Source organism: Equus caballus, chromosome X, assembly GCF_041296265.1.
Source record: "Equus caballus isolate H_3958 breed thoroughbred chromosome X, TB-T2T, whole genome shotgun sequence".
Lineage (NCBI taxonomy): Eukaryota > Metazoa > Chordata > Mammalia > Perissodactyla > Equidae > Equus > Equus caballus.
In genome coordinates this window covers 42,508,289-42,580,377 of record NC_091715.1, presented here as the reverse complement: position 1 = coordinate 42,580,377, position 72,089 = coordinate 42,508,289, and the positions used below count along the sequence as shown (strand labels likewise).

Sequence of the window (72,089 nt, the reverse complement as noted above, 5' to 3'; positions counted from 1 at the left end):
CGCCTGGCCCTGCCCTTCGAAGCCAGGCCAAAGCAACCGGCCCCGCTCTGCGCAGCCCTGCATCTGAGCCACGCGATGCTGTCCTCCGCCGTCGCCCTGCACCCGCGCCAGGCCCTGCAGTCCGCCGCCGCCGTGCACCCTCGCCCGGCCCTGCTGTCCGCCGCCGTGCACCCTCGCCAGGCCCTGCTGTCCGCCGCCGCCGTGCATCCTCGCCCCGCCCTGCTGTCCGCCGCCGTGCACCCTCGCCCGGCCCTGCAGTCCGCCGCCGCCGTGCACCCTCGCCAGGCCCTGCTGTCCGCCGCCGCCGTGCATCCTCGCCCGGCCCTGCTGTCCGCCGTCGCCCTGCACCCGCGCCAGGCCCTGCTGTCCGCCGCCGCCCTGCACCCGCGCCCGGCCCTGCTGTCCGCCGTCGCCGTGCACCCACGCCAGGCCCTGCTGTCCGCCGCCGCCGTGCACCCTCGCCCGGCCCTGCTGTCCGCCGCCGCCGTGCACCCGCGCCAGGCCCTGCTGTCCGCCGCCGCCGTGCACCCGCGCCAGGCCCTGCTGTCCGCCGTCGCCCTGCACCCGCGCCAGGCCCTGCTGTCCGCCGCCGCCGTGCACCCGCGCCAGGCCCTGCTGTCCGCCGTCGCCCTGCACCCGCGCCAGGCCCTGCTGTCCGCCGTCGCCGTGCACCCGCGCCAGGCCCTGCTGTCCGCCGTCGCCCTGCACCCGCGCCAGGCCCTGCTGTCCGCCGCCCTGCTCCTGGGCCAGGCCCTCCTCTTCGCAGCCGCGCATCCGGGTCAGGCCCTGCCCTCCAAAGCCGCGCATCCGGGCCAGGCCCTGCCCTCCAAAGCCGCACCGGCCCGCTAGGCCCTGCCCTCCGCAGCAGCAGCACGACTCCAGGCCTTGTCCCTGGGAGCCGCGCCACCCAGAGAAGATCAGCCGCTTGCAGCCGCCCCTCTCTGCCTGGGCCTGCTGGCCAGGGTCCTCCTTCTTCCCCTGGGTTCGCCCTTCGAAGGCCTGCCCTGCACAGCAGCTCAAGCTTTCCTGATGCTGAGGTCCCAAGCCTTGCTCCCCAGCCCCGTTGGCGTGCAGTCCGTATGCGCGCCTCCTCACCCTCACCTCCTGGTAGGTTCTTTCCTTTACCTGCGCAGTGTGGTGAGAGCTTCTCCTCCTCCTCCTCCTTCACTTCTTCCTCCTCCCTCTCCTCCCCGACTGGGTCTTCTGGCCAGAGCCCCTCCTCCTCCCTCACTAATTTTTCTGGCCAGAGCGCCTCGTCCTCCTCCTCTAAGGTTTCTGGCCTGGGCTCCATCTCCACCGCTAGCCTTGCTGCCGTTAGGCGCTCCTTGCTGCCGCAGTTTGAGGCGCTGAGCCCTCTCTCTCCATGAGAGCGGGCTGAAACAGGGAACACGCCTCGCCCCCCTACACCTCCTGTGCTGTGACCCTCCGTGAGCATCCGCCTAAGACCCACAAAAGGCATCACCATCCACCTACTGCCCTGAATGGGCTGCCCGCTCCGCAGTTACCTGTGAGGTTTCCAAGAGTTCTGTGAGCCAGCAACCAAAGTTAGGAGTTTTGAAGCCGCCTCTCCCCAAGACTGGACTACCCAGCACTAACCTGCTCTTGGCCCTTGATTGCAGGCTCCCTTCTCCCTCCGAAGGGCCTGCCCTTGCCCCTGAGTTGAGATTCCCCTTTTCCAGGTCGCCTCTTATACAATGAATATTTGATGAATAAAATTAAAATGTTGGCTTTCTTTCTTTTAATGTACTGTGGGTTTTTATTGAAGCAAAAAGTTTTGTGGTTTTTCCTTTTCCACTTGTGTTTGTGGGTCTGCAGCAATAAATTCTCATGCAAATTGTTGTAAATATTCTCCATGCATTTCCGGGGGCTCTTTTAGTTTTTCTCTGTTTATATGTGTTTGTTCAGTTGAAAAGGTATGCAGCCACCACTGCCACCATCTTCCTAGAATCCCCTTCACCTAGTACCTCACTCCTTGAAAATGTGCTCCCTCTGCTTAGGTGCTTCCCCACCATCTGATGATAAGCAGTGTCTCTGCCTTCCATGGCTCTCAAAAGAAAGCAGAGGGATTCGTCACCTGCACTGACAGACCAAAATGGTAAAAACAGTTAAATTCAGGAAAGAGACCAAAAACCTACTGGGAAGGCCATTCAAAGTGTTAGAACCAGCCAGTGGCCTGGCGGTTCAGTTCAGGCATTCTGCTTCGGTGGCCCGGGGTTCTCCGGTTCAAATCCCAGACGGGGACCACGCACTGCTTACAAAGCCATCCTGTGGCAGGCAACCCACATATAAAATAGAGGAGGACGGGCACGGAAATTAGCTCAGGGCAGATCTTCCTCAGCGTAAAAGAGGATTGGTGGCCGATGTTGGCTCAGGGCTCGTCTTCGTTAAAGAAACAGAACTAAAGGAAATATTTCTGAGGACACACTTTAAAACATACTACTTTTGTCACATTACTTTTCTTGAATAATTCTACAGATGTCCAAGACTAGGACAAGTTGGTAGATACTTTTACTGAAGCCAGTCTCACAACTTCCGGTCAGAGGGTCTACATTTATTCCCCCTTTATAGATGTGGAAATTGAGGCTCAGAGCAATTTTGTGGCTTTTGAGATCTCATTGCTAGGAGGGCTTGCTGCTGGAGTCAGAATTCCTGGGTTTGAATTGCGGTTTCCTGTTGGCTCATTGTGTGTTCCTGGACAAGTTCAGTAACCTGGGATCCGAAGTTTCCTTATTTGTCAGGCACAATAAGAGGGCATGCCTCCTAGATTGTTGTAAGGATTAAAATGGATGGTGCGTGTTAAGTGCTTCCAACAGTGTCTGGCACACAGTGAGTGCCCAGTAAAGATGGTTCGTATTCTGATAAGGATATGAACATGTACCCAGATATTTCTGACCTAAACAGCTAGACTCTTAACATTTTTTACGGATCTTTCTCAAGCAACAATACTTCAGAAATCAAATTGGCCATTTCAAAAATGGAAAGGGATATTCTTTATCATATTCACTTTAAAATATGAAGGCATTTCCACGTTTGTGCTGAGGTGTTCTCAGGGTTAGGTGTGAAATGCGTCTTGGTGTACAATATAGTTGGTGTTTTGAGAAAAGCGGATTAGTGGCATGGGTCAGGGGCCTTCATTTGTTTTTTACCACATGTATTTTAAACTTCACTTTCAATGTTTTCCTGGTGTGGAGTTAATTTCCACAGGTTTTTTTATTTTCTTTTAGGAATCGTCCTGCATGCTGGATTGGTAAAAGCCAGCATCTCACGGTCTAGTCTAGCAGGCAGACACACAAACAGACAAATTACATGAAAGGGCTTAACCTGAAGAATGAGCAGTCTTTTAGGGGTATCATGAGAATGTAAAGGAGAGACATAAAGGAAGAAGCTGCAGACCGGGATGGACTGGGGCATGAGTGGCCAAAGAAGAAACAGGATACCTGAGAGAGCCATCTCCTTGTGTGTGTGAACGAGCTCATCTGTATTCGACAATTCCACTAGTCTCTGGGTTCACATTCTTGATTCTGTCAGTGTAACCCTGAAGGGCATCTGAGCCTTTCACCCGGAAGATAAACAGCAAGAGCAGGGGGCTCTAGGAACAGAGCTGAAGACCATTCATCCACAGCTAGAAGGATGAGTGGGCAGGATTAGGAAAGGCTCCTCTCAGAGGAAGTGATTATGAAGTAGATACTATTATCTCCAGTTTACAGATGAGGAGACTGAGGGTCAGAGAGGCTGTATAACTTGCTCAAGGTCACACAGCAACACAGAGATATGAGGCTAGTTTCCAACCCCAGGTTTGTGTGGCCCCAGTGCCAATGCAATTTGTACTACCGTGAGCTCACTCCTATGACAATGTCATCTGTTTTTATTCCTGGCTACCGGCTACACTTTCAGAGCCTCTGCCTCCAGGAAGTGTCTTTTTAAATCTACTACATACAGTATGAGGATAAGCTAATCCTATAGTTTGTGAGGTCCAGTGAAAAATGAAAATGTGGGAGCCCTTGTTCAAAAATCATTACAAATCTTAAGATGGCAACAGCACGTCATAAAACTAAGCAGGGGCCAGTGCGACTGCACAGTTCACCTGACCCTAAGGCCAGCCCTGTACCCTATAGTAGTTGATCAGCAGGCAGCTTCCAGGGACAGACTGCGGAAGGTCTTTCTGCTATTTCCTGGTCCCCCACCACCATGGAACCCTGGGGTGAAAGCTCTGTCCAGCTGTGAGTGATGCCGGACTCTGAGATAGGCCACGCACCTCCCCTTTCCCAGTTCACAGCTGTTTCTGGGGACTGCACACCACGTAGATGGCAGGGACACCAAAGGAGACTATGTCTTCTCATCCTACTAGAGAGGGCACAGAAATTCCCAAGAAGAGCCCTGTCATGCTGCTATCATGTTCTAAATGCCCTGCTCCTGATTCTAGGTTGATTAATCTTCCCTGCACAATAAATTATAATCGCTTGCTGCGATCATTTTCACATGTGCCTTTGAGTTAATGTGGCTGAGCCGGAATTTCACCTTCTACACAAAGTTTGAGTGGTTACTTTTACACAATACCAAAATAATACCTTTTCTCAAAACGAACAGCAGTAGATCAGGGTGTCCAAACCATCACCTTTACACTTGACAGAACAGTAGTACTCTGTGCAGGGGCATATCATGCAGCTTGACTTAGCAAAGGTTTATAACGCTGGAAAGGGCTGTGACAGAGTCCACAACTCTGTTTTTCCTTCATATTACATTTTATGTACTCTCTTTTATGCAATTTGCTCAGCTATAAAATGAACACCTGCTTACTAAGGCTGTTCTGATATTAAATGAGTATGTCTAAACCATAAAACAGTACTTAACACATATAAACATACCATAATTTTTACAGATTATCATATCTGCGTGCCATGTAATGCATAAAGGCAACTTGCAGTTGATAATGTTAATCTGTCTACCAGGACCCTCAAATAGAGGCCGCCCCAGTGGCCTGGCCCACCTCACAAATCTAAACCTAAGCCTGCACTTACAGGAAACACCTGTCCAGGAAACCCAACATGCACCACTCCCAGTCCTCCAACTCAGGTGTAGCTAGCTTACCTTACCCTGGAAAGTAGGTCCTGTTAGGCTTATAAGGAAAACCCCAACCTCCCAGCCAATTGTGCCCTTTCTGCGCTGCCTCGTCTAATGCGCTATAAGCTCGCTCTTGCCCCAAATCCTCGGGAAGAGTGCTCCCCTAGTCCATGGATTGTCTTCCCTTGAATAAAGGACATCAAACTCGTTACTACATTGTTTTAGTTTAGTAATTTGACCCAGTCAATAGTGTTAATCCCAGGCGTTTTCTTTCCATGCATTTCTAAAGGAATAAACTGCAAATTACATGTGTGGCGAGCATTATATTTCCACCGCACAGAAGTTCGTATTACTGAAGTCCGAGATGCCTATCAGACACCTCAAGTGGAGAAGTCAACCCACAGCTGGATATACATGACTGGTATACAAAGATGGGAGCAGGTACACAAATTGAGATTCATCAGCTTAAAATGATATTTGAGGGAGCAAAATGGCGGGGTGAGCTGACCCGGGATTCTCTCCCCTCCAAAGTACAACAAAAGATTGGAAGAACTGAATTTCAGAGAATAAACATAATGCCAGCTCGTTAGAGACCTACAATACCAAGAAGGCGGAGATCATAAACCTTGCTTACACCTTCGGAGGCGCTGGAACGGTAGGAGAGAACATCGCTCCCTCCCCTAGAGTGTGCGATCGCTGCGGCGCGGGTCGGGAAGGAGCGGGGGAGGGGCCGCGCGACCGGGGGATCATCCAGGACTCCTGCCGCTGATTCAGTGGAGACCCGCTGACGGGGGGGAAAGCTTCCGTCCGCGGGGACCCCATAAATCAAGGGCCTTGGGAGACCAGAGAACAGAACTGATCTGAACCCAGACCGGTGCCTGTGAGTAACAGCCCCTCCCCCCCCCAGCAAAGCCAGTGGGCGCAGCCATCTTGCCCCAAGGCGGAGAGCTCACAACACGCCGCTCTCGACCCCCATCTAGTGGCCACAGGCTGTAACTGCAACCGAATTCTACCACCGTGAGAAAAAACCGCTCCCGTTGATTGACTTGCGGATGTTGAACCATCCCTGTGTCCCTGGTATGAATCCCACCTGATCCTGATGTATGATTCTTTTGATGAATTGCTGAATTCTGGTTGCCAAAATTTTGTTTAGAATTTTTGCATCTATGTTCATCAGTGATATTGGCCTGTAGTTCTCTTTTTTCGTGGTGTCCTTGTCAGGTTTTGGTATCAGCGTCATGTTGGCCTCATAGAATGTTTTAGGAAGTGTTCCATCCTCCCTAATTTTTTGGAATAGCTTGAAAAGGATAGGTATTAAATCCTCTCTGAAAGTTTGGTAGAATTCCCCAGGAAAGCCATCTGGTCCTGGGGTTTTATTCTTTGGGATGTTTTTGATTGCTGTTTCAATCTCTTTCCTTGTGATTGGTCTGTTCAGATTGTCTGCCTCTTCTTGAGTGAGCTTTGGGAGATTGTAGGAGTCCAAGAATTTATCCATTTCCTCTAGGTTATCCATTCTGTTGGCATATAGTTTTTTGTAGTATTCTCTTATAATCTGTTGTATTTCTGCAGAGTCTGTTGTTATTTCTCCTCACTCATTTCTGATTTTGTTTATTTGAGCTTTCTCCCTTTTTTTCTTTGTAAGTCTGGCTAGTGGTTTGTCAATTTTATTTATCTTCTCAAAAAACCAGCTCTTTGTCTCATTGATCCATTCTACTGCCTTTTTCGTTTCAATAGTATTTATTTCTGCTCTGATTTTTATTATTTCTCTCCTTCTGCTGACTTTGGGCTTCATTTGTTCTTTTTTCTCTAGTTCAGTTAGGTGTGCTTTAAGGTTGCTTATTTGGGATTTTTCTTGTTTGTTAAGATGTGCCTGTATTGCGATGAATTTTCCTCTTAATACAGCTTTTGCTGTATCCCATATGAGATGGTATGGCATGCTATCATTTTCATTTGTTTCCAGGTATTTTTTTATTTCTTCTTTAATTTCTTCAATGATCCATTGCTTGTTCAGTAGTGTGTTGTTTAGTCTCCACATCTTTGTGCCTTTCTCAGCTTTTTTCTTGTAATTAATTTCTAGCCTTATAGCACTATGATCTGAGAAGATGCTTGTTATTATTTCAATTTTTTTAAATTTGTAGAGGCTTGCCTTGTTCCCCAACATATGGTCTATCCTAGAGAATGTTCCATGTGCACTTGAGAAGAATGTGTATTCAGCTCTTTCAGGGTGGAGTGATCTATATATGTCTATTAAGTCCAATTGTTTTAGTTTTTCATTCAGCTCCACTATTTCCTTGTTGATTTTCTGTCTGGATGATCTGTCCATTGATGTGAGTGGGGTGTTGAGGTCCCCTACTATTATTGTGTTGTTTTTAACATCTTCCTTTAGGTCTGTTAATAGTTGCTTTATGAATCTTGGTGCTCCTGTGTTGGGTGCATAGATATTTATAAGCGTTATTTCTTCTTGATGAAGTGTCCCTTTGATCATTATATATTGTCCCTCTGTGTCTCTCTTTACCTGTCTTATTTTGAAATCCACTTGGTCTGATATGAGAATTGCAACACCTGCCTTTTTTTCCTTGCTATTTGCTTGAAGTATTGTCCTCCACCCCTTCACCCTGAGTCTGTGTTTGTCCTTGGGGCTGAGGTGTGTTTCCTGGAGGCAACAAATTGTTGGATCGTGTTCTTTAATCCATTTTGCCACTCTGTGTCTTTTTATTGGAGAGTTCAATCCGTTCACATTGAAAGTGATTATTGATGCATGTGGACTTAATGCTATCAATCTGTTGCTCCTTATCTTGTTTTCCTGTGTTTCTTTTCCTGTGTGCTTTAGACGACCCATTTAATACTGCAATTTCTTATGCTGGGTTTCTTAGATTTTTTGTTATTTGTGATTTGTGACTCTGTTCTGTACTTTATTTTAGTGTCTACCTTGAAGTTTGTATTTAGAATCTCATGTATAAGATAGTCTATTCTCTGGTGGTCTCTTACCTACTTGACCAATACTGATTTAGACCCTTTGCTCTTCCCCTCCTAAATAATTATTTTCATTTTTTATTCCAACTCGTCTTATTAATTTGTAGTTAGAGTGCTAAGATCGTCCTTGTTTTGGTAGTTTCCTTATTTTTACCCTAATGCTATGGTTGAACATTTGCTATCCTGTTCTGGTTCTATCCATCGGTCTCCCTAGTCTGTGGATTGTGTCCCCTTTCTCCCTTTTTTCTTTTTTCAAGTATGAGACCCTTCTTGAGGATTTCTTGTAATGGAAGGCTTTTAGTTACAAATTCCCTTAACTTTTGTTTGTCTGGAAAAGATTTAATTTCTCCCTCATATCTGAAGGAAATTCTTGCTGGATAGAGTATTCTTGACTGAAGGTTTTTATCCTTTAAAGCTTTGAATATATCACTCCATTCTCTCCTAGCTTGTAGGATTTCTGTAGAGAAATCCGCTGACCTTCTAATAGGGGCTCCTTTATAGGTTATTCTCTTTTTTTTCCTTACTTACCTGAGTATTCTCTCCTTATCATTCCTATCTGCCAACTTTACTACTATGTGCCTTGCAGTAGGTCTTTTTACATTGACAAATCTAGGAGATCTAAAACCCTCCTCTACACACATTTCTCTGTTGATCCCTAGATTTGGGAAGTTCTCTTCAAGAATTTCGTTAAGCACACTTTCTGCTCCATTTTCCTTTTCCATATTCTCGGGAATTCCTATGATCCTTATGTTCTTACTCCTCACTGAATCCATTATCTCTCAGAGATTTTCCTCATTTTTTTAAATTCTTAGTTCTCTTTCTTCCTCTGTCTGGCGCCATTCAGCCTGTCTATCATCGATTATGCTAATGTGCTCCTCTAGGTTGTCTACACGGGCTTTCGGGGAATCCGTATTCTGTTTTATCTGGTCCATTGTGTTTTTCATCTCAAGTAATTCTGTTTGATTCTTCTTTATGATTTCAATCTCTTTTGTGAAGTAACTCCAGAACTCGGCTTGTTTCTCTATCTTTCTCTCTACCTCATGGGGTTTTTTGATTATAGCTGCTCTGAATTCATTATCACTTAGTTCACCTAATTCCAAGTCCTCAGGACTTAATTCTGTGTTTTTATTGTTTTCCTTCTGGTCTGTGGCTTTTATAAATTGCTGGATGGTAGAGGAGCGGTTTTTTCTCACGGTGGTAGAATTCGGTTGCAGTTACAGCCTGTGGCCACTAGATGGGGGTCGAGAGCGGCGTGTTGTGAGCTCTCCGCCTTGGGGCAAGATGGCTGCGCCCACTGGCTTTGCTGGGGGGGGGAGGGGCTGTTACTCACAGGCACCGGTCTGGGTTCAGATCAGTTCTGTTCTCTGGTCTCCCAAGGCCCTTGATTTATGGGGTCCCCGCGGACGGAAGCTTTCCCCCCCGTCAGCGGGTCTCCACTGAATCAGCGGCAGGAGTCCTGGATGATCCCCCGGTCGCGCGGCCCCTCCCCCGCTCCTTCCCGACCCGCGCCGCAGCGATCGCACACTCTAGGGGAGGGAGCGATGTTCTCTCCTACCGTTCCAGCGCCTCCGAAGGTGTAAGCAAGGTTTATGATCTCCGCCTTCTTGGTATTGTAGGTCTCTAACGAGCTGGCATTATGTTTATTCTCTGAAATTCAGTTCTTCCAATCTTTTGTTGTACTTTGGAGGGGAGAGAATCCCGGGTCAGCTCACCCCGCCATTTTGCTCCCTCAAATATCATTTTAAGCTGATGAATCTCAATTTGTGTACCTGCTCCCATCTTTGTATACCAGTCATGTATATCCAGCTGTGGGTTGACTTCTCCACTTGAGGTGTCTGATAGGCATCTCGGACTTCAGTAATACGAACTTCTGTGCGGTGGAAATATAATGCTCGCCACACATGTAATTTGCAGTTTATTCCTTTAGAAATGCATGGAAAGAAAACGCCTGGGATTAACACTATTGACTGGGTCAAATTACTAAACTAAAACAATGTAGTAACGAGTTTGATGTCCTTTATTCAAGGGAAGACAATCCATGGACTAGGGGAGCACTCTTCCCGAGGATTTGGGGCAAGAGCGAGCTTATAGCGCATTAGACGAGGCAGCGCAGAAAGGGCACAATTGGCTGGGAGGTTGGGGTTTTCCTTATAAGCCTAACAGGACCTACTTTCCAGGGTAAGGTAAGCTAGCTACACCTGAGTTGGAGGACTGGGAGTGGTGCATGTTGGGTTTCCTGGACAGGTGTTTCCTGTAAGTGCAGGCTTAGGTTTAGATTTGTGAGGTGGGCCAGGCCACTGGGGCGGCCTCTATTTGAGGGTCCTGGTAGACAGATTAACATTATCAACTGCAAGTTGCCTTTATGCATTACATGGCACGCAGATATGATAATCTGTAAAAATTATGGTATGTTTATATGTGTTAAGTACTGTTTTATGGTTTAGACATACTCATTTAATATCAGAACAGCCTTAGTAAGCAGGTGTTCATTTTATAGCTGAGCAAATTGCATAAAAGAGAGTACATAAAATGTAATATGAAGGAAAAACAGAGTTGTGGACTCTGTCACAGCCCTTTCCAGCGTTATAAACCTTTGCTAAGTCAAGCTGCATGATATGCCCCTGCACAGAGTACTACTGTTCTGTCAAGTGTAAAGGTGATGGTTTGGACACCCTGATCTACTGCTGTTCGTTTTGAGAAAAGGTATTATTTTGGTATTGTGTAAAAGTAACCACTCAAACTTTGTGTAGAAGGTGAAATTCCGGCTCAGCCACATTAACTCAAAGGCACATGTGAAAATGATCGCAGCAAGCGATTATAATTTATTGTGCAGGGAAGATTAATCAACCTAGAATCAGGAGCAGGGCATTTAGAACATGATAGCAGCATGACAGGGCTCTTCTTGGGAATTTCTGTGCCCTCTCTAGTAGGATGAGAAGACATAGTCTCCTTTGGTGTCCCTGCCATCTACGTGGTGTGCAGTCCCCAGAAACAGCTGTGAACTGGGAAAGGGGAGGTGCGTGGCCTATCTCAGAGTCCGGCATCACTCACAGCTGGACAGAGCTTTCACCCCAGGGTTCCATGGTGGTGGGGGACCAGGAAATAGCAGAAAGACCTTCCGCAGTCTGTCCCTGGAAGCTGCCTGCTGATCAACTACTATAGGGTACAGGGCTGGCCTTAGGGTCAGGTGAACTGTGCAGTCGCACTGGCCCCTGCTTAGTTTTATGACGTGCTGTTGCCATCTTAAGATTTGTAATGATTTTTGAACAAGGGCTCCCACATTTTCATTTTTCACTGGACCTCACAAACTATAGGATTAGCTTATCCTCATACTGTATGTAGTAGATTTAAAAAGACACTTCCTGGAGGCAGAGGCTCTGAAAGTGTAGCCGGTAGCCAGGAATAAAAACAGATGACATTGTCATAGGAGTGAGCTCACGGTAGTACAAATTGCATTGGCACTGGGGCCACACAAACCTGGGGTTGGAAACTAGCCTCATATCTCTGTGTTGCTGTGTGACCTTGAGCAAGTTATACAGCCTCTCTGACCCTCAGTCTCCTCATCTGTAAACTGGAGATAATAGTATCTACTTCATAATCACTTCCTCTGAGAGGAGCCTTTCCTAATCCTGCCCACTCATCCTTCTAGCTGTGGATGAATGGTCTTCAGCTCTGTTCCTAGAGCCCCCTGCTCTTGCTGTTTATCTTCCGGGTGAAAGGCTCAGATGCCCTTCAGGGTTACACTGACAGAATCAAGAATGTGAACCCAGAGACTAGTGGAATTGTCGAATACAGATGAGCTCGTTCACACACACAAGGAGATGGCTCTCTCAGGTATCCTGTTTCTTCTTTGGCCACTCATGCCCCAGTCCATCCCGGTCTGCAGCTTCTTCCTTTATGTCTCTCCTTTACATTCTCATGATACCCCTAAAAGACTGCTCATTCTTCAGGTTAAGCCCTTTCATGTAATTTGTCTGTTTGTGTGTCTGCCTGCTAGACTAGACCGTGAGATGCTGGCTTTTACCAATCCAGCATGCAGGACGATTCCTAAAAGAAAATAAAAAAACCTGTGGAAATTAACTCCACACCAGGAAAACATTGAAAGTGAAGTTTAAAATACATGTGGTAAAAAACAAATGAAGGCCCCTGACCCATGCCACTAATCCGCTTTTCTCAAAACACCAACTATATTGTACACCAAGACGCATTTCACACCTAACCCTGAGAACACCTCAGCACAAACGTGGAAATGCCTTCATATTTTAAAGTGAATATGATAAAGAATATCCCTTTCCATTTTTGAAATGGCCAATTTGATTTCTGAAGTATTGTTGCTTGAGAAAGATCCGTAAAAAATGTTAAGAGTCTAGCTGTTTAGGTCAGAAATATCTGGGTACATGTTCATATCCTTATCAGAATACGAACCATCTTTACTGGGCACTCACTGTGTGCCAGACACTGTTGGAAGCACTTAACACGCACCATCCATTTTAATCCTTACAACAATCTAGGAGGCATGCCCTCTTATTGTGCCTGACAAATAAGGAAACTTCGGATCCCAGGTTACTGAACTTGTCCAGGAACACACAATGAGCCAACAGGAAACCGCAATTCAAACCCAGGAATTCTGACTCCAGCAGCAAGCCCTCCTAGCAATGAGATCTCAAAAGCCACAAAATTGCTCTGAGCCTCAATTTCCACATCTATAAAGGGGGAATAAATGTAGACCCTCTGACCGGAAGTTGTGAGACTGGCTTCAGTAAAAGTATCTACCAACTTGTCCTAGTCTTGGACATCTGTAGAATTATTCAAGAAAAGTAATGTGACAAAAGTAGTATGTTTTAAAGTGTGTCCTCAGAAATATTTCCTTTAGTTCTGTTTCTTTAACGAAGACGAGCCCTGAGCCAACATCGGCCACCAATCCTCTTTTACGCTGAGGAAGATCTGCCCTGAGCTAATTTCCGTGCCCGTCCTCCTCTATTTTATATGTGGGTTGCCTGCCACAGGATGGCTTTGTAAGCAGTGCGTGGTCCCCGTCTGGGATTTGAACCGGAGAACCCCGGGCCACCGAAGCAGAATGCCTGAACTGAACCGCCAGGCCACTGGCTGGTTCTAACACTTTGAATGGCCTTCCCAGTAGGTTTTTGGTCTCTTTCCTGAATTTAACTGTTTTTACCATTTTGGTCTGTCAGTGCAGGTGACGAATCCCTCTGCTTTCTTTTGAGAGCCATGGAAGGCAGAGACACTGCTTATCATCAGATGGTGGGGAAGCACCTAAGCAGAGGGAGCACATTTTCAAGGAGTGAGGTACTAGGTGAAGGGGATTCTAGGAAGATGGTGGCAGTGGTGGCTGCATACCTTTTCAACTGAACAAACACATATAAACAGAGAAAAACTAAAAGAGCCCCCGGAAATGCATGGAGAATATTTACAACAATTTGCATGAGAATTTATTGCTGCAGACCCACAAACACAAGTGGAAAAGGAAAAACCACAAAACTTTTTGCTTCAATAAAAACCCACAGTACATTAAAAGAAAGAAAGCCAACATTTTAATTTTATTCATCAAATATTCATTGTATAAGAGGCGACCTGGAAAAGGGGAATCTCAACTCAGGGGCAAGGGCAGGCCCTTCGGAGGGAGAAGGGAGCCTGCAATCAAGGGCCAAGAGCAGGTTAGTGCTGGGTAGTCCAGTCTTGGGGAGAGGCGGCTTCAAAACTCCTAACTTTGGTTGCTGGCTCACAGAACTCTTGGAAACCTCACAGGTAACTGCGGAGCGGGCAGCCCATTCAGGGCAGTAGGTGGATGGTGATGCCTTTTGTGGGTCTTAGGCGGATGCTCACGGAGGGTCACAGCACAGGAGGTGTAGGGGGGCGAGGCGTGTTCCCTGTTTCAGCCCGCTCTCATGGAGAGAGAGGGCTCAGCGCCTCAAACTGCGGCAGCAAGGAGCGCCTAACGGCAGCAAGGCTAGCGGTGGAGATGGAGCCCAGGCCAGAAACCTTAGAGGAGGAGGACGAGGCGCTCTGGCCAGAAAAATTAGTGAGGGAGGAGGAGGGGCTCTGGCCAGAAGACCCAGTCGGGGAGGAGAGGGAGGAGGAAGAAGTGAAGGAGGAGGAGGAGGAGAAGCTCTCACCACACTGCGCAGGTAAAGGAAAGAACCTACCAGGAGGTGAGGGTGAGGAGGCGCGCATACGGACTGCACGCCAACGGGGCTGGGGAGCAAGGCTTGGGACCTCAGCATCAGGAAAGCTTGAGCTGCTGTGCAGGGCAGGCCTTCGAAGGGCGAACCCAGGGGAAGAAGGAGGACCCTGGCCAGCAGGCCCAGGCAGAGAGGGGCGGCTGCAAGCGGCTGATCTTCTCTGGGTGGCGCGGCTCCCAGGGACAAGGCCTGGAGTCGTGCTGCTGCTGCGGAGGGCAGGGCCTAGCGGGCCGGTGCGGCTTTGGAGGGCAGGGCCTGGCCCGGATGCGCGGCTTTGGAGGGCAGGGCCTGACCCGGATGCGCGGCTGCGAAGAGGAGGGCCTGGCCCAGGAGCAGGGCGGCGGACAGCAGGGCCTGGCGCGGGTGCAGGGCGACGGCGGACAGCAGGGCCTGGCGCGGGTGCACGGCGACGGCGGACAGCAGGGCCTGGCGCGGGTGCAGGGCGACGGCGGACAGCAGGGCCTGGCGCGGGTGCACGGCGGCGGCGGACAGCAGGGCCTGGCGCGGGTGCAGGGCGACGGCGGACAGCAGGGCCTGGCGCGGGTGCACGGCGGCGGCGGACAGCAGGGCCTGGCGCGGGTGCACGGCGGCGGCGGACAGCAGGGCCGGGCGAGGGTGCACGGCGGCGGCGGACAGCAGGGCCTGGCGTGGGTGCACGGCGACGGCGGACAGCAGGGCCGGGCGCGGGTGCAGGGCGGCGGCGGACAGCAGGGCCTGGCGCGGGTGCAGGGCGACGGCGGACAGCAGGGCCGGGCGAGGATGCACGGCGGCGGCGGACAGCAGGGCCTGGCGAGGGTGCACGGCGGCGGCGGACTGCAGGGCCGGGCGAGGGTGCACGGCGGCGGACAGCAGGGCGGGGCGAGGATGCACGGCGGCGGCGGACAGCAGGGCCTGGCGAGGGTGCACGGCGGCGGACAGCAGGGCCGGGCGAGGGTGCACGGCGGCGGCGGACTGCAGGGCCTGGCGCGGGTGCAGGGCGACGGCGGAGGACAGCATCGCGTGGCTCAGATGCAGGGCTGCGCAGAGCGGGGCCGGTTGCTTTGGCCTGGCTTCGAAGGGCAGGGCCAGGCGGCGGTGCGTGACTCGGCGGAGAAGCCCGAGAAGGGCGGCTGCTGCCGGGCTGCGACTTGGGAGGAGATGGCGGCATGGGCTCGGACCACTGAGGCCCGGGAGCCCCAGGAAAGAGACAGCGCTCTGGAGGCTTCGGAGCCCGGGCAGCCTCGTCGCGGTGGCGGCTGGGCTGCTTCCTCCCACGGCCGTCCCTTGGGCTCGTGGTGTGGGTCGGACGCCCGCGGGCCTGGCCAGCGCCCCTCGTGGCCCGCCCCATGGCGGCCGCGCTGCCCGCGTGCGCGGCCTGGATACCTCGGCCCGTCTCGGGCACCACGCGGCTCGGCTCTGCGTGGGGACCACGGCCGGGCTGGAGGGCAGAAGGCCCCCTCTCCTGCGCACAGTCCATGGAGGGAAGCCACGGGGCGTCAGCAGTGACCGAAATGGCGCCGGCGGCCGTGGCGCAGGAGGAGGAACCTGCTGTGCCGCCGCGTGGGGCGCCGCCGTCCGGCAGAGACCCGTCGCTGCAGACTGTGGGGACCGACGCACGGGGACTGCCAGTCCCGCGGGCGCCGCCAGGGGCAGGGGCGACCTGGTTCTCCTCACCCTGCTGTTGCTTCTGCTCCTTCTCCCAGCACGACTGGGTGGCCATCACGCCCAGTTTTCCCTCAGAGACGGCAGAGCTCGGTCGCGGACGCTGCCTGGCTGGAGCCCGGAGCTGGAGGGGCGGGGCGGGCCCCCGGTCGAGTCCTCGCCTCTGATTGGTGAGCTGGGTACCACGTGACTCTCGTCATCCCAGAGCGCACCAACCCAGCTCCCTCTGGCGCCAAGCAGGAGGGTGTGCTCCGCCCGCCAGCCGTCGGCCTGGCCAGGTCAATGGTCTGAATGGCCCGTCCTTCCCCGGACCCCTACGAGTGTGGGGCTGTGGGGCTGTGGGGGTGGGTGTGTTTCGAGGCACAGGCCGGGGCAGGAAGGCTGTGTATATAAACCGTTTGCGTCACCTCAAATCAGCTTAGCTTGTCAGCACCGCTCTGGTGGCTCAACCTCAAGCGATGGCTTGAAAGAAATACCGTGCTGGCCAACAGGAGCTATCCCCGAGCCGGCTGTCCCTCCTGGAATCTGGTCAGGACACTGGGCCCGTGTGGGATCCCAGAGGGGACGGCCCCGGAACTCCTCGGGGCATCTGGGTGACGCCGCACCGGGGTCTGGTCGGCCGTAGGGTCGGAGGGCGGCCGGAAGGTGAGAAAAGGGATGGGCTTCGGAATGTTCACCACTCCTGCCCCGCGCCAGAGGGGGATTTAGAATTTTCCAGTAAGATGCGTCTCCCTGCCTTGCCCCCTGAATACACACTGGGGTAGCCTGGGAATAAGGGTGATACTGTCCTTAAATATGCGTCCTCATTTGTATGAGCTCTGTAGTTGTCCACTGATGAATGTGCATTAATTCGTTTGACCTAGTCTCCATTCTTGGTTCCCGTTCTGCCTTTGATGTGACTATAAATATGTTGTGGTGCACAGGCGTGAAGTTCAATATGTGTGCACTGATTTTTAGTCACTGTCACAAACGTCGTTATTACTGCATGTTTAGTGCCCAAAACAGAAAAGTAAAAGCAGGAAAGCTAGAACCTAAGTTCCCACATTCTCACAGGCGAGTACTGGAAATGTTTAATAATTTTTTGGTAGAAAGGCCGTTCATAAGTAATGCAGAGTTCTTTTGTTATGTAAGAATGAAATTATTTACGCATACATACTGTTTTGTAACCTCCTTTTTAGGTCCAGGAAACATTCTTTCCGTGTCAACAAGTGAATTTCCACAAGATCATTGTGTAACTACAAAACATTCCTTTTATGGAGGAAGCTTACACTTTCAAACACTGCTATATTGATCAACATATATGTTGTTTCCGACTTTGCACTCTCTCTGACACATCAATGTGACACATAGCCTTTTGGCTAAAAATTGTTGACACCCCCAAATGTGACCTTGTTTTGGATAAATTCCCAGAAGGGGAAATTCTTGGTATAGGCCATGCACATTTGTAATTCTTTGACTGAAATATTAGCAAGATGTTCTCCTGAAAGTTACTGTTCTAACCATTTTGGCCGGATGGAATGGAATGTTTCCGGGACCGAAGGAGAAACTGGAGTGAAACACAATGCAAAAAAGACTGGAACGGTATTTGGAGTGTTAAATAAGATGGAATGGAAAGTGGATTTGAAGTGGAATGCAATGGAGACTGATTAAAATGGAAAATGCAATGAAATGGGGAGTGGAATACGGACTTGAACAGGATATGGAATGGAAGATTGAATGGGATGGAAATTGAATAGAATAGAATGGGAAAACAGGGTGGAAGGGGGAATGGAAATAAATATCTAATGGCACGTGGAACAAAAAATATATATGTAATGTTACATGAGAAAAGGAATGGAATGGAATATACAGTGAAATAAAATATTAAAGAAAATAGGAGGAAATCAGAATTAAATGGGAAGGAATCATAGAATGGAACAGAATGTGCAATGTCCTGAAGTCAATGCTATGAAATTTGCACTACAGATTTAAAAGTACTGGAATGGAGTAGAAACAAACGGAATGAAATTTCGAATGAAATATGGAATACACAAAAAATATCTAGAATACAAGGTTATGAAGGATGAAGTAGACAATAAAAATGAAATGGAGTGGAATATGGAAAACAGATACTGATGAAGTAGAGGATATACTTAAAGAATAAATGGATAGAATGCATTCCAGTCATCTACCACTCTGTAACCGAGTGTCTTGGGACAATGACCATTTGATCCTGCTCAGGCATCCTGTAGAGCTGGAGCTCAGGGCAGAGCGGGCATGGCTTGTCTCTGCTCTAGGATGTCGTTGTCTGAGGCCTCAGCTGGCAAAACTTGAATGGCTGTGAGGTCGTGAGGGTAGGACAGCAATCAGTGATGACTCTGATTTTGGACATAGTATCTGGGTGGATGGTGGTGCCACTTGCTGGAATTGGGAAGACTTGCAGATTGGGGACACAGTGGGAATCACTGATTCTCATGGGGAAAATAAATTCTGGAAGAGTAAGTTTTGTTTGCCTCGTGGTTTATATGTTTTCAGTGAACATAGGGTATTCTTACATTCAGGAAAATACAGCTATTTGCAGTTTGGAAAGTAACTAATTTTTAATGTTCAGTTATGATTTAAGCTGTTTTAAGAAACCAGGCTCTCTTGTGTGATGCTGGATGGGGTTATACATTCATAGCACCTTGCCAGATGGAAATTTGGTGAGACATATAAAAAGTCATAAACACGAAATCCATTTGACGCTACAATTCCCCTTGTAGGCATTGATTCTAAAGAAATACATTATATTTTATATATATATATGTATGTATATGCACACATACTATATATATATGACCACAATGTTACATGATCGAACATGATTATTTTAATGTCATTTATTTTGAAAAATTTGAAACCACCTAAATTTCCAGCAGGATACTGGATGTCCATAGGATAAACTTAAGCAGATTTTATAGGATGTTTTTGAAGAACTTTTAATGCTATTGGAAAATGGCTATTTTATGCCAATAAAAAATAATATACTGATGTGTATGTACATCTATCTATCTATCTATCCATCTTTCTATATACCTAGCATTCTATGTATATTGAAATCTCATTCACTAGAGCAATGGTGCTCATCCAGGGGCATTTTGCCCTCCAGCGGACACTTGGCAAAGTCTGGAGACATTTTTGTTTGTCACAACTGGGGTAAATGGCAAGTGCTACTGGCATCCAGTGGATCAAAGGTAGGGATGCTGCTTAAACTCCCTGAGTGAACAAGGCAGCGTCTTATAACAAAGAATGATCTGGTCCAAAAGATCAGTAGCGTCCAGGTTGGCAAACCCTGCAGTAGAGCATGTAGATAGTTCAGAAAAGTTTAAACAAAATTTAAATCATGGGCAATCCCGTCAGTGATCAATAACTATTGTTAAAAATTTGATATGTGTAGGTGTTAGATTTTCTATGAGAATTTTGTATTTTATAGTCACCAGAGGGCTATGTGTGAAGTGAATTACCTCATTTTTAGAGTTAATTGTTCCTCCGCAATCGACAGATGATTTTCAAATATTAAACATCTTAGTCTTTGCTTAAGAAATGATGTACCTTGCACGTCACCTATCCTTCAATTAAAAAAAAGGAAATGAAGTACCTTAAGAATTGCAATTTGAGCTCATTTACGTGGAGAGAGATTCCACCAGTATCAATCCATCATCATCTATCTAGTGATTTTCACCTTTCTGATCAAAGGTTTCATTTCCAACTATTAACATATTTGGTTAAAATAAAGGAAGACTGCAGCCCATAACGCCATGTACCTGATTATACAGGGCAGTGTGGTTGACTAACCAGGTCACGGTAATCTCATTACCCTTCCAGTGACTGGCTTAGGAATGGGCATTCCCCAGTTGTAGTTGATGAGCTATGGATACGTGTCTGCCTGGAGTCTTTGTGGAACATTTTCTCAGCTCTTCAAAAAATACAAGAGACACAACAGATTGTTTACATTAATAATCTAAAAGAATGTATATATTTGATATTATAGTTAATGAATGAATTCAGCATGATTGCTGGACATATGGTCAATATCACAAAATTCAATTGGATTTCTATATACTAGCATTAAAATTGCAAAGAGAAAAATTTTTAAATGCCACTTATTACGGCATCAGAAAACAGCAAACACCTGGGAACTAATCTAACAAAGGAGTCCCAACACCTCTGCCCGCACATAACATAACGTTTCTGGGGGAACTTGAAGAAGACCCATGTAAATCAGAGATATATCAAGAGTGAACTGAAGAGAGACTTCTCGTGAAAATGATCCATGGATTCAATGCAATCCCAATCCAATTCCCAGCAGAGATTTTGAAAATGGAAATGGGCAGCTGTGTCCGAATTACGTATGGATAACAAAGATCCAAGAAGAGCCGAAGAACAGTCATCCAAAACAAGACTTTCCAGGACTTTTACAGCCAGAGAGCAAGACCAACTATGACGCTAGAATAATTAAGATAGTGTGGGGTGGGCACAGGAATGGACAAATAGACAAAGAGAACAAAGAGAAGGCCCGTACTCAGACTCACACAAGTGCGCTCACCTCATTTACGTCAATTGTGCCACTGCAGTGCTCCGGGGGAAGGAGAGTCTTTTAAATAAGTGGAGCCGGACTAACTGGATAGCCATCCATGTGGGGGATAAAGGGACTTTGACCCCTAAAATTATGCCTACACTAAAACCAATTCCAGAAGTTAAAGCTTATAGAAAATAACGTATGAGCATATCTTTATGACCTTGGAGTAGACGAGGATATTGGAAACAGAACACAAAAAGCACTAACGATACAGGAAAACGTGGATAATTTGGACTTTGCCAAAATAAGAACTTCTGTTCACCAACAGACACACTTAGAGAGCAAAAAGATAAACCTCAGAACGGGAGAAAGATATTTGCAACATGTATATCCCACAAATGCCTTATGTACAGAATGTAATACCTCCCAAAATCAAGAAGAAGAAAAGACCATGCAATGAAAAATTGGCAAGATATTTGAACAGGACCTTCACAAAACAGGACATCCAACTAACTGACCAACAGACAAATAAAAAGCTGTTCAACCTCAGTCACCAGGGACACGCACGTTAAAATCCCAGTGAGATATCATGAGACGTCCAGCAGAATAGCCAAGACGACTAACAGTGGCAAGGGTTAGTGAGGATACGGAGGAACCCCCTAATGCTGGTGGGAGTGTAAACTGGTACCACCCCTTTGGAAAACTGTTTGGTACTAGCTCTTAAAGCTGAACATGTGCATTCTCTATAACCCAGCAATTCTATCTATATTAATTGTCTATTCCCGCATAACAAACTGCCATAAACTTAGCCACTTAAAAACAACGTCTATTCACTAGCTCACAGTTCTGGAGGTCAGAAGTCCATGTATGGTGTCAATCTTAAAAATAAAGCAGCCAGTTATTTTACCAGCAAAACGGAGTTTATTTGGGAATAGCCAGGGAATTGCAATTCAGGACGTGCACGCTATGGCAGACCATAGGCAAATGCAACAACCAAGGGAGAGGAACGTTAATTTGTAGAGGAAAAGAAGAAAATTGGGAGGGGTTGTTTTGAACAAAAGTCCATTGGAGAAAAGCAAGAGTTCATGGTGGTGATGGTTTCTCATGGGCTGAGTTTCTGGGGTAGTCGGTTTCTGTTTGGGATGCAATGTACACTTCTTCCTGTAATTAATGATTTTCCCCTATTGACGACTTCTTTGTGTTGGGATCTGTAATGGACTGTGTTTCCCGTAATTGACCTCCATTGGTACTGCAAGGGAGCTCCGCCTTCTGGCTCCCTGACTCCATTTTGAATGAGGTTTCCCTCTATTAGTTTTCATATTTTCCCTTTTGATCAAGATCTTTCTCCGAAAGCATCGCTGATCAAGAGTCAGGTTCTCTGTGCATAGTGGTTTTGTGCCTCAGTGCCAGGAAGGACCCCTTCTGGTTGTCATGCCCCCCGTTGGAGGGAAAGCGCATAGTGGTTGGACACCATTTAGGCCACGTTTGAGTAACAAGGAAGGTTAGGAGGGAGAACTCTCAGGCATCTCTTATTCAAAGTCTATAGTTGTCCAAGGTTGTAAGCGTCAGAAAATCATTATTTTCATAATAAATCATTTATTATTTATGACAAATACAGCAAAAATAGTGATTGACCGTATAAGCTCTTTTTTTTTTTTTTTTTAAGGTTGCTTTACCGAAACCTTATAAGCAAGGTACCAGGCCAATTTTTGCAAGCAGTTCCTTAAAGGTGTCTAGTCATTTCTGAATCTATGTACATCTTATTTGAATATGACCTTCTAGTCAAAGCCTTGCTAATGTAGCCGGTATTTCCAATTATGCCCTGTTACAAGAAGAACAGACCTTCAGGGAACCCATGCAAATACATACAGTGTCATGAAAAGAATACTTAATAGTTTCCAAATTCTGGGAGGATCAGGTAGAGAGAAAAAGAGAAATGTTTCAACCCCTTTTGCAGAGATACACTTTAGCAAATTGCTGTTAAGTTGTAGATAGCTTGAAGGAGGGGAGAAAAGGGGGGTCTCTTACATTTGGGAAACAAAACATCAGAGCAATCAGTCCTCCAGCCAAGTTCCAGAAATTTCCACCCAGTTCAGTGTTATGATCTTAAAGTTATTAAAACCTGTGTTCCAGAGTACTACCAAAGTCTTTTCCATGAATCTCTTTGAAAATGAAACGTATTTGTAAAAGCATCAGAGTAAATAATAAGTGTCTGTTACTAACAAAAGGCTTAAGACAATAGGCAATGGGTAAATGCAACTGACAAGTAAATTTGGGTACTTTTGTGGCATACGTTTTCGATACCAACTACAATTATAGGTAATAACATTAGATTAGGACATATCAGATTTTTATGTATTTTATACAAGTTCTAGAACACTTTTTCGTAACATTCGCCCATACAATATAACCTAAAAAAGTTTATTATTGCTTATTCGAACACACTTCTCATGTAATTTGACATACCAAGTAAGCCTAATTAGTATAATGTCTCTCCTTTTATAAGGAGAAGGAAAGAATCTTTTGAGGTGTCCTAGGTGCCCTCTGAAAAATTCCAAAGTTACATCCAGGTCAAAAAGACTTCACTTAGAATTTGAATATTTGGGGAAGCTTTTCAAAAATATCCAAAGGTTTGGATACTTGACCACATAGGATCCCTGATCATTATGAAATAATACTTAAGCCTCGATTCGATCAAAGTAAAAATAAGAGGTTTCAAAGGCAAATACAAAAAGGTTCCATGGTTGTAAGCAAAACTTAACTCCTTTAATACTAAGAAGACTCAGTTTTCCTAAGTAATTAAAGACCTGATAGGAACAACACAGGAACCTTCTTGATAAAACACAAAATCTCTGTTTTCTAGGCATATTACTTAAAAATAAAGAAGCTTTCGCAATCCATTATCAAAAACAGACCAAGAGCCCAGGAAAACCTTGTCCTTTCAACAGAAAAGAAAGCCAAATTTTAATTTTGCATCAGCTTATTTTGGTATTAAAACTCATTTGAATACATTCACTTTAATCTTCGCCAGCTTGACCACACCTTAAAATTCCCTTCCCCAGGTTCCTTTCCACAAACCTTCGACACTCTCTTTTCACATGCAGATTTTGTCCTGTGTTTCCCTCTTCCCCTTTCCAAAACAACCAGCCTCTCTTTAGGGCAAAATTGCTTTCTTTTCCCTCAACAAAATGCATTTCCATTCCTTATACCCTCTTTTATCAAAACACACATCTTACTTTCTTTACATACGGAGATGTTTCCCTTATTAGTAAGTGTATTGATTATAATTCTTAACCCTTAGAATCCTTAATTCTTAGTGAAAAACAAAGAAGTAAGCAATTTTGAACTATTTTAGCATTTTTCAGCTTTGTGAACTTATAAATATCTTTTACGAATTTCTAGAAACGTCATTTTTCATAGAAAATTTCTCAGCATAGTATAAAACGTGTTCACTAATAGATTCAAATATCTTTAGCTTCTGTGCAATAAGCAGCCAAGAGTAGATTAACCTATGTTAAGTGATTGACATTCATCTTATTTTGAGATGATTTAGATATCCAATGACCATCCCTTATTTAGCTTAACTTAGTATAAACTTAGATCTTATTTACTTTCATTTAAATTACTTGCTTTTAACAATCATGCTCTGATTTGACATTAAATAGCCAACCATCCTCTTCAGTTACTTTCTTGCTGACAGATTTTGTAACAGAGATAAAATGAGCTTAATAAACCCAGGTAGAATGAAAGTTGTATGTCTACGTTATATTCAGCACTGATAACTCTAAAGGACATGCCTGTTTCAATTAAACCAAGAACCTTAAGCTAGCTTTTATTTACTAAAGATTAATCCTCAGTCGTGTAAACTGGAAAACATTTGGGTAAGTTTCTGTTATATTTCTGAGGTTATGCATACTTACTTTATAAGCGCTTAATTTCAAGCCAATTCAATAGGGCTCTTTTACAAATCAATCTTAGCAATACCATCCAGAGGTTAAAAAAAAAAAAAATCACATATGTGCGTAGACATACATGACATGTAGACAGACACAGAGACCTTATAGCTTTCGTTTTAAACGTTTCAGCCATGTCTCAGGTACAAAGTTCAAAGGCACAGTTGGGTGCAAATTGTGTTTCTGGCAGACAGACGAAGTTAAGGTTACTCGCTCGCATGGCCGGAGTTTCAGCACCAGAGGTGGTGCAGAAGCAAAGGAGGCAGATGGCATTGGAGGTAGGGCCTGAGCATAAGACAAAGAAAACAGGGGAAGGGAAGGAGAGGCCTCAGAAGCCATTTTATTCTCCCTCAGTTTTTCAGCTGTTTTGGCTAGTTTAGGTACAGTATCTTGCAGTGAGACAATTTTAGAGCTCTGTGCACAGTTGGAAGCCTCCAGGTACCAATTAAAATCAACGTATCACTTGTTCTGCTTAATTTTAGAGCTGCGGTCTTCCAATTTGTTTTTTTAAGAAAAATGAGTTTAGGGAGATCTAAAGTTCCCCATAATGGCCACTGTAATTCCAAACTACTCTTGGTCAGTTTGGCCCATTTAGTTAGAAACATGCATGCGGGGGGCCCAAAGTTCTCAAGTATAAACTCAGCTGGGGTCCCTGAAGGAGGGTTTCCCTCCGAACATTTAGGTGATCGGGGTCCCATTTCTGAAATTTCCTCTGAAAACCCGAGGAAGTTGCTAAGGTCCTAGGCCTCATCCCCAAAAGCATCTAAAAACAAAAGACAGTTGCCGGATTCTCATCCCTGATTCCAAAAGGAATCTGGAAACCAAAGAAAAACACCTGGATTTTCAGCAAGCCCGAGCCCCAAAAGGAGCTGTGCTGCCTTCAGAAAACAATTGAATACTCACCAAGGATGATGCCTTGAGCCCAAGGACAGAGCCTCGAACCGGAAGGACAAAGTCCCTCCCTCGAGAGGACAAAGCCTCTCCGGATCCCAAATAAAGTCAGAGGCTCAGATCCCCAGGGGCGTGGAGCTCGAAATCCAAGTGGAGACTCACCAACCTGAAAGCAGGCAGCGACTCCTGGAAACAATGAATTCAAGGGCCTCGGTGTGAGTACCTTGCTTGGCTCCAGGGCGCATCGTCTCTCGAGGGGTCACCTCCTTTGGATCCCACCTTATGACACCATTTGTACCAACCTTAAAAATAAAACAGCCAGTCATTTTACCAGCAAAACGAATTTATTCAGGAATAGCCAAAGAATTGCAATTTTGGATGTGCGTGCTACGGTGGACCATAGGCAAATCCAACACACAAGGCAGAGGAATGTTATTTCATACAGAAAAAGGAGGAATTTGGGAGTGGTTATTTTAAACGAAAGTCCACTGGAGAAAAGCAAGAGTTCAGGGTGGTGATGGTTTCTCACAGGCTGAGTTTCTGGGGTAGTCGTTTTCTGTTTGGGATGCATTGTACATTTCTTCCTGTAATTAATGATTCTTTCCTGTTGACAACTTCTTTGTGTTGGGGTCTGTAACTGACCATCTTTCCTCTAATTGACCTCAAGTGGTACGGTGTGGGAGCTCCCACTTTTGGCTTCCTGACTCCACTTTAAATGAGGTTTCCCTTTACTAATTTTCACAGTGGCATGACTTTGTTCTCGGCTCAGTGTATCACCAGGTGAAATCATGTGTTTGGCCAGGCTGTGTTTCTTTGTGGAGTCTCTGAGGACGAATCCACTTCCAAGCTCACTGAAGTTATTGGCAGAATTCAGTTCCACTCTGAGCTCCTAGAGGCCACCCATAGTTCCTTACCACATGGGCCATGCCGTACATCCTCTCATACTTGAGTCTCTCAGGAGAGACCTAGGCCGTTTTAAGGGCACACCTTCTTAGGCCTGGCCCACCCAAGATAACCTCCTTATTTGAAGGTCCACTGATATGGGACCTTAATACATCTGCAAAATCTCTTTCCCTTTTAATGTAACATAATCACAAGAGTGATGTCGCATCAAATTCACCGGCTCCTCTCACACTCAATGGGAGAGGATTATGCAAGGGCGAGGGTCATTAATGGTCATCTTAGAATTCTGCCTACTAGTCTGCCCTGTGGCCCCCGGTGGTCCAATCTGTCCCACACACAAAACTCATTCACCCCATTCCACAGTCTCCAAATGTCTCATGGTATTATGGCATCAGCTCAATTCCAAAAGCTCATCGGAATCGCATCAGCTCAAAGTCGAAAATCGCATCACCTCAACCATCTAAATCAGGTATGGATGACGTTCCTGGGTATAATCCATGTAGTACAACTCCTGGGGCACAATCTTGCTCCAACCGGGTACCAATGACACTAAAGTGACAAGCTGTCTTCCCCCAACACACTGTGGTGAGACGGGCAGAGGATAACAGCTATAAACATTCTAGTTTAATATGGAGCGAAATGGAAGGCAGAATGCAGTTCGAGTCCCAGAGCACTTTGGAAATCCAGCGGGGAAAACACCAGACAGAACTCTCTGATGAAGTTTTAAAGCCTGGAATAATCCTTGGTAGCTCTGGGTTCTGCCCTCCAGGCCCTTGGTTCCGCCCTCTGAGCCACCCTTTCTTTTTCATGAAAGGTCGCAGGTGTTTGCAGCTGAGTAGTCCTTATCTGTCTGCTCTCTGCCAGTAGAATATTAGAGGTCCAACAGCCTCTTCCATTTTGTACCTTCTCTTTCCCTTTGAGTCCAGGCTTGCCGTGTTCCTGCTGATGGAAGTTTCTCCGGAACCCTGTGGGGCTTGTGTGAATTTCACTGGCATTCACTCTTTTACACAAAAGCCCCACCCATACATTGGTTCAAGGCAATCCCTTCTTCGTGGGGGTCCTGCTGGGATGACCGAGGGACAGCAACCTTGAGCTTCCCAGAGGCCTTCCAGCGTAGTTAAGAAAAATCTGTGAGGCACACTTTTAGTCTCTTGAAAGGGCTTTTGTGGGACTGAATACTCTGAACTTTTGGTCTTTCTGAGCTTTTAGCAAAGGTTTGTACAGCCACACCCTTGGCTTTGTCCCTACATCACATCCTCAGAAGCAATCTCTTAATTTTTTCTTTCTTTCTTTCTTTTTCTTCCTTCCTTCCTTTCTCTTTCCTTCTTTCTTTCTCTCTCTCTCTGTCTCTCTTTCTCTCTCTCTCTCTCCCTTCCTTTCCTTCCTCCCTTTCTTTCTTTTCCTTTCTTCCTTTCTTTCTCTCTTTCTCTCCTTCTCTCTCTCACTCTCCCTGTCTCTCTTTCTTTCTTAAAGAGGAGGAATGGAGTCAGCTTGACTCCTCCCAGAGGACTCTCTACAGGGTTGTGATGATGTGATGCTGGAGAATTCTGGAAACATAATCTCACTTGGTATGTGAAATGTACCCTCTTCCTTGTGTTCTCTTTTAAGATTTGGGATAGTCTTCCTTTTTCCAGGCTTTATTTCTTTCCCCTTATCTATCTTTTATTATTAATTCACCCACCCAGCATACATTGAGTGCCTGCTGCACGCAAGGCACTGTGCTAGGTCTTGGAGATATGAATCACCCTATCTGAAATAGCATTCCTATAATTTTCTACACCCTTGCCCAGGTCTATTTTTTCTCCATAGGATATTGCTGGCTGACATTTCTTTGTTCCTTTGTTACTGTCTGTCTCCCATATTAAGATAAGTCCCACGAAGGCAGAGACTCTGTCTTTTGTGCTAACCAGTGCATCCTAGGTACGTAGAATAATGCCTGGCACACAGCAGATCCTCAAAATAATTGGTTGAATGAGTTCTGAGATACAAGGCATTACCCTTGCCGTTGATGTCCTTGTCCTCAAAAGGTTCACAGCTTCGCAGGGGAGACAGACAAACAGCGCTGAAATACTTGCACTTTCCTGAGTACACCAGGCTCTCTCATACCAGCTGTCTTGCTGCTTTCTACACGTCCTTCAAGGTTCAGCATTTCATGTCTGCCTCCTTTCCATCCATTCAACTAACATTTCCTGATGGCCCACACCGTTCCAGGGACTGTCACATTTGCCAGGGAACTGGAGAGTGCTGACAAGAATAAAAGCATTCTAATCTGTGCCCCACGGGAGCTTAATCCATTTACTTTTTTTTATCAATAAGTAATTATTGATAAGTAAGGACTTACTAGCGCCATTTTGTTGTTCTCCGTCTGTTTTGTACTTCTCTTTTTCCTCTCTTGCTGTCTTTCTTTGTGATTTGATGAGTTTTGCAGTGATATACTTTGATTCTTTTCTCTTTATCTGTTTTATGTCTAGTATAGGCTTCTTCTTTGTGGTTACCAAGACACTTACATAAAAGTTCTTATAGTTACAACAGTCTATTTTAAGCTGATAACAGCTTAACTTCAATTGCATACAAAAACTGCACTTTTTACTCCCTTCTCACGCTCTGTTATTGATGTCAGAATTTGCTTCCTTTTATGTTGTGTATCCACTAGCACATTTTTTTGGTACAGTTATTCATTATGCTTTTGTCTTTAAACTTTCAGACTAGGGTTAAAAGTGATTTACATACCACCATTACAATATTACATTATTCGGTATTTATCCATATATTTGTTTGTTTGTTTGAAATTTCAGGTGTACATCATTCTATTTTGACTTCTGTATAGAGTACATCGTGTTCACCACCAAAAGTCTAGTTGCCATCGGTCACCGTACATATGTGCCCCTTTACCTCTTTCACTCTCCCCGCACCCCACTTCCCCTCTGGTAGCCACCAATCTGTTCTCTGTATTTATGTATTGTTTGTTGTTGTTGTTGTTGTTGTTTTATCTTCCACACAGGAGTGAAATCATGCAGTAGTTGGCTTTCTCCATCTGACTCATTTCGCTTAGCATAATGCCCTCAAGGTCCATCTATGTTGTCACAAGCGGCAAGATTTCTTCTTTTTTATGGCTAAGTGGTATTCCATTGTATGTGTGTGTGTGTCTGTGTGTGTGTGTGTGTGTGTGTATCTATCTATATATATTACATGTTCTTTATCCATTCATCTGTTAATGGACACTTAGGTTGTTTCCAAGTTTTGACTATTGTGAATAATGCTGCAGTGAACATTGGGGTGCATATTTCTTTTTGAATTATTGCTTTTGTGCTCTTTGGCTAAATACCCAGAATTAGAACAGCTGGATCATATGGTAGTTCTATTTTTATTTTCTTCGAGCATCTCCATACTGTTGTCCCCCATACCTGCACCAATTTACATTCCCACTAGCAGTGTACGAGGGTTCCCTTTTCTCCACATCCTCTCCTACACTTGTTACTTCTTGTCTTTTTAATAATAGCCAGCTGACAGGCAGGCGTGGGGTAATATCTCATTGTGGTTTTGATTTGCATTTCCCTAATAATTAGTGATGTTGAACATCTTCTCACATGCCTATCAGCTATCTGTATATCTCCTTTGGAAAAATTCAGATCCTCTGCCCATTTTTTAATCGGGTTGTTTGTTTACAAAGAAAAAATATCACATAGATACAGAGAACAGATTGGTGGTTACAAGTGGGGTAGGGAGGTGGGGGGAGGGCGAAAGGGGTAAAGGGGCACGTGTGTATGATGATGGATGGCCACTAGACTTTTGGCGGTGAATACGCTGCAGTCTATCCAGAAGCTGAAATAGAATGATGTACACCTGAAATTTATATAATGTTATAAAACAATGTTACCTAAATTTTAAAAAAGACATGGGTCATCGGGCATCAACACAGAATTCTGGCTACCACACAATCCAAGCAGATATGCGACACAAATGCAAACATGTCCTCCAGACACACGAATAAAAACGTTCACAGCATCATTACAGATGGTAGTCACAAACTGGAAACAATCTGAACGTCTATCCACAGTTGAATGAATAAATACAGCGTGGTATATTCGCATCATAGAACACTACACAGACACGAAACAGGAAAATACCCCTACGTGCAACAACATGGGCAGATCTCAATATCAGAACACTGAGCAAAAGAAGCCAGGCATAAAAACGTACATGATTGATAATTCTATTTACATAAAGTTTAAGAACAGGCAAAAAGACAAAAACAAAAACAAGAAACCCTTATGCTGACGTAGGTCAGAATAGTGGTTAGCCTTCACGTGAAACACCTAGATAGGGGCATAACGTGGGTTTCTGAGGCTCCAGTAATGTTCCAGATCTTGGTCTTGGTGGTGGTTACAGGTATGTGTTCACTTTGTGAAAAGTCATCAAATTGTTGTCTCTTATGGTTTGTGTACTCTTCACTTTCTGTGCTATACTTCAATTAAAGAAAATCTAACAAAAATAGAGGGGGAAGACATGTATATAATGCGAGAAGAATTGACAGAAACACACTTCAGACTGAACATCCCTTACTGTAAGCCTAAAGCCTCAAAGGCTATAAAAACTACAGTTGTTTCTCTGACTCATTTGCCCGTAAAACATGACCTGAACAGACATGAGGCTCTTTTTAGTCTTTATCTATCCTTCTTGGCATGAATGTTTATGTTTCCCTGCAGAAATATTGTTTTACTGGATTCACGGTGCTATTCCAGACCCTGCTATGGCTCTTAGTGAAGTGTGGTGTATGAATTCTGAAACATCCGGTCCCAAGAGTTTCAGGTAAGGGATTGTGGATGGGGATTTTAACATAATTAACATAATTCTCTCAGCTGAAGGCAAATCAAGTAGACAAGAACTAAGGAAGACTGCAGAGAGTTTATCAGAGATGGGCTGAATTTCTTGAGGTGTTTTTCGCAACATGTCCTATGATGTGGTTTTCCTCCTTTGACCTAATGATAGGATGGGTTATTAAAATACTACAATATTTCTCAATATCACACCAGTCTCTCATGACTAGAAAAACTGCCAGGATGTAGTAGATTTCCTATGTACTGTTGAACTTTATGCACTCAAACTTTATGGATAAAAAAATTGAACCTATGCTCCTAAGTGAGACAGATCCCTATTTCTGTGTGTGCGTGCACGCATGCGAGCGTATGCATGCACGTTTGTGTATGTCTGTGTGCTTGTGGGCTTGTCTGCATGTACTAGCTTTTACAGGTTTTGGAAGCAGGGTTTAGGCTATCCTCATTAAATAAATTTGGAATATTTCTATCTTTGTTTCTAGCTTCTAAATCCATTTAAGAAGGCTTAGGAACTTGTGATTTCTGAAAAGAATTGGATGATTGTATTCATCTCTCCTTGTACTTCCCTCAGTAATTTTGGTTCCCAAACCTAGTTAAAAAAATAACACTGTTTGCTGATGAAGCTGTGACTCCTCAAAAAAGGTGCATTCCAGAACAGGCAGAGAAGTACACAGGAAAGAACACGGATGCTGAATCAGAGAGACTTGGGAGACTGTCCCAGATCCACCACTTACTTAGTGTATGACTTTCAGCATGATACTGAATCTCTTTCAGCCTTAGTGTCTTCATTCGTGAAATGGGAATATAGCCCCCTCTCTTTCACTGTTTCCCCAAGATTTAGCAGAGAGCAATTCTCACACTATTACCCCACTCAATTAGTGTGCAAACCCACTGTGATCATGAGCAATACATGCATATCAGTTAACAAATAGTGACAACTGACATCAACAAGCGAGAGGTAATAGTTGCTTTAGCAATTTTATGTATTGGAAGTGTTTATTTAGTCTTCTTGAAATCACGCTTAGAATTTCCGTGTATTCTCCTATGTAAAATTTCTATAGACTATTTCTACATAAAACATACCACCTATCGTTTAATTTTCTCAAATCATATATGTATAGAATTTTAAAGGTTAAGTTGAAATACAAGCATTGAATGAAAACAGAAATCACTTAATTCTAAATCTATCCACCCCCTCCCAAAGCTCACCCCTTCCCACCACACACACACACACACACACACACACACACTCCTGCTGGCTCCCTGAGACAACTACTTTGAACGTTTACCTGCTTCTGTTGGTACTTACCATGATATTTGAAAATCATAGGCTTATACTGATTGTGGCATATTTCAAAAATGGTCACAAATGAAACTTCTGGTTTCAGCCCCAACATATAGAGAGGGAAGACATCACCAATCCCATCCTTAAAACAAGAAAACGCTGGAAAAACTGAATCCACCCATGTTTTGGACTCCTCACAGAACTGAGCTGGCAGGGCAAACCACCACGTAAACTCTGGAGCAAGAGTGGAATCCGGAGTGTCAAAACCGAGATCTGCCTCCCTGGATCAGAATCCTCTGTAGTCATAACCTGGTAACAACATTTAAATGGTAAGTAAGATGAATTTCTTGAAGCTGAATGTGGACTAGCAGGAGAGTGAGAATCTGCTCCCCCTACCCACCCCACCCCTCCACTGCTCTCTCAGGGGGCATCCACAAGTTCATGGACTTTCCCTCCAGGAAACAGATTTTCCTGGTGGAGCTCTGAGAAAGATGCCCTGGTTCTTGCGTCTGGGAGAGAGAGAGAGAAATCAGTGTCAAAATATCTCCCAGAGTCTTTTCCATGACAAAGGCCTACTCTCCAGGGAAAAGACTTTGCTAGACCCTTATCCTAGGTGGAGGAAGGCTATAGCTCCCGCCCCAGCCCGCTCTAGCCCTCCTGTCTCACCTAAGGGAAACAGAAAAGTGAGTAGGGGCCAAGGCTTCCAGGAAATAATTTGGGAATACTGCAGCCAGGGAAAGGATAGAGGTCACGGGGAGAAGGTAATGCCACTGGAGAAACACTTGTGAAGCTTGCAGCCCAGCGACACAGTCCCTCTAAAAGACCGGGATTTAGTCATGAAGCTGTGAAATTCTCTCCCTCCCCCACACCTTACCACCACATCAGTGGGCTTCTAGAGGAATACCAGTGGATTGTAACTGAAAGCACTTCAAAAACACAGATTCTCTCTCAGCAGGAGTGCTTTGCAAAGCCCAAATTCAAGAGAGGGGACCAAAATAAGGCCACTAGAGCACTGGAGACCTCTGGCAGTTATACTGCAGCAAACATAAAACACAGCCTAGCCCCTAGCCAGACTAACATAAATATTCACACTAAATGCCTAGTTACATGAGGTCCTAATTACCCAAAAGAAATTTACTGGCTTTCAACAAAAACATTACGAAGCAGGCCCAAAATTGAGAGAATGGAGAGAAAAGGCAAGCATTAGAACCAATCTCTCATATAACACTCACGTTGGAATTGTCAAACAGGAAATTTAAAATAACTATGATTAATATGGTAAGGGTTCTAACGGAGAAATAGGCAACACACAAAAGCAGATGGGTGATTTAAGCAGAGAGATGGAAATCCTAAGAAAGAATTAAAAGGAAAGACTACAAAATAAAAGCACAGTAACAGAAGTGAGGGGCACATCAGTAGACTCAGCGCAACCAAGGAAAGAATTGGTAAGCTTGAAGATAGGTCACAGGTCAGTAAACTTTCCAAACGGAAGTGCAAAGAGGAGAAAAACAGAAAAACATTGCAGCTGAACATCCTTGTCATGTGAAATTGGAAAAGGTTGACATATTAATCCAAGTGCCAAAAAGGGACACAAGATAGAAAGAACAGAGAAAGATGGCTACTGGAAACAATATGGGTCAAGAACTGCCAAAAGAAATGATAGACAGCAATCCACAGATTCAGGAATCTCAGCAAATACCAAGCAGTATATATACTAAATCCACACACACGCATGCACACACACACACACACACACACACACACACAGACACACACACACACACATCTAGACATGTTATACTCAAACTATATAAAAATAAAAACTAAGAAAACTGTTGAAAGAATAAGCTAGAGGAGGAAAACACTTTTACCTATAGAGGAATATGGACAAGGACTACAGCCAACTTCTCATCAGAACCCATGCAAAGAAGAAGAGACCAGAGTGAAATATTTAAAGTGTTGATTGAAAAGAAAGTCCACCTACCTGGAATTCTACTGCCAGATAATTATCATTCAAAAGTGAAAAAGGAATAAATAGTTTCTCAGACAAATAAAAGTTGAGCAAATTAATCGCCAGGAAACCTGCCTTCCAAGAAATGCTAAGAGACGTTCTTCAGGCAGAAGGAAAATCATATAGGCCAGAAACTTGGGTCTACCTAAAGAAAGGAAGGGGGTCAGTGAAGTATTAAATGGACGTAAATAGCATCTTCCATGTCTTATTCTTGTATCATCTAAAACATAACTGTTTTCTAAAAAGATAATAGTAACAACATATTGGGTGATTATAGCATATGGATAAGTGAAATGATGGACAGAAGCGTCCCAAGCAACGGGAGGGAGGAATTGGGCATACTCTGTTACAAGGTGCCCACACTACACAAGAAGCCATACAGTGTTATTTGCAGGTAGACTTGATTAGTAAAAGCGTATATTGTAAACTCTAGGGAAACCACTAAGAACAAGTAAAAGAACGAGAAAAAGAAGTATAAGCAATATGCTAAGAGAGGGAATAAGGGAACCATATGAAAAGCTTAATTAAAACCAGAGAAGGCAGAACAAGAGGGGCACAAAGGAGCAAAGCCCACGCCTGACATCATCCTCAATGGTGAAAGGTTGAAAGCTTTTCCTCTAAGATCAGGAATGATCAAGGGTGCCCACTCTCACCACTCCTATTCAACACAGCACTGGAAGTCCTGGATAGAGCATTTAGGCAAGGAAAAGAAATAAAGGGTATGAGAATTCAAAAGGAAGAAACAAAAGTGTCTCTATTTGCAGATGGCATGTTTTTATATATAGAAAATCCTAAACTCGACCAAAACACTGTTAGACCTAATCAACGAATTCAGTAAAGTTGCAGGATACAAAATTAACATACGAAAATCAGAAGCATTTCTATACACTAGCAACAAATTTTCTGAAAAAGAAATAATAAATCCATCCCATTTACAATAGCATTGAAAACCATAAAAATACTTAGGAATAAATTTAACTAAGGAGGTAAAAGACCTCTACTCTGAAAACTACGAGACCTTGATGAAAAAATTGAAGAAGAAACAGTAAATGAAAATGTACCTTGTGTTCATGGATTGGAAGAATTAACTTTGTGAAAATGTCCATACTACCAAAAACCACCTATAGATTCAATGCAATTCCTAACAAGATTCCTATGGCATTTTTTTAACAGAAGTACGAAAAGCACTCCTAAAATTTATCTGGAGCCACAAAAGACCCCAAATAGCCAAAGAAATCCTGAGAAAGAAGAACAAAGCAGGAAGCATCACACTTCCTATGTATATTATATATAGGCTATACTAGAAAGCTATGGTCATCAAAACAGTATAGTACTGGCGTAAAAACAGACACACAGACCCATGAAACAGAATCAAGAGCCCAGAAACAAACCCAAGTACACATGGTCAACGAATACTTGACAACGGAGCCAAGAATGCTCAAGGCAGAAAAGACAGTCTCTTCAATAAATGGTGCTAGGCTACTTGGATATTCACATGTGAAAGAATGAAACTGGATCCATAACTTACTCACAAAAATTAACTCGAAATGGATTAAAGACTTAAAGGTAAGACCTGAAACCACGAAACTCCTAGAAGAAAACATAAGACTAAAGCTTTGTGACATGGGTCTTGGTAATGACTTTTTGGATATGACACCTACAGCACAAGCAACAAAATCAAAAATAAACGAGTGGGACTACATCAAACTAAAAAGCTTCCGCACAACAAAAGAAACCATCAATAAAGAGAAAACACAACCTACGGAATGGGAAAAGATATTTACAAAGCGAATATCTGATAAGCGGTTAGTAACCAAAATATATAAAGAATTCGTACAACTCAATAGCAAAAAAACAAATAATCCGATTAAAAAATGGGCAAAGGACCTGAATACACATTTCTCCAGAGAAGATATATGAAAGGGCAACAGGTACGTGAAAGACGCTCAACACCACTAGTCATTAGGGAAATGCAAATCGAAGCCACGATGAGGTATCACGTTATGCCTGTTAGAATCGCCATCATCAAAAAGATAAGAGAAACAAATGCTGGGGAGGATATGGGAAAAGGGAATCCTTTTGCACTGTTGGTGTGAATGTAAGTTAGTGCAGGCACTAGTGAAAACAGTATGGAGAATCCTCAAAAAATTAAAAATAGAACTACCATATGACCCAGCAATTCCACTTCAGAGAATATATCCAAAGGAAACGAAAACACTAGCTCAAAAAGACATCTGCACCCCCATGTTCATAGCGGTATTATTTACAACAGCCAAGACATGGAAACAACGTAAGTGTCCATCAATGGATGAGTGGATAGAGAAGTTGTGGTTCAGCCATAAACAAAATGAGCAAATCTGGGGCCAACCTGGTGGCGTAGCAGTTAAGTTTGCAAGCTCCACTTGAGCGGCCCAGGGTTCACCGGTTTGGATCCCTGGTGTGGACATATGCACTGCTTATCAAGCCATGCTGTGGCAGGTGTCCCATATATAAAGCAGAGGAAGATGGGCACAGATGTTAGCTCAGGGCCAATCTTCCTCAGCAAAAAGAGGAGGATTGGTAGCAGATGTTAGCTCAGGGCTAATCTTCCTCGAAAAAAAAATGAGCAAATTCTACCATTTGTGACAACATGGATGGACCTTGAAGGTAGTATTCTAAGTGAAGTAAGTCAGACAGAGAAAGACAAATACTGTATGTCTCACTTATATGTCGAATCTCAAGAAAAACTCAGAAAAAGAGATCAGACTTTTCCTGAGCAGAGGCAGAGGGTGGGGGGAGTGGTAAGTGGAGGAAGCCGGTCAAAAGGTCCAAACTTCCAGTTATAACATAAATAAGTACTAGGAATGTAATGTACACCACGATGACCCATAGCTAACATTGCTGTATGATATATAAGAATGTTGTTAAGAGAGTAAATCCTGTGAGTTCTCACCACAAGGAGAAAATCTTTTCCTTTCTTTTCTTTTTATTGTATCTATATGAGAAAACGGATGTTAGCTGAACCTATTGTGGTAATCACTTCACAACATATGTAAATCAAACCATCATGCTGTCTACTTTAAACTTATACAGTGATGTATGTCAATTATTTCTCAATAAACCTGCAAAAAGATGTGACATGACATGAAAAAAGAAACAATAAATGAAGTGAATATAAAAGAATTGAAATCATGGTTAATATTAATCCATTTATATCAAAAATCACTTTAAATAAGAATGGTCTAAGTATACCCATTAAAGATATTTTCAGAGTGTAGAACAGAAAGGCCCAACCATATATTATGTACAAGCTCCCATTCAACATAAAGACTCAGATAGCTTAAAAGTAAAAGGATGAAGAAAGGTGCACCATGCTAACACTCACCAAAAGATGCAGTAGCTATATTAATTATAGAGAAAGCATACATCAGAATAAGGAAAACTGTCAGGGACAAAGAAGGGCATTACATAATGATTAAGGGGTCAATTCTCCAAGAGGTTATAAATCTTAAATCTGTAAGCCCCTAACCACTCAGTGTCAAACTATGTTTTGCAAAACCTGATAGAAGTTCAAGGAGAAATACATAAGTGCTCGATTATAGTGGCAGATTTCAACACCCCTGTAAGTAATTAGAACGTCAAGCAGGCAATCAGAAAAGACAGCGATCACCTGAACAGCATTATCCGTCAACTCAATCTACTTGACTTTTATAGAATACTCCACCCTCTCAAGCTCACAGGAAACATCACAAAGATGGACCATATCTTGGGACAAAAAACACACCTTTACAAATGCAAAGGAATAAGAGTTATATAAAGTATATTCTCTCACCACAATGGCATTAAACTAGAAATTTAAAAACAGAAAAATAAATGGAAAATCCACATATGTTTGAAAATTAAACAAAACACTGCTAATCAACACATTGATGAAAGCAGAAGGCTTCAGATAAACTTAAAAACATTTTGAATTAAGTTACAATGAAAAAAATCAAAATTTTTGTGATACAGCAACAGCTTTGCTTAGAGGGCAGTGAAATTTATAGCATGAATTTATGTATTGGAGAAGGAGAATATCAGGAACTTGAGCCTTCACCTTAGGAAAGTAGAAAGGAGACCAATTTAAGCCTAAAGTAAACAGAAGAAAATTAGTGATAAAAATTGAGCAGAAGCCAGTGAAATTGAAAGCAAGAAAACCATAGCAAAAAGCAATGACAAGAAAAGCCAGTTCTTTGAAAAGATCAACAAAAGAGGCAAACCTCTTTATAACCAAGAAAAACAGAGAAAGGACACATCTTATCAAGGTTAGAATTGAAAAAAGGGACATCACTACTGGTCTCACGGGCACTAAAAGGATAATAAATGAATACCATTAACAACTCGATGCCTGCAAATTTGATACATTAGATGAAAGGCCACATTTCTTGAAAGACACTACCTACCAAAACCCACACAGACAAATAGATAACCTGAATAGTTATATACTTATGACTTGGGCCCAGACATTTTCCCAGGTGATTCTAAACAAACATTTAAGGAAGAAATGATACCAATTTGGCAGCATTTCTTCCAGAAAATAGAAATGGAGGAACACTTCCTAACTCATTGTTTGAAGTCAGCATTACGCTAATAGCAAGAGAGACAAAGATGTTGCAAAAAAGGAAATCTACAGACCAATATCTCTCATAAACATTGACATAAAACTCCTCAACAAAATATTAGTAAAATGAATCCGACAGTGTATAAAAAGAATTACATAGCAAAACCAAATGAGATTTCTTTCAGGCATGCAAGACCAGTTCAACATTTGAAAATCCATCAATGTAGTTTCCATATCAACATATTAAAGAAGAGAAATCATATGATCATATCAATTGGTGCAGAAAGTATGTGATATAATTCAACACCGTTCATGTTAAAAACTCTCAGTAAACTAGGAATAGAGGAGAACTTCCTCAGCCTGATAAAGATCTATGAAAAACCTACAGATAACACAATAGTTAAGGTTGAGAGACTGGATGCTGTCCCCCTAAGACAGGCCTGCTGTTATCACTCCTTTTCAACACATAATGGAATCCTAGCTTGTTTAATAAGAAAAGAAAAAGAAATTAAAAGTGTAGAGATTGGAAGTGTTGTAATAAAAGGATTTTTATTTGCATAAGACATGATTATCTATGTAGAATATTCCAAAAAAAAATCTAAAAAAAACTGTTGAATTAATAAGGGGGTTTAGCCAGGCCACAAGATACAAGGTCAATATACACAAGGCAATTGCTTACCTATATATGAGCAGTGAACAATTTGTTGTTGTTAGTGCTGTTGAGTCCTTTCTGACTCCTAGTGACCTTGTGTACAGCACAGTGGAACTCTGCCCCATATTTCTGCGCCATCCTCTCACTTTCTGTGCTATACAGACAATGCTCCTCTGCTATTCATATGGTTTTCACTGCCAGTTTTTTCGAAAGTGGGTGCCTAGGTCCTTCTTCCTAGTCTGTCTTAGTCTGGAAGCTCTGGTGAAACCTGTCCACCATGGGTGATGCTGCCGGTATTTGAAATACTGGTGGCTTAGCTTTCAGTATCACAGCAACATGCAGCCACCCAAGTATGACAACTGAGAGATGGGTGGTATGCTTCCCTGATTGGGAAATGAACGCAGGCTGCAGTGGTGAGAGCACTGAATCTTAACCACTAGACCACCAAGGCTGGCTAGTAAGCAATTAAAATTTGATATTTTTAAAAAATCACCTTTTACAATAGCAACCCTACATATAAAGTACTTAGGTAAAAATATAGCAAATATGCACAGGATGTCTTTGTGGAAAACCACAAAAAGTGATGAAAGAAATAAAAGATATAACTAAAGGAGAGAGATTTTATATACCTGGACCAGAAGACTCATAATTGTTAAGATTTCAATTTTTCCCAGACTTATCTATAGAAACAACAGGATAGCAATCAAAATTGCAGCAAGCTCTTTGTAGATATTGACATACTGACTCTAAAGTTTATATTGGAAACCAAAGGCTCTAGAATAGACAACACAATTCTGAAAAAGAAGAACAAAATTGCAGGACTTATATTATCTGATTTCAAGACTTACTAGAAAGCTACAGTAACCAGGACAGTGTGGTATTGACAAAGAATAGACACAGAGTTCAGTGCAACAGAATGGCAAGCCCAGTAATAGACCCGCACAAATATTACTCAACTGAAATTGACAAAGGGATAAGCACAATTTGATGGAGGGAAAAAATTAGTCTTTTCAATAAATGGTGGTAGAACAATTCAGAGTCCAAGGAAAAAATATTTAACCTAGATCCAGACCTCACACTTTTATAAAAATTAATTAAAAATGGACCAATGTCTTATATACATAAAATCCAAAACATAAAATTCTGGAAGAAAACATAGGAGAAAATCAACATGACTCTGTTTGCTGATGAGCTTTTAGACAGAACACCAGAAGAAGAATCCATGAAAGAAAGAAAGCTAAGTTGGACTTTCTTAAAAACAAAAACTTGTGCTCTGCAAAAGAGACTGTTAAGAAATTAAAGACAAGCCAGAGACTGGAAAAAAATATTTGCAAAATTCATGTCCGATAATGGGCTTGTATCCAAATATATGAAGAACTGATAAAACTCAACAATTAATAAACTAATAACTCAATTATAAATGGGCAAAAGATCTGAACAGACACCTCATCAATTAAGATGTAAAAATGGCAAATGAGCATATGAAAGAGTGCTCAGTATCATTTGGCATTTGGGAAAGGCAAATTAAAGTAATAATGAGATAACACTACACATCGTTAGAATGGCTAATATCTGAACAAATGACAAAACCAACTGCCGGTGAGCATGCAGAGCAACAGGAACAGTCATTCATTTAAGGTTGGAACTCTAAGTTGTACAGAAACTTTGGAAGACAGTTTGATAGGTTCTTACCAAAGTTAAACAGAGTCTTACAGTAATATGATCCAATAATCGGGCTATTTGCCCACTGACTTAAAAACTTACATCCTGTCAAATAAAATACAAATCTAGAATTAGTAAGGAGAAACTTTTTTCAAAGGATTATTGTAAGGAAAAGGGTCTGGGGGAAGGGACTGTGGTAACAGGGAGAACACTCTGACCATAAGATCAGCAAGCATCTCAAGAGTTAGGCAAAAAGGCTCTTTCTTTTATATAGTGGATACAAAGAACCCAGTGTAGGGGAATGGAATGAAAGGGGTGCGTGAACAGATAGCAAATCAAAGAATGTTTCACCCTGAGGCCAATCTCCTCTCAGGAGGGGTTGTGTGCTGGCTCAGGCTGAAGGTGGATCAAAGTTACAAAAACTAGGGGAAGGAGAGAACCTTAAGCAGAGTCTGATTAACAAGTATTTTGCTCCAGTTGTACACAAGTAGTTCAGCTAATCATTTAAGAGTTGAGGAATGGGAATTTGGAGGGACTGTGTCTGGTTTTGTCATAGGTAAACAAGGGCGGCACCCCTGAATTTTATCTGAGTTATATGGGGAAGGGAGGCTCCTTGCAGTAAGTAGTTTCCCGGAACACAAAGTATGGGAATATCTCTTAACCTTCACTGTCTTCCAGGATCACAGGGCTTGGGTAAAGTTCAACACTGTCAGTCTACACAAAATCCTGCACACCAATGTTTTTGGCACCTTTATTCATAATTGCAAAAATTGGAAGTAACCAAGGTGTACATCGATGTGAATGAATGAATGATCTTGGTGCATCTATACAATGGAATGCTATTTGACAAAAGAAAGGAACGATCTTTCAAGCCAGGGAGAGATATGGATGAATCTTAAATTCCTATTGCTAAGTGAAAGAAGCCATTCTCAAAAGGCTATATATGGTGTATCCAACTATCAGAAACTGTGAAAATGCCAGAAATAGAGATAGCAAACTGATCAGAGTGTTTGACAGGAGTTGTGGGAGGGGGACTTGAGTAGGTAAAGCACAGGTAATATTTTAGGGCAGTGATACTATTATGTGTGATAATGTAATGGTAGTTACATGACACTATGCATTTGTCAAAATCCATAGTAATTTACAGCACAAAGATTGAGACTTAATGTATGCAAAATTTAAAGGTATTATTAAGGATATCAGGGGATATCAGGATGGAATGCAGAATGTAAAAACAGAATCTAACTATAATTCAAACGTATAGAAAAATTGCACTAAAGGGGGAGAGGGAAACAATGCTGACCTAAGTAACTTTGGAAGTTAAAGAAGTCTGTAAAGCTAAAGAGAGAAGAGAATTTGTATATGCAATGTACTCTAGTGGACAAACTTTTTTCCTATGTTTGTACAGGTTTAAAAAACTGAAACCATTATGCATGTGCACTGGAACTGAACAATTCAGTAAATGAGTGGTAGATGGTGAGGGGCAGGGTTCTCACTGCTGGAGTGGGAGGTTAGAGATAATGAAGGGGAAGCAGCAAGAATGATCCATGCAATCACAGATTAGAGCTGAAGGCATCAGTATGAATTCATATTTAAGTTAATATAGAGATTGATGCTTACATATAATAAAATTTATAGAAAAGTGAGTTAAAACATTTGGGCCTCTGTATCTGCAGGTTCTGCATCGGAGGATTCAATCAACCGTGGATCAAAAGGCCTATGATGACTGCATCTGTACAGAACATGTACAGACTTTTGTTCTTATCATTATTCCCTAAACAATACAGTATAACAATTATTCATGTAGGGTTTACATTGTATTATGTATTATAAGGAAGCTAGAGATGATTTAAAGTATATGGGAGGGGCCGGCCCCGTGGCCGAGTGGTTAAGTTCGTGCGCTCTGCTTCGGCAGCCCAGGGTTTCACTGGTTTGGATCCTGGGCACAGACATGGCACCGCTTGTCAGGCCATGCTGAGGCGGTGTACCACACAGCACAACAAGAGGCATTCACAACTAGAATCTACAACTATGTACTGGGGGGCTTTGGGGAGAATAATAATAATGAAAGAAAAAAGATTGGCAACAGTTGTTAGCTCAGGTGCCAACCTTTAAAAAAGAATTAAAAAAAATTAAAAATAAAGGATATGGGAGGGTGTGCACAGTTTATATGCAAATACTACACCATTTTATATAAGGGGCATGAGCACCCAGGGATTTTGGTATCCACAGGGGTTCTGGAACCAATCCTCCAAGGATACTGAGGGACTACTGTATACACACATGTATTTTCTTGTTTTTTAGCTGAGAGGGCCTAGAAGCCACTTCCTCCAAGAAGCAATGAGGACACCTGGCACACAGATATTGGTTTTTAATACCATTTCCTAATAAAAGGAAACAGTGTTCCTTGGAGAACTAGCTGATTCTACAAGCCTGGAAATATCCAAGATGAGGCTGGAACATATGCAACATGGAAATGTGTAAGATGAGCTAGAAAACAAAGATTTATTCAAAAAGAAACCCCATATAATGGGAGCATATATCAAAGGGACCTAAAAGACAACTGAACCAAAACTGGAACAATTTAAGAAACAAAAGAAATTTTAAAAATTGGTTTTGGGGCCGGCCTGGTGGCGCAGTGGTTAAGTTCGCACGTTCCGCTTCTTGGTGGCCCAGGGTTTGCCGGTTTGGACCCTGGGTGCAGACATAGCACCACTTGGCAAAAGCCATGCTGTGGTAGGCATCCCGTGTATTAAGTAGAGGAAGATGGGCATGGATGTTAGCTCAGGGCCAATCTTCCTCAGCAAAAAGAGGAGGGTTGGCAGTAGTTAGCTCAGGGCTAATCTTCCTCAAAAAAAAAAAATTGGTTTATAACTCAAATATTTAAAAAAATGAGACCATTGTGAAATAAACAAACAAAGAAATGAATAAATAAATAGGGGAGCATAGATAGAGGATCCATGCAGAATAATTCCAAATAATTTACATAATGCTCTGCCTTCATGAAAAGGATGCATAACTCTCCACCAGTTAAGTGTGGTCTGTTCTTAATGACTTTCTTCCAAAAAGCAAAGTGTGGAACAGGGTAAAAAGAGTAACTTTACATTGGAGAAATCTGACAAACACTATTTCAGCCAGGTGATTAAGTTCTGCTTGAAGAATCAAAAATTATGTTGATATTATGTACTCTTGATAGGATTTGATGAAAATAGCATTTTACCTCTGTGGTTTTTCTCCCATAACTCACAACACCGGTCTAATCATGAGAAAAACATCCGATGAATCCCAATAGAAGGATATTCTATAAAATGTCTTCCCAATCCTCTAAACTGGCAAGGTCATCTGAAACAAGGAAAGTCTGAGAAACTATCACAGCCAAGAGGAGCCTAAAGTACATCTAAATGTAATACAGTAGGCTAGATGGGATCCTGGAACATAAAAAGGACATTAGATAAAAGTTAATAAAATCTGAATAAAGTACTCACTTTAGCTTCTTCTGTCTCTCAGGTCCACCAGCAAGGAATAATTGAGACCCTAATGGCACCAGGCAAACCGAGCTGACAAAATTAGCACCACAAAGGCTCTGAAAACACATTTTCTTAGGAACCAGAGCTTCAGAAAGGAGGCTACTATCTGCATGCTAAATCTAAACAGGGTGGCTACCTTCTAAAATAAAATATTTAAATAGGCTCTAGAGACTCCTAACATAATAGCCAAAGTGTCCAGGATACAATAGAAAATAACTCATCATAGCAAGAACCAGGAAAATCACAACTTGAATGAGAAAAGATAATCAAGTAGCACCAACATAGAGATGAATCAGATGTTGCAATTATCTGACAAATATTTTAGAGCAACCATCATAAAAATGCTTCAATAAGCAATTATAAATTTATTGAACCCAATGCAAAAATGGAAATCTCAGAGAGAAATAGAAGTTATAAAAAACAAAAGGAAACTATGGAATTGAAAAAAAGAACAGCAACAGAAATTTTGAAACATTGCTGGATGGGCTCAAAAGTAGAGTGAAGATTACAGAAGTTAGCATTATTGTACTTGATCAATAGAATTTGCCAAATCTGAGAGAGAGGGAGGTAATAGACTGAAAAGAAAAAAATGAACAGATCCTTCCTCAGGATATTTTAGGACAATAACAAAAGTTTCAAAATTCCACATGGTCAGAGTCTCAGAAAAAAGAGAGTGCAGCTGAAAAACTTTAAGAAATGATGGCTTAAAATGTCAAAAACTTGGTGAAAAATATAAACCTAGAGAATCTAGAAAATGAGTGAACCACATATATGACAAACCCAAATAAATCTACACCAAGACACATCATAGTCAATCTTTTATAACTAAAGACAAAAATTTTGAAAGCAGTGAGACCAAAATGACACATTGATTATAGGGGAACAGCATTTTAGTGACCATAAACTTCTCATTTGACTAAGGGGGCCATTAGGAAGTGTCATGACATTTAAGTGTTTAAAAAAAGTACTGTCAATCATGAACTTTGTATCCAGCAATACTATCTCTAGTGAATGAAGGAGAAATCAAGACATTCTCAGGCAAAGGAAAGCAAAAAGAATTGGTAGCTAGCAGATCTATGCTGAAAGCAAAGTTAAAGCAGGTGCTTAAAACAGAAAAGAAATGATCAAAGGAGGACTCTGGGAGCACCAGAAAGGAATAAAGTGTAGTAGAAAGAAAACACATGTGGGACATACAATAGGCTATCCTTTTCCTCACGAGTTGTAGAAATCAGATTACATGATTAAAACAAAAATCATAAAACCATCTGATAATCCAGGTGATTTTGTTTAAAAGTGGGAAAGGCAAAGGGACCTAAAAAAGTGAGGTTTCCAAACTTCAATCAAAGTGATGAAACTTGCTACTAGTAGACTGTGACAAATCACATGTGTATACTGTAAATCCCAGAGCAACCGATGAGAAAATTTTACAAAGCAAAACACTCAGAAACACTAGACAAAAATCAAGACGGAACCCTGTAGTGGTCAAAGTAAGGCACAGAAAGGCAAGAGAGGAGGAACAGTTGTATGAGATACAGAGGAAAGAAAAGAAAACAAATAATAAATTGGCAGACATAAACACTAGCATATCAGTAATTACCGTAACGTAAACTGACTAAATACATCAATTAAAAGGCAGATATTGGCATTGTCAGTATGACACATGACCTAATCAGAAAATGTTTATATGAAAATCATTTCAATTTTAATGATATAGGTAAATCAAATGTAAAAAGGATAGAAAACGTCATATCATGCAGACATAAATTAAAAGCAGGTGTGTTTGTCAGGTTTCTCTGCTGTGAAGTTCCTTTCCCCCCTTTCCCTACCGTAACCTTTGGGAGGAACGACCATGGGCAGTCCACATTTAGCGTGGGGAGTTATGCTCCACTTTCTTGAGGGCAGAGTATTTATCTAAACTATTTGGAATTCTTGTGCACAGATTTCTTTTCTCCATTTATTAATTTATTCAGTCATTATTTCTATCAGTATGGACTCATGGATATTTATTTTATACTCTGAGTTATAATCCAGTACTACCTTGTTTTGTTGCTCAAATTTCTACTTTGGCCATTAAAAAAAAGCAGGAGTAACTATATTAATTACATAAAGTAGATTTCATCACGAAGACAATTAGTAGAGATCGAAACAAAACATTACATAATAAAAGAATCAATCCTCCGGGAGGAGTCTCTCCTGATTCCTCCTATCTACCCCTCCTATTGGTGTGCATGGGTCTTTCTCTACGTTTCAGAGCCCTCTGTTCTTACCCCTGTCGGAGCAAACGCCACGCTATTTTGGTGGTTATATTTTTCTATAACTGACTCCAACAGATTGGAAAGCCTGATCTATCTCCACATCCTCAAGAGTCCGGAATAGTACCTAGTGCCCAGCAGGCGCTCAGTAAATACTTGCCTTATGACTGAAATTCAGGCAAGTAAAGGCTGTTTTGATAGGGTCAAGGGAAGGGGCTCTTTACGCCGCGTTCGACAAGTGGCCAACCTGGCTGATGCAATGAGGCTGCTGCTCGGTGACTTACTAGGAAACGAAGGACGGTGGGCACACGCTTGGAAGGCTGCAGGCGCCACGGCCAGAGTGAAGAGCAGCGCGAATGCTCAACTGCGGGGGTGAAAGAGGGCTGGGGATCTTGCCGCCGCCTGTGCAGCCATCGCGGTCGTGGGCGCGCAGCGGTGCCCACCTGTCCAAGGCTAGGTGGGGAGCCACGCGGCAGCGAGGAAGCCGGCGGCGGCCGAGAGGGATCCGGCAAGGCTGAGGCGGAAGCGCTGGTGGCGGCGGTCTCCGAGAGGCGAGCTCGGAAGATCCGCTGCCCTCCCCGAAGCCGCTGGCGCCCGCCCTGTCCCCCAAGGAGATGGACCTGGGCGCGCAGCGGGAGCGCTGGGAGACGTTCAGGAAGCCGCGGAGCCTCAGCTGCGAGGGGAGCGCTGCGTTCCTGCTGGACACCCTCGAGCACCCAGGCCCCGTGCGCTACATCGGGGGCTGCCAGTGCGGCGCGGTTCAATTTGAGCCCGGGCCCCTGCACACCTGTGAGTTCTGGCTCGCAGCTGCAGGCTGTGCAGGAAGCAGCAGCACCGACACTTCTCTTCCTGGCCTAGCGCTTCACGCTCCTCCTGGGCGCCGAGAGCATCGTCACGGATCCACCCCGCACGCACCCGCCCGGCGCTGCACAGCTTCTGCGGCAGGGGTGGGGTGCAGAGTTTCCACGCAGCTGCCTCTGACCCCGGGGTTTACCGCGTTGCCCCATACTGCCTGGACGTGCGCACCGTGCGCAGTGGTGGTCATCGAGGAGGTCGACGGTGGCGATTGGCTGGGGGGAGGTGGGGGAGGGCGGTGCCCACGAAGGAGCACAAGGCCGTCCAGAATGCGTCCACCGAGTGAGCCCCTGCCTCTCCTACCGAAGAGGAGTAAGGACTGGGGCTGCAACACGCCTGAAACGTGCCCAGGGCGCCCCTTGAGGGACGGAGCCACCTCAGTGCTTGTAACAGAATTATTGTATGAAAGAGGTCTGTTTTTAGACTGGTGAACCTGTGATGTCGCTCCAAGCTTCTATCCCTTTCCTTTAAGTGTTTTTCAACAGACTTGCTTCTAATTAAAAAAAAACTGAGCACGCATTTGTGTGTGTAGAAGGATGATCTTCCAATCCAATAAGCAAGTAGTCTCTACTTTTTCAAGTGTTTTACGTCACTCACTTTGATTATTCTGCATACAGTTCTTACAAATCATTTGCAGATTATTCATATATACTGTACGGTTTTGGTGCTATTGCGAACAGGATTGTTTCTAACAGTTGCATCAGGTATGTAGGACCACTACATCCAAACAGTTTTGTAAACCTTTACTAGCACACTTTCTGTTGATCAACTTTGTGTGTGTGTATTTTAGGTAGACACTTTCGCTACTTAGCGATATGCATTATTTTCAGACACATTGTTTATTTAATATATTTTTACATAATATGTTTAAGATTCAGTAGTGTTACATACCTCATTGTGCTTAGTTTTCAAATTATGTTGACATTTTTCTTGGCTTTGTTTTAAAAATTGTCTCTGGGTAGGAGAATGGGGAGACAGAAGAACGAGAAAGATGTCTGTGCACTGTATGCCCTCTGATGTTTTGAAATTCATATCTGGTACATGTGTAAAGTATTCAGAAGTAAATAATAAGTAGAAAAGTATGTGTTTCTATGTTGTATATTAAAAATAAGCATTAATTTATCTGTAATTTCTTGATACCTGAGATTTTTATCAAACAATAGGTGGTGGGTGTCTTTTCCTGTCAAACGGTATGTATTAGCATCATCATTTAATGACTTCATAGAATTAAAAATGTGGATCTTCCATAATGTATTTAACCAACCTCTTCTAATAGATGTTTATCTTTTTTCCACCTTTTCACTATAATAATAATATTTCAAAGGATTAAGGTACAAACAACTATCCTCAGTGTTCTATCACTTGGGTAAAAGGGCCTGGAGCTTTTCCATCTCTCTTTTTCTTGCTGTCTGTCTCTCTTCTGTACATATGTTTCATTAGATGTGCATTCATTGTACACTGAATTGTTTAACTTGACTTACCTATTCAACAAATTAAAACCCTACTAAGTAGATATGTGTTTCCACGTATATTGCAAATAACATGACTGTGCCATCACGCAGAGAAGCTATCATCCTCCAGTCTCTACCCTTCATTATCCATCATCCCCCACCCCAGACTACAGTGAGGGAATTTACAATTTATGACCTGGTTTATCTAAGACGTCCCCTAGTTCCCAAGCATCCTCCTTAGTTCTTTGGAATTTCTTGTCCCAGCCCTTCACCCTCTAGAGGCTGAGTCGAGGTAGAAAAGGGAGAGGTGGAGGGAGAACATGAACATGCTTATATGCCTTAGGAGGTTCAGCCATCTTTATAGTCAGAAAATACCAAATTGCACCTAGAGTTGCACCTATATGGCATTCGATTGCATGGACAGGATCCAGGGAGCTAGAGAAAGAAATGGCTCAAGACTTCATGCTTCTACCACATCAGTGTTTCTGTACAAATATGTGTATATATAATTTTTCTAAATTTCTAAAAGTGACTTTTCTTTCAAAGTGAATATTGACTATTTTCCGCTTCTCTATGTCATGTGCAAATCTTTCATGAGTTTATTTGGTTAAAAACCCATGTTCAAAAGTTTCAGATGGCATTGTTAACTGGCATACAATTTATGGGTCCTTAGGGAGTTTGGCACAGGTTGTGTGTTGTCAGTGTTTTTCCCCCATCTCCAAAGAAGGCCTTAGTATTGCTTTACGTGTTAGCTGTCATTTTTCTTTTGCATAAAATATATAATAAACTTAAAAATTGTATATGAAATGGTTGTCCATGCACCATTAAAGTCATCATGGACACTGACAGTGGTCTGTGTGCCATGCTTTAGGCATTTCTTACTTCAAGGAAAGAGCAAGGACTTTGCATTTGAGCCTGGGCTAAATACCAACTCTTCCACCTACTGCTGTCTAGATTTGTAAAATCTGTAAATACCCACAGTAACCTTCATTGTGAGGATTAAATGAGGTCATGTGTATAATCTCCTGGCACAGTAACTGACACCCTGCAAGCACACAATAAGAATTTGCTATGATTATTGATCGTATTAGATCAGGACATTGATAAACAGAACCAATGTTCATGATTGTACTCAGTTCTAGGATTGAGACACTTTCATGTACGTTCTCTCAGGTGCCATTTTTTGGCCACTTAAAGTGAGAATCTGAGCAGTCCAGTGGTGGGGTAGAAGGAGTAAAGGCCACAAGTCTTCAGGAGGCTAGATGCTCTTTCCCCTTTTAATGGATTCACCAGACAATATCTACCGTTTCTTCTCTGGCCTCCCAGACATGCTCCTGTCCTCATTCATCCAAGCCTCTAACAAAGGAATCACCCTAGATGGAACCTCATCCTACCCCACCTCATACCCTATTCTCTCTCCAGCTTTACTCCACTTTCTGCCTATCGGGTGCCCAGCACTGTTCTCCATGCCTGGATAGAGCAGCGAACAAAAGGCATTCCCTAGGCCCCTATCACTTCCATCTGGCAGATGAGAGAGACAAATAACTGTCAGCTTACAACACAGTTTGTCTAGGGAAACAACAGAGCACTGTGGGAGCACAGAGAAAAGGCCTCTATTCTTGGATCAGTTAATAAACTTTTCTGGGCCTCAGTTTCAGGGTCCTCATCTCTAAAACGGTTACACTGATAATACTTATCTCCTAAGGAACCTAAAGAGACCAGCTATACTCCAGGAGAAACCATTAACTCTGTGTCTTGTGTCAGTCACACATCGGTGTGGAGGGGAAGCATTCCAGGACCCCTGAGAATCTAGACTACCCTGGGACCATGGGTGAGGAACTGGGGAGTGCGGGCAGTATTGGTGCCATTTCCATCTTTTCTTCTATGTCTTCACATCTACCGAAGGGGCTTCTTTTATTTAGTAGGTGTTCTGTGCTATGTGGACTTAAAATTGTAGATTGTAACTCAAGTTAGTCCTCACAGGTCATGCTATAGAAGATGGTACCAGCAGTGGCATATCGCCCTCCGGTGGACGTTGTATGTAATGTCACATTACTGGATGACTGTACTGTAACACTTGAGAAATTCAAAGGTGATGGGTGACACTTTCTTCCTCAGAGTCTCTGGGAAAGAAGTCTAGTAGTGGGATGCTTTCCTCTGCATTAAGTGTTCCAGGAATTAGAACCATGAAGAACAGTATCAAGCAGAAAAAGAGGACCTGTCTCTTTCTCTGTCTCTTTTCATGAAATAGGAAATCTTCCCCAAAATCATTGCTCCTAGATTTTATTTCCAATTTTCTTTTTCTGAGCTGAATAAGATCTTGCTCTATTTAGTACGCTAAGAAAATAGCCTCTATCAGTAAATTTAATCCAGCTTTAACTGTGATATATGAATAGGAAATTGATGTGGATGCATTATTTCTATCTGCTTTTTATCCTTATCCTATGAATTAAGACATCTAGCTGTCATAGTGCCTTTCCTTACACTTGTATGCCTGTCCTGAAGTAGCCTCTGGGATAGATAGTACCTGGTCTCAGTCATTGTGGAGCTCACAGCATTTTGGAGGAGACACACAACAAAACAAGAAACTACAACAAACTGTAGTAGGTGCTCATGGTGACGGGGAGATTCAAGAGGTCCTGATAATACATATCAAGACGGGGGCAACCCAGAACTTTTCAAAAGAAAAGACGTGCCATATGAGACATACCAAATAAGTAAGAGTTGGTTAGGTGGAAAGTGGAACTAGAATTTTCCAGGGAGAGGGAATAACATATATGAAGTCTTGGAAGTCTGAGAGAGTGTGATGAATGTGAGGAACAGACTTCTATTCTGGCCTCAATATCAGATCATAAATTATATTTGTTTCTTACTCTCTGTAAACATTTTGAGGGTAAAGACACTAACCAATTTTTTTCTGAACTCCAAGTGCTCAGTACAGCATCTGACATATCAATATTCAATATTTATGTATGTATAAATATACATACATTTACCCTCAAAAAGCCACCAATATGAAGTCACTAAATAGATACCTAAGAAGAGATGTGCAGTTGCACACGGTTAAATAACATTTCCACAATACAGATACAAGAGATGTCAATAACTTCAAGAACATAGATAATAGTAAAAGGTAATAAAATAATTAGGAAGCAAGAAGTTTTGGATATTTTTATCTTTTTTTTAATATAATTAATTTTAGGTTCACATAACTCAATTTTTAATCCTCAGCTCTAATGAGTTGGTATGAGCTTCATACAGCACACCACTGGTCTTGATACCCTTTCCTCCACAGATTCATGAAGCCCTGAGACAGAACCTAACCAGTCCATCACAAAGAGAACCTCATCTTTTACACTCCTTCTCCAGCTGACCTAGAGGACTATAATTAGGATCCAGTTTCCCTAAAATTACCTTTCCTTTAAACCTCAAGTCCCTTACTCTAAACTTAAAGCCTCTAGGAAACCCTGGTTCCAGGCAATTACCATCATCTTTGGGTGTGTTGGGTCAATGCAGAAATGCGTGGTGCTCTGTTCTCTATGGTCTTAATCCTTGTCTTTGTAGAGGCAGTCCTTTACTTCATGGTAAAAGAATGTTAAATGAGCTCTTAGTAACATTTTATTGCCAGGATTTGAATAGGAGAGGAGTGAGGAACTGGGAGAGAGGAAGGGGAAGAGAAGGAGAAAGAGACTGAGTTAGAGAGAGATAGAGATAAAGATGATAGAGATAGAGGTAGAGATAGAGATAGAAAGATAGAGAGAAAGGTAGAGAGAGAGAGATAGAGATAGAGGTAGAGAGAGAAATAGGAGTTAAAAGTAGGCTGGATATTTGTTACAATTCCAGCAACGTCAGTATTTCTGGATTTGAAAAAATTTTGTATGTAAATCCTCCTTTTTTTCTAGGTGAGAACTATACTATTTAATAAAGAACTGTGTAGCTATGAGGATTAAGTCAGATAGTAGATCTGAAACACTTAGATAAATAGTTCCTGGTAGGTCTTAAGTGCTAAGATCAGAGCGCCCTGGTTTGAATCTTGACCCCTTTCTTTACTGGCTGTGTGTTTCTGTGCAAGTTCAATAGCTCCTGAGTCTCAGGGGGTTTTTTTACCTGTAAATGGGGCGCAATAACAGTACCTACCACATATCGTTGTTCTAAGGATTAAAATGGATGTTGGAACATAGTTAGCCCTCAAAAATACACCTCTCATCCTAATTATTATTATTTCTGACCCGAGGCAAACCCCTTACTAATCTACTGTGTTGGCGGACTGTGAGCTTCCTGGAGCTAGGGAGACCATTACATTGTTAGATCAATATCTAATCTGTTGTAAAGATTTCTGTTTGTCCTGTCTGCATGGATCAGGTTGCATTTAACTATTTCTCACTCCCATTTTCTGACCAGAAAAATGTGTATCAGTAATAATGCCTAATACATGTTGATAGCCCTGTGCTAACCCCCGATGCTCATACAATGTACAAGACTAATACATGAGTCTGCTATGTACAGCAGTAATTTCTGTTCTTCCTGGTAACCCTGGGAGGTAGGTTTTATTTTCTCTAATTTACACATGAGTAAACAAGCTTAGAGGAGTTCAGGGTAGTGTCCAGAGTCTCAAAACCAGTAAGTGGTGATCAAGAGTATGTTATAAATCTAGGTCCTATACGCTCCACCCTAATCCAAACTGCCTTCAGCTTACCTGTGTAAGAGGTCAATATGTACCGTCTTCCCAACTGGGCTATAGGATCATTATAGGCAGAGAACATGATTTAGCATTCTCTTGCGCCCCTGGTACCCAATTTAAAGTTAAGCACATAGTAGGTGCGCATGAAATACCTGTTGACTAGTTTATCAGGACTCAGTTTGTGCTTGAAATTTGACATAATCGGACAAGACTGAATCTGTTATGATATCACAGGTAGAGAAAGAATGTGTCTGTCAAAAGTACTCTCTACCATTTTTCTGCTCTCAGAAGCTGTGTGAGTTGGTGAAAGAAACTTGAAGCACTGGCTATTTAATCAGATAATTGTTCCAAAAAATCAGGGATCCTCACACTGTTTTACTTGCATAACCTTGCTTTTAATTCAAAACTATTACTTGCCATTAATTGCATGTATAAAGTTAAATAAAATAAATAACGTAAGAGTATTACGGCATTTACTTTCATTTATTTGATTCATCCGCAACGTGCTAAGCACTTACCTGGTTATGATAATTAATCCTCAAGTAGCATTTTATTTATTTTTTATTTTTTTAGATTCTGTGTCAAGTAGTATTTTAAAGTGAGCATTGTTTGTATTTTGTTCATTTTCTGTCTACTCGAACTAGAATATAAACTCCAATAGAGCAGGAACATTGTCAGTTTTCTTCACTGCTGAATCCCCAGTACCTACAGGGGTGCCTAGTCATTTTAAGTGAATAATAAATACTTGTTACATGAATAATCTGATCTATGAACCAGCTTTGGAGACAAAGTCCATCCTAAGCAAGGCTCCTTTCTGAATTCTGAGTAGCATGCCAAGTGGCCAAGTTACGTCGCAGGGAGTCCCAGAGTCCAGAAGAGCCAACACAACCAAGACTGCAGTCTTCCTGATTTAGGCAGACCTGGGATGGAATTCTGCCTGTCACACTTGCAAGTTGCGTGACGTTGGGATTGTTTTACAACTACTCTTAACCTGTTTCCTCCTCTACATAGCTGTAGAAAATTTACAAAAGCTCTTGTTCATTCATTCAAGAAGCATCTATTGAATGTCCCCTATGTTCCTGTCATGGGTACTGGGAACAATAAGAGAAATAAATGCATTTTCTGGCCTCTGGAAGGTCACAGTGGTAAGACAGACAAGTTACCAGTGTTTACAGCACATTGCGATTAGGGCTCTGACAGGGACATTATAGCGTGCCACTGGCAGATGTAGTAAGAGAAGCTGTTGCTGTTCACATTCTTCCAATATTTCTGGTAATAAAGCCATACTAAAAGGCCTCCAGCCTGCCTCTAGAATCATCTGTGTATAAAATTTAATATGGTAGAGACAGTGAGGAATCATTTCTGGCGCAGCTCTATCCAAGTGTAGCTCAAAAACTCAAATGACAGCAAAAGTCACAATGGAGCAAAATATACTTTCCTCTGTGGAGATTATCATCAATGTTGCCATATTAACAGTTTCCATAGACCTCTATGATGCAAGAAAGAAACTCCAGGATAAGCATCATCACTTTGGAACAGAAGAAGCTCCTGTTCAGAAATACGGCACAAGAAATTGGACAGAGTGCTACTCTGGGCTAGACATGGTTCTGGGAGTTTTTAGGACACAGAGATGATGCACACAAGACTCCTGCCCTCTGGGAGCTCACAGTCTAATAAGGAAGAAACATAAACAGATCATGTCACTGAGTACATTTTTTTCTTTCCCAACTACTCTGAGAGGTATTTATCAATACCTACCCTCTGCCTTCTACAAATGAGAGAACAAACTGAAAGGTGTTAGGTAACTTGGGTAGTAAGTGATGGAGCTGGGACTCACATCCAGGTTTGTCTGTCTCCAAAGCTAGACCTTTATCCACTCACTATGACATTTCACTTACATTATAATTGTTGAGATACACCTGTCCTTCCTCATGAGCCATGCATTATGCTTCCAATTGGGTTCACACATGGAAGATCTAGGCACCCGTCAGGAAAGACTATCCCTGTAAAGTACTAGGTCAGTCTCAGAATTACTGCTCTGAAACCAACAGGCCTGTGTGTCAACTACCTCACTTTATAGTGAGTCAGGAAGCAGAAGCCAGTATGAAAAGTGACAGCAGAGCCAGAGGCAGTGTACATTTAAGTTCTGAACTAAAACTGATGGCATTGTTACAAGTGGGAGCTTGGGGTACTGTAAACTGCACGGAGCACTGGAGTCAGACCAATCTAGCGACGAAAACTGACTACACTACTATTGAGCTCTATGTCCCTGATCAAGTTATGCCTTTTTACAGCCTGATCACACCCATCCCTCAGCCTGGTGTTTAGAGGCCTTACTCTGTGTTTCCAGAGCCTCTTCTTCTTACCCCTGTCAGAGCCCTTGTCAAAATGTGTGATAATGACATTTATGTATAACTGTCTGTCCACTAGACTAGAAGGATTTGTAGCCTTGGCTTGTTTCCTCTCTGCGTCCAGAAAGCCCAGTCGTGGTACACACACATGTTCAGTAAACGTTTATTGTGTGACCAAACCCTTAGTAAAGGATAGCTATTATCCCACCACTGTACTCAAACTTCCTTTCAGTTAGCGGGAGATTTGTGGTTTTCATCCTCACCCTGTGTTTAGAACACTCCAGACCTTCGACTCCTGACTTATGCTTCTTAATGAATCTTGGTGAACTTGTTATTACCTATCCACTAATCTGACCTCAGGGTGACAGCACATTAGAGGACTTATTGAAACTTTCCCAAACACAAACTGTGTGATACACAGTGAGTCTCCAATAAATCCTTCTTGGGTAAATAAACTATTGAATTAATACAAGCCTGCCAATTGTATTATTTTATTTTAGAATTTAAATTTATAGATAGCATTTTGGCAATTAAATCCTGACAGAATTAAATTCATGAACCCAATGATTAGTGAAACTGTCAACATAAACGAACGTTTTCACACTCACAAAGAGATCTCTCTTCTGGTTTTCCTCCTACTCCTTTGGCCACTCCTTTCCAATCCATTTGAATTAATCCTTTTTTCTTGGTATCTGTCTTCATGTTGTACCAGTTGAAGACTTTAAAAAATTTTTTCATTGAGGTCATATTGGCATATAACATTGTGTAAATCTCAGGTGCACCTTGTTACATATCAGGTTCTGTACAGACTGCACCATGTTCACAATCAATAGTCTAGTTTTTATCTGTCACCATGTATACGTGCCCCTTTACCCCTATGGCCATCCCCCCACCCTCTTCCCCTCTGGTAACAACCAATCTGTTTCTCCTTGTCTATGCATTTGTTTATTTATCTAGGTGAAGACTTTTAATTCATCTCCTATAGTCCTATTTTTATGCTGTCCTGTGTATGCATTGGCCTCACCCACTAGACTCCAGGAAATCCAGACTGAAATACAGTAAGCATCATCAAGTGTTTGTTGAAACCTCTCTTCCAATCTGGAATTAGTAAAGTAGGTACCACAATCTGGCTGTTGTGTATTGGGTGCCAAGTAAAGTCTTCTATTGCACTATGAGGTATTGAGGGAAAGGAGAATTCTGACTCATTTTTCAGTGTCATTCCTTATTGTAGCTAGCACAGTCCAGACCACAGGACATAACTTGGGTTAGTATTTCTCAGGAGTCATTCATTCACACTTTTAAGATTGTTGACAAATCTTGATACCACTGTGCTGTTTTTTCCTAATATTTTCAATAAAACTGAATGACTTTTAAGATCGAAATGGAAAATCAGGGTAACTTAAAGATAACTGTAAAAATAAATACAATAACATTTTTTAAAGTTCTTTACATTTTAAATTTTAAAATGAAATTGAAAAAATGAAATGAATAGATTTCCATACTACTAAACATTCCACATGTATTCTCTCATCTAATCCTTATAAGACAACTCAGAAAGCATAACACCACTTCCATTTTTCAAGATGAGTAAACTGAGACCTTAGAAGTTAGGAGACATGCACAAAGAAACGGAACTGCTATGCCACAGACTTAGGATGGAAACTTCCAGTCATATGATGTCAAAGCCCACAAAGATTGCTGAGCAGGCAGCGTAGGCAGTCCTCAGCTTAATTACCTATCAACAATTCTCCCTTTTCTTTTCTCTCTGACACAGCTTGTGGAATTTACATCCCATCTCCTCTCAACATTATCAGTCAGTTTCTCATCCCTGAGACTTCTCCCAAGATTCTGTGGCAAAATGCTCAAGACACCCAACGAGATTAAGTATGGCCTTTTAATTCCTGAAATGTAGTTATATTTTCTGTCTTTTGGGGACAGGTCAATTTGTTTGAACAATTTCTGAGAGACAAAAAAATCACTGCTGTTTATAGTGTCCTGCTGTGATCCAAAATACTGTGTCCTGAGGAGAGTTCTTTATTGCAGAAATGGTTTCTGGTAGAAAGAATGAAAATCAGAAACTTAGAGTTTGCTTCTGTAAAACTAGATGGCAAAGGGGAAGGACAGAGGGGCAGCTTCTACCTTGGGGAAACAAGAAGTCTGATAAGGGATAGAGGATGTAGAGAGAGAAAGAAATTGGGCAACTGCCAATAGGGAAAGAAATCTGGGGAAAAGACCAGAGATATTCAGAGAAAAACTATGGTGATTTTCCAAGGAGTGTGCGATATCAACATCCTTCCCCATCATCTCACAAAGGCCTTGATGTGGCTGTGATATGCTATATGTTTCCTACCAAATAAAAAACACATATAGTAATGTTAAATTTTTAATGTCCAAGTAGCACTAAAATTATTGTGGGTGTTATCAGTTTTCTGTGTTCCACACTTTTGGAAGCTCCTACTTTCAGGAAAGAGAAAGGGCTTTGAAGTTAGACAGGCCTGGATTGGAAAGTTGCACATGAAGGTGGTGGAAGAGGTTTGCAAACAGTTAATCTTGTCTATAATTAGGCATTTTGCATTTCGCAGTCTGAGATAATCCCTCAGTCCTGGATTATGGCATCCTTTACATAGAGTTGATGAATAGTACATGCCATTCAAGGAAGAGCATTCACACTGTGCCTGTGCTAGCCACACATCAATGTGGAGGGAAGCATGCCAGGACCCCTGGGGTCCTCAGGCCAAGGATGGGGGAATATAAGGCTGGGGGCAGGATCATTGCCATTTCTGTCTTACCCTTTTTGTCCACAAATCTAAGTCTTGGACCTATTTTACATTTAGGTGCTCTGTGTTATGAGGACTTCTAATAAATAATAGATTGTAAATGATTCACATTTACTCTCACTGGACAATAGCAGATGATAACAGCAGTGGAATAGCGTCCTCCAGAGGAAACTGGAGGAAACTGTACAATCCTGGATAGATTCCCTGGGAAGCTGGCCTCTTGGCTGGCTCCTTTTCAGCGTGTCTGGAAGGATTGCCTGACATCCTCAGATAGTTGATGACTGTCTCCAGAAAGTCCAAGAAATGAGCCTTCTGACATCAAGATACTTCACTTAGGATGCTTTCCTCTGCAATAAAAGTTCCAGGCATCAAGTCAAGGCACAACTACATCCAGTGGAAAAAGAAGGCTGGCCTCTCCTGTATGTCTCTTTTGAGGAGCAAGAAAACCCTTTCCAGGAATCTCCTGCCCCCAAATTCGATTTCCAATCACATTTTTCCAAGCCTGAATACGATCTTGGTCCATTTGTGATATTAGTAATGAGCTTCCATCGTCTTCCCCCCACTAAAAATTCAACTCCTTTATTTGTGCCCTTTCAAATAGTTCTAGTCTGTGTTGAATAATGAGGAAATAATCGGGACAAAGTTTTATATTGGTTTTTGAGATCTAAATGACATAGATTTTTCCCAAACCTGCCTGCCAGGCAGCATGTTAGATTCTGGGATGCAAAAATGAGTAAGGCAGACAGAGTTTGTGATTTCTACTAAAAGAAAGAGAAAACAAAAAAGAAACTACAGCAAAGTGTGTAAGTTCTCTTTGAGACACAAGACGCTCAGGATACTTTGATACCACGAGGATGGAAATCTCTCCTAGTTTAAAGTGGCGTCCTGAAGGAAGAGATTTATAAGCCAATACCTGAAGAGACAACAACAGACACACAGACAGGGTGCAGGGTGAGTTGTCCAGATAGTGGGAATAGCATATCTGAGGCCCTGAAGGTCTGAGAGAGCTTGGTTCACACAAGGAACAGATTTCTATCCTAGCTCTGATATTAATACACTGGGCTTGTTGGCTTATACGGCATCCTTTCCTCCCCATATAAACCCTATATCACGAGAACCCTGTTGTTTTGATTTTTTGAATATCAAGTGCCCTAATCTGGGAATGGGAACAGGGAGGCTAGGGACGTGGTATAGGAGGGAGACTTTAACATATACCTTCTGTTATTTGCTGATTTTTTAATTCTATGAGAGTACTATAGAATCAGAAATAAAATAATTGAACATGCAATTACTTCACATGGTAGCAAAACCAAAACATAACAAAATGCACATAAACCTGGGGAAATATAGCATCTGTAATGCCATCATCAGAGATGTCCACAGTCAACCATTTTTGTGTGTTTGTGTATTTTTCCAAACTTCTGACTATACATGTGCATGTACATACATGTGCACACACATACACACACACACAAACACACACATTTCTCTTTCAAAAGCTGCTTTTTTCATTTGGCCTTAGAAGATGAATATATTTTTATGTCAAATAATATATGCCTGCATCATCACTTTTAGTGTCTCTGGGATATTCAATTTTATGGATATAGCATAATTCATGTAATCACTCCCCACTTTGATAAACATTCAGAGTTTTTTTTCTGGTTGTCTGTGGTTACAGTGGTAATTCCAAAGAGCAATTTACAAAACAGTGTGTACACTGTGCTACCACTTAGGCAAAAATGGATAGGGAATCTACTGATCAATACACTTAATTCACTTGGATAGTAACTGAAATTTTTACCAAATGAATGTTACGACCTATTTTTTTAAATCCATAAAAATTCAAGATAACAGTCATTTATTGCCACATGAGCATACTATAATAGAAATAACCTATAAAGCCTGTTACAGAGAGAAGCCCACTCCCTTCAACCCTTCCACTCACCTCTACCTCCAGGTCCTGCCGGCCACCCAAAGAATTAAAAAAACAGGTTCTCCAACCCATCCCTTTACTGTAACTTCATGTCCAGTGCCCTGTAACCTCCTGTACTTTTTCCTCATGAATCATCTGTCATCAACAGTCACCATCCTAGGAGTGGCAGACACTGTCAAGTGCCAAGGCCCCTAGTGTTTGGGGGGATCCCAAGAAGTAGTGATGTATTTTGTGTAGGGCAGAAATAATTAAGCCATCACACCCATCACACAGAGAAGCCCACCTTCTCTTTACACCCTGCCGCCTACTCTCTACCCTCCATTCCCTCCCCTTTCCCCATTCCTGCCTTAACAATGAATTTAAGACACATTTCCCCTAATACATCCCTTCCCCTCCTGGTAACCTGACAACTAAGACATTTTGTTTTCAGGAATAACTTGCTACAATCAATCACTTCCACTTTCTGGAGAGCCCCCAAGGGTTGTAGCCACTCTAGCATGCCAGGAGGGCTCTTTGTCTCTGTAGTTTTAACCCTTTCTCTCCCAGAGTGTCCATTTATTTTGAGGTTGTGGTCAAAGAATGTCAAAGGAGCATCTGAATTTAGAAGTGTGCAATATCACATAGCATGGATTTGATGGACTAAGGTAAAGAGGGAAAGAGAGGTAAAGAGAATGGCTTAATAGGGGAAAGTGTTGTGTTCCTACTATGTCTGTATTTCTGTATAAAAATGTCTTTCTGTTTCTTCTTTACACAAATGAGGAGGAAATAGTGTACTGTAGTGGGCTAAAATCATGGATACTAGGACCAGACTAATGCTTGGATTCAAATCTCAGCACCACCATTTGCTAGCTGTGTAAATTGACTAAGGTCTTTCATTTCCTCGTGTGTGCTAGTATATAATATATAAAATAAAATTACATACTATAATATATATTTATAATCATATATAAAGTTATGTACTATACTATAATATAGTATATAAAATAATAGTACCTACATCACAAGGTTGCCGTGAGAATTAAGTTAGTCCATAAACACGAAGTACTTAAAACAATGCTGGCATATCCTAAGTGTTCAATACGTGTTCAATATTTCTGTGCAAATCAGCTCAGAGGTAATTGTTTTAGAATGAGCGTTCAGAGGTTTCAGACATCCTTGTTTGCTTAACACAGTACCCTCCAGAATGGAAACAAACATCCCCAGTGTTGAATTTATGAGATTCTTTTGCTGTAACATATGTGTGTGTGTGTGTGTGTGTGTGTGTGTATCCAGGCTGCCTGGAATGGATGAATATACACTAGCAAATTTTAAAAAATTATTTCTGTGTTTCCTGCCTGAATCTGTCCTGGAGCTACACATTTTGTCAATAAAATTTCCATGCTCCAGTATAATATTTAGAAAAAATATAATAGAACCCTGGATTCCAAGTTCAGTGAAGTAGAATGGATACTGGGAAACAGAACTATATTGTTCTTTAAAAGTACATTTTATGCTTAACCACTGATTTCCACTTGCATCTTGCCTTTGGATGTGAGAGATCATTTTGTTTAAAAAGCAAGTTTTCATGACTGTGTTTAGCTGTGGTTAGCAGTGTTCCAACAAAAGAGAAAGAGATAAAGATTTTAAATTGCAATATATCAAAAAGTAGTGAACATCAGAACTATTCTCAAAGAGGCTATTGTAGAGAGTGAGGTGGGGCAGACTTACAACATTTAAACTTGTTTTAAAATTCTAGTTCAAGGACTTAAATATTGGGAAAGAAGTCAGGATGCCCCCAAAGAGAAAACAAAACACAGGTATGGGGAGGAGGCATCTGCTTTAGATTCATTGTAAATGGATATTTTTTCAAATTAGCTTTTAATGTTGGGGAAGTTAAATATGTATTTTTAATTGTTTGAAAACGAGAAAATATTTCATTGTGCTGCTAAGTACAATATTTTTGCTAATGCAGTTAAGAATCTGAGTGCAATGGACCATTTTCCATTTTACCACATGTATATAAATACTCAATTTTGGATGATAACAGAAATTCAATTATATTAGAACCGCTGAGATATAGAAGTCTTTACTCCTAAGATAGTCATCCACACCCAATACAATTTTTACTGAAAAATACAGGCACCTCACATGGCATAGGATCCTTGTAAGGTATTCTTGATCAAAACTAAAAGGCTCTTCTCTGAAACCAACAAGATTTGGCTCTATCTTTCCAAATTTCCACTGGTGAACAAGGAGCATGCAACCTGAGCAACAAAAGTAAAGGACACTATAAGAGGGATGGGTACCTTACAGAGTTTAAAGGACTTGGGAAACGGAGCTGTTTCTTCTGTTCTGCCCTTCAAATAAGGTCCATTATTCAGAGACATCAGCTTCCTAGAAAGAGCTGTCATCTGGGAAAGAAGAGGTGATGTCCTACCTGAAGGCTTGTGACACTCAGAGCTAGAGAGAATTTTCATCCACAGAATTCCCCTATGGTGGCATGGGTGATTAAAAATCCAAGAGTAACTCTATCTTTCTGGACAGAGGACTGGTTGAAGGGGCCCTTGGGAACCAGAGAATTTGAGGATGGGAATTTTGGAGAGGAGAGTGCATAAGAAAATTCTGTGAATGAATCTGTATATATTTCAGGCTTATTGTTAGGTTTCACATGCACAGGATAGACCCAAAGCAGAATAGTAAGATATTTTGAACTTAACTATACCATAAACCACCACTCAAATCTCAGACTAAATCCTGAGAGGTGCGTGTGTGGGACAGTCAAAGCAGCATAGCAATTCCTTTCTAAACTGAACTGAAAATAGAATAATCACTCAAAGAAGGTGAGACAGAACTTTTAGTTTAAACCTAACCAGGTTGATTCTAGCTAAACCAACCAAATAAACAAAAAAGTATTCTCCAGAGGATATTAGTAGAACCTAGAGTCTAACAACATAATATTCAAAATACTATAAAACTCTAAACAAGAATACAATCCAAAATTATAATACATATCAAGAATGAGGAAAATTTGAAAAAAAATGCAAGGGAAATGCAACATGTGCCAACCCCAAGGTGACCCAGATATTGGAAATGTCAGACAAAGGTTTTAAAGAAGCTGTTACAACCATGTTGCATGGGGCCAGGGGTATTGAAGGTAAATGCTGTTGAAATGAAAGGAAATATATACATGTTTTAAGCATAAAAATATAACTTATTTTTTAAAAAGTACAATGGAAATTTTATAAATCAAAAATACAATATCAGAAATTTGAAAATTCACTAGATGAGTTCAATAGAAGAATGGAAATGATACAGATTCACTAACTTGAAATCAGATAAATAGAAATTATCCAATCACATGAGCAAAGAGAAAAAAGATTGAAATAAAATGAGCAGAGACTCAGAAATTGTGGTGTTCACTGGAATCGCAAAAGGATAGGAAAAAGATATTAGTACAGAACACATATTTCAAGAAATAATTGCTGAAACTTCTCAAAATAGGTGAAAGACATAAATTTCCAGACTCAGGAAGCTCAGTTAACTCCAAAGATTGTAAACAAAGAAAATCCTGCCCATAGAAATTATAATAAAACTTCTAAAAACTAAAGATTTAAAAAAAACCTTGAAAATGGCCAGGAAAAAGTAACACAATGCATATAAGGGGATAATGATTCAAATAATGGTACACTACTCCTAGGAAACCATGGAGGCCAGAAGACAGTGGAGCAATATCTTTAACGTTCTGAAAGAAAATAACTGTCAACCTAGAGTTCTACATCCAACAAAAATATCATTAAGTAATAATAATTAAACAATGATATTCTCAGATAAAAGGAATACTAATAGAGTTTGCTGCTAAAAGAGCTAGTCTAAAATAAATGCTAAGTAAAGTTTTTCAGACTGAAGGAAAATGATAAGAGCAGAAAACTTTGAACTTCAGAATGAAGAAAAATAAATAGAAATGGTAAATGTCTGGATAAATATAATGGACTATTTTTCTCCTCAAGTTTTTCAAAATATGTCTTGACGTAATTGCTATTTATAGAATGCCCCAACTAATAACAGTAGATTGAACAGTCTTTTCAGATTTACATTGAACCTTAAGGAAGATAGGCTTTTATCTAGGCTATAAAAATCTTAACAAATTTAAAAGAATAGGAAAAAATAAGATAAATTCTTCAACCATAACATAATTAAACCAGAAGTTAATAACAGAAAGCTATCTGGGAAAATCTCTAAATATTTTCAAACAAAACTACACACTTATAAATGATCCATGACTCAAAAAGGAAGTTTCAAGACAAATTTTAAAATATTTGGAGCTCAATAAAAATGAAAATGTAACATTTCAAAATTTGTGGGATATGCAAGATGGAGCAGCCCCACATACCCTTAAGGTCCTCCTTCTTACAACTAAAAATCTCCAGACATAATACTACAAACATGAAAACACGTGAAAGGTGGAAAAAAGTCAGGCTGCCTAAGGACCTTCAGATTCAAAGAACAACACGGGTACTGATTTCCTGAGTTCCTTTATTGACTCCATTATATTGCAGACAGACAGAGCTCTGCAGATGCCTCCAACCTAGAACTTCCATCAGGCATAGACAAAATGCTCCAAGAAAAGCTCTTGCTCTTAGCCAAAGGACTGGAAAAGGATGGCCTAACAATATAAAACCTTTTTGGCAACAACAGCCCTACTCCAATCAAACACCAAAGTGAAAACTGCACCTCCTTCCCCCCGATATTGGCAGCCCTCTAATTCCCCAACCCACTGGAATTGGTGAAGCTGAGCAGGGAGTTAATGTTCTATCTTTCATCTGGCAGAAGCAAGCAGTGTTCTCATTGCCCCACTGAATAGTTTCAGCATGCTAAGAGGAAAACTGATCTTCAACTTCCACTTGAAGAAAGCAGGTAGTGATGTTCTAATAATTCCCATGCAGAGATTGTGTCTCTGGATGGGGTGAGGTGGAGCTGATCTCCCATCCCTCACTTGGTGGAAGCAGACAATACAGATTCCCCTACCAGAGCAGTGTTAGTGGGGACCAGTAGTGAGCTGAGCATCTAACAAAACCACATACTCTAAACAGCCAATGAGTCAAAGAAAAGAATCATAAGTGAAATTTAAAGATGCTTTGAAATGTATGAAAATTAAAACACGACATACCAAAACTTATGTGATGCAGTGAAAACACTGCTCAGAGAGAAATTTATTGCTGTAAATGCCTACACTAGAAAAGAAAGAGCTCAAATCAATAACATAACTTTCCACCTTAAGTAACTAGAAAACAGAAGAGAAAACTAAATCCAAAACTAGCAAAATGAAGGAAATAATAAAGATTAGAGATAAACAAAAGAGAAAACAAAATAGAGAATCCATGAAATCAAAATTGGTTTTTGAAAGATAAACCACATCAACAAACTTAGATTGACTAAGAAAAAAAGAAGACTTAATTTACCCAAATCGGAAATAAAAGTAGGGACATTTCTACACACCTTTACAGAAAGAAAAAAGATTATAAGAGAACATTATGAAGAATTGCAGTTCAACAAATTAGATAATATATATGAAATGGGAAGATTCTTAGAAACCCGTAAGTTACCAAAACAGACCCAAGAAGAAACAGAAAATCTGAATAGAGCTGTAACAAGTAAGGAGAGTGAATTAATAATCAAAAATCTCCCCACAAAGAAAAGCCCAGTACCAGACAGTTTCACTGGTGAATTCTACCTGACATTAAAGAACTAACACTGATCCTTCTCAGAACTTTCTAAAATACAGAAGAGAAGGGAATACTTCCTAATAGTAAAACCAAAAAACTACATGCCAAAAAAAAGAAACTTAAAGACCAGTGTCACTTATGAATATAGATGCAAAAATCCTCAACAAAATACTAGTAACCTGAAACCAGCATCATAAAAAAAAGATTATACACCATGATCAAAAGGATATTATCCCAGGAATGCAAAGATGTTTCAACATACAAAAGTCAATCAATGTAACACAGCACATTAATAGAAAGAAGGAAAAAATAACCCAATATGAACATTTCAATTGATGCAGAAGAAGCATTTGACAAAATCAAACTCCCTTTCAAGATAAAAAACACTCCACAAACTAAGAATAGAGGGGAATTATTAAATGGTATAAAGGGAATTTATGAAAGTCACACAGCTAACATCATACTTAAGGGTGAAACACTGACGGATTTCCCCCTAATATTACTAACAAGACAAGGATGCCTGCTTTGGGCACTTCTATTTAATATTTTACTGGGAGTTTTAGCCAGAGCAATTAGGCAAGAAAAAGACATAAGTGGTATCCAAATTGGAAAGGAAAAAATAAAACTATCTCTATTCACAGATAACATAATCCTCCTAAAAGGAAATGCTAAAGAATCCACCATAAAATTATTGGAGCTAATAAACAAATTTTGCAAAGTTGCAGAATACAAGATCAACATGCAAAAAGCAGTGTATTTCTATACATTAGCAATGAACAATCAGAAAAGTAAATTAAGAAGACAATGCCACTTACAATAGCATCAAAAAGAATAAAACCCTTGGGGATACATTTAGCCAAAGTGGTGAAAGACTCCTACACTGAAAGCTACAAAACATTACTGAAAGAAATTAAAAACCTAAATAAATGGAAAGGCATCACTTATTCATGGATTGGAAGATGTAATATTATTAAAATGGCAATACCGCTGAAAGTGATCTACAGATTCAATACAATCCCTATCATAATCCAGATAACCTTTCTTGCAAAAATGGAAAGGCTGATCCCACAATTAATATTGAATTTCAAGTCACCCCAAATAGTCAAACCAATCTTGAAAAATAAGAATAAAATTACAGTACTCACACTTCCTTATTTCAAAATTTACTACAAAGCTCCAGTAATCAAAACAATGTGGTACAGGCAAAGTGATAGACATATAGATCAATGGAATAGAATTGAGAGTCCAGAAATAAATCGAAACATCTACAATCAATTGATTATAGATGCCAAAGGGGCTAAGACCATTCAATCAAGAAAGAATAATCACGGCAACAAATCATGCTTGGGCAACTGGATATCCACATGGAAAAGAATGAAGTCGGAACTTTACATCACACCATATATATAAAAAGTATCTTAAAATGGATCAAATGCCTAAATATGAGCTAAAATTATAAAATTCTTAGAAGAAAATACAGAGATAAATCTCTGTGCCTTTAGATTTGACAGTAATTTCTAGGACACAAAAACCAAGCATAAGCCTAAAAATTAAATAAATAAATTGGACTTCAACAAAATTAAAAACATTTGTGCATCAAAGGAAACTATCAAGAGAATATAAAGACCACCCACAGAATTAGAGAAGATATTTGTAAATCATATATCTGACAAGGGTCTAATATCCAGAATGTGACAAAGTATCCTTACAACTCAACAATCTCAAGACAATCAAATTAAAAAATGGACAAAGAATGGAATAGACATATGCCCAAAGAAGATATACAAATATCCAGCAAACACGTTAAATATGTTCACTATCATTAGTCATTAGGGAAATATAAATCAAAACTACAATGAAATACCACTTCACATCCACTAGGATGGTTATAATAATAATAATAATAGTAATAATAATAATAAAAACTCAGAAAATAATTTGTGTTGATGAGGATGTGGATAAATTGAAACCTTCATATATTGCTGAGGAGAATCTAAAATGGTATAGCTAAAGTAGGAAACAGTTTGGTGGTTCTTCAAAAATTAAATACAGAATTACCATACAACTTAACAATTCCACGCCTAGGCATACATTCAAAAGAACTGAAAACAGGCGTTCAAACAAAACTTTTATAAGAGTGTTTATAGCAGCACTATTCAGAATAGCCAAAAGGAAGAAACAACCCAAATGACCGCCATTGGTTGAATGGATAAACAAAACATACTATACCCATACAATGAAAAGTTATTTAGCCAAATAAAACAATGAAGTACTGATATATACTACAACATGAATAAACTTTGAAAACACGCTAACTGAAAGAAGCTAGACACCAAAGACCACATATTGTATGATTTTATTTATATGAAATGTCCAGAATAGGCAAATTCATAGAGATAGAAAGCCAGATAGTGGCAGCCAGGAGCTGGTGGGGAGAGGTGGGATGGGAGTGACTGCTTAATGAGTATGGAGTTTCCTTTTAGGGTGATGAAAATGTTCTGGAACTAGATAGTAGTGATGGTTGTTCAACATTATGAATATGCAAAACGCCATTGAGTTGTAGACTTTAAATGGTAAATTTTAAATTATGTGAATTTCATTACAATAAAAATCATGAATCGAGGTAATCCACCATGTCAACAGGCGAAAGAAGACAAATAATATGATCATATCAATTGATGCAGAAAGAAAGCATTTGACAATATCCAACGCCCATTCGTGATAAAAACTCTTAGTATACTAGGAATGGATGGGAACTTTCTCAACTTGATAAACAGAATCTACAAAAACATCATATTGAACAGTAAAAGATCCAATACTTTCTCTCTAAGACTGAAAAAAAAGCAAGGATGTCCACTTTTAACACACTCATTAAACATAGAATTGAAAGTTCTAGCCAACACAAATAAAATGGAAGAAAAAGTAATAAATTTATGCAGATTGAAAAGGAAGAAATAAAGCTGTCCCTTTTAAAGATAACATGATTTTCTATATAGAATATCCAAAGAATGTACAAAAACTTCTAGAATTAATAAACTTGTAAGATACAACACCAACTCACAGACATCTATGTCATTTGTATATACTAACAAAGAACATGTGTAAATTGAAATGAAAAATAAAATACTTCTCACAGTAGCTCCAAAAAAAGGAAAAACTACTTTCATATAAAATCAACAAAATGTGTAGAGAATGTGTATGCTAAAAATACAAATGCTAATGAAATAAATCAAAGAAGATCTAAACAAGTGGAGACATACCACGAGTTAGAAGACTCAACATAATAATGATTTCAATTTTCTCCAAAATGACAGGTAAGTTTAATGTAACTCTTGTGAAAATCCCAGGATAGATTTTTGTAGACATAGATAGCTTATTTTAAAATTTATATGAAAAGGCACAGGGCCAGCCCAGTGCCATAGTGGTTAAGTTCAGCGTGCTCTGCTTCGGTGGCCTGGGGATCCAGGGTATGGACCCATACCACTCATGCTGTGGCGGTGACCCACATATAAAGTGGAGGAAGATTGGCACAAATGTTAGTTCAGGGCTAATCTTCCTCAGGAAAAAAAAAGGCACAGACCAAAGAATAGCTAAAACAACCTTGAAAAGGAAGAATAAAGTTTTGGAATCATTTCACTAGAAATCAATTGTTATCGTATAGCTACAGCAATCAAGACAGTGTGGTATTAGTGGAGGGATGGACACACATATCATTGGAACAGAATGGACAATCCAGAAATAGACCCATGCAGTATGTCCAACTGATTTTTGAAAAAGGTACAATAGTAATTCAATGGAGGAAGCATGGCCTTTACAATAAATGGTGCTGGAGTAATTGGATATCCATAGACAATGAAATGATGGCTGAATAAGATGTCCTTTGCCCATACCTCCCTTAACAACAACAATTTGGCATCCATCTACGGACAAAAATACCTTTGTGGGAGCTATTTAACCCAGCACCAAACACCAAGGACCAGAGAGAATGCTTGCTCACCTGTGCATTGGGTAATAGGCATACAGACCTGAGTCCTGGCTTTGGACCCTGCAGTGGCCCCTGGACCGGTTCCAGCACCTCTCAGCCATGCTCTAGGAGCTCTTGGAGAACATTGTCTTAGACCATCATCCACAAAGACAGAGCCTTTGTGGAAGTCCAGGAGTCCAGCAGAAGTTCCAGCACACTGTTGGAACACACAAAAAAATGAGTTTGGATGCATTTGGGAGATTCAAAGGAAGACTTTGTCTTTACCCATGTTGCCTCTCTCCCAAGGTGGCACAGCTTAGTGCAAGAGAGACCTTCTCAGCCTGTCATTTCTCCCACAGGGGAAAGTGAGACCATGTGAGTAAGTGTCCACATTCCCAAGCATTCCCCATTTGTCTCTTGCCTCATTCAGAGCACTGAATTGTCAACTGGATATCTAGGGGGGCAGGAAGAGGCTGGGAGAAAAGCAGATAGGACTCTCAGAGGCCATTAGTAGCACAAAGATCCTACTAATCACATTAAAGACTCCATCAAGAAGTCTAACCATAAGGTGCTTGGAAAGCCTGACCTGCTGATCTTCCTTATTGGTCCACAGGTGTCCCCAGCACTGCACATACCTCACCTACACAATCCTCCACTCTGTGGCCAGCTCGCCCTGTGGCCAGCTCCCTGTGTGTGCTTCCAAAGGCGGTGAGAGCGAGCTTTGGCAAATGGATAGTGAGCATGCACAGAAAGCTGGCTCACATGTGTGATCCAGGGAAAGACCACAAATTTCAGCTTCAGCACTGCCTATGGGAAAGCAAAAGGGAGGATGTTAGCATCCAGCCTGGTGTGTTGCCGTATTAAGAGAAGGCATACAAACTTAAGAATTCTGTGACAAGAAGGAGCAAAAATTGTGGAGCAGGCACATCCATAGAACGTCTGAGAAAAACTCATAATCACCAGCAGGGCTAACAGAAGGTATTTCTCTCCCAAAGACAGTCAGTAAAGACTGGAGGAGGTGACTGCCACTTCATATGTGAAGACATCAACACAAGACTTCAAGGAACACAAAAAAAATCAAGGTAACATAACAACGTCAAAAGATCATAAAATCTTCTAGTAACTGACACCCAATACAGAGATTTGTAATCCAACTGATAAAGAATCCAAAATAGATGTTTTAAGGAAGATCAATGAGCTAAAAGAAAACACAGAAAATTCAAAGAAATCAGAAAAACAATACCTGAACAAAATGAGATTAACAAATAGATAGAAACTATAAAAAAGAACAAAAGAGAAATTTTGGAGCTGAAGAATAAAATGAATGAAATGAAAATGCAATAGGAGAGCATCAATGCCAGAATGGATCAAGCAGAAGGAAGAATCTGAATTAGAGGGCAGGATCTTTGAAAT

At 41.6% G+C, this 72,089-nt stretch overlaps 1 protein-coding gene, 1 long non-coding RNA gene and 1 pseudogene across 5 annotated transcripts in view; 2 read left to right on the top strand and 1 right to left on the bottom strand.

The window, feature by feature from the left end:
- Positions 1 to 1,742, top strand: part of LOC138922006 (EZH inhibitory protein-like) — a 19,097-nt gene extending 17,355 nt beyond the window's left edge. For all 4 annotated transcript variants that reach the window (XM_070258674.1, XM_070258672.1, XM_070258671.1 and 1 more), the window contains one exon: positions 1 to 1,742. This exon is cut by the window's left edge. In XM_070258674.1, coding sequence (XP_070114775.1) covers positions 1 to 1,367 — 1,367 coding nt within the window. In that variant the 3' untranslated portion in view covers positions 1,368 to 1,742.
- A 20,246-nt stretch (positions 1,743 to 21,988) lies between these two features.
- On the bottom strand, positions 21,989 to 44,730 carry LOC138921965 (uncharacterized). The gene is made up of 4 exons (XR_011435018.1): positions 44,669 to 44,730; positions 32,304 to 32,588; positions 25,269 to 25,558; positions 21,989 to 24,650 (listed from the first exon to the last, which is right to left on the bottom strand). It is a non-coding gene; the product is annotated as an uncharacterized lncRNA (long non-coding RNA).
- Positions 44,731 to 46,982: 2,252 nt separating this feature from the next.
- LOC138921964 (centromere protein V-like protein 3) lies at positions 46,983 to 48,259 on the top strand (annotated as a pseudogene).
- Positions 48,260 to 72,089: the final 23,830 nt, after the last annotated feature.